General features: G+C 36.4%; 4 protein-coding genes across 7 annotated transcripts in view; 1 reads left to right on the forward strand and 3 right to left on the reverse strand.

Annotated features, from left to right (window-relative positions):
- Positions 1-10,061: 10,061 nt before the first annotated feature.
- On the forward strand, positions 10,062-17,573 carry LOC125250281 (kin of IRRE-like protein 1). 2 transcript variants are annotated; one of them, XM_048162774.1, is made up of 3 exons: positions 10,062-10,863; positions 11,602-11,726; positions 15,498-17,573. In XM_048162774.1, the coding sequence occupies exons 1-3, from the start codon at positions 10,728-10,730 to the stop codon at positions 15,846-15,848; spliced, it is 612 nt and encodes a 203-aa protein (XP_048018731.1). In that variant the 5' UTR covers positions 10,062-10,727; the 3' UTR covers positions 15,849-17,573. The 2 variants fall into 2 exon arrangements, with proteins under 2 accessions (XP_048018731.1, XP_048018732.1); XM_048162775.1 differs by having other exon boundaries at positions 11,602-11,708.
- A 136-nt stretch (positions 17,574-17,709) lies between these two features.
- LOC125250274 (NACHT, LRR and PYD domains-containing protein 1 homolog) lies at positions 17,710-33,907 on the reverse strand. 3 transcript variants are annotated; one of them, XM_048162765.1, is made up of 20 exons: positions 33,662-33,905; positions 31,481-31,564; positions 29,423-29,503; positions 29,005-29,045; positions 28,149-28,227; positions 26,033-27,695; positions 25,147-25,227; positions 24,934-25,008; positions 24,716-24,829; positions 24,176-24,325; positions 23,868-23,945; positions 23,673-23,749; positions 23,288-23,349; positions 22,899-22,978; positions 22,590-22,807; positions 22,064-22,323; positions 20,168-20,284; positions 19,588-19,738; positions 18,478-18,510; positions 17,710-18,367 (listed from the first exon to the last, which is right to left on the reverse strand). In XM_048162765.1, the coding sequence occupies exons 1-20, from the start codon at positions 33,675-33,677 to the stop codon at positions 18,087-18,089; spliced, it is 3,741 nt and encodes a 1,246-aa protein (XP_048018722.1). In that variant the 5' UTR covers positions 33,678-33,905; the 3' UTR covers positions 17,710-18,086. The 3 variants fall into 3 exon arrangements, 2 of the variants coding, with proteins under 2 accessions (XP_048018722.1, XP_048018723.1); XM_048162766.1 differs by lacking the exon at positions 33,662-33,905 and having other exon boundaries at positions 29,409-29,503; positions 31,481-31,505; XR_007180759.1 differs by lacking the exons at positions 17,710-18,367; positions 18,478-18,510; positions 22,064-22,323 and having other exon boundaries at positions 19,599-19,738; positions 33,662-33,907.
- Positions 33,908-34,636: 729 nt separating this feature from the next.
- On the reverse strand, positions 34,637-51,181 carry si:ch211-195h23.3 (uncharacterized protein LOC100170660 homolog). The gene is given in 10 exon segments (XM_048162773.1): positions 34,637-36,771; positions 36,862-36,909; positions 37,953-38,064; positions 38,066-38,104; positions 39,072-39,188; positions 39,505-39,755; positions 41,183-41,400; positions 41,539-41,618; positions 42,082-42,120; positions 50,380-51,181. Coding segments are annotated over 9 exon segments (942 nt in total). The 5' UTR covers positions 50,458-51,181; the 3' UTR covers positions 34,637-36,771; positions 36,862-36,901.
- Positions 51,182-54,495: 3,314 nt separating this feature from the next.
- LOC125250276 (NACHT, LRR and PYD domains-containing protein 1 homolog) overlaps positions 54,496-72,089 on the reverse strand; it is a 21,239-nt gene continuing 3,645 nt past the window's right edge. The window contains 18 exon segments of the mRNA XM_048162769.1: positions 54,496-55,462; positions 55,572-55,616; positions 56,432-56,513; positions 56,515-56,580; positions 56,746-56,862; positions 57,649-57,905; positions 58,047-58,261; positions 58,649-58,725; positions 58,802-58,827; positions 62,526-62,617; positions 62,748-62,834; positions 62,942-63,100; positions 64,423-64,551; positions 64,647-64,733; positions 65,194-65,274; positions 65,360-66,989; positions 67,376-67,436; positions 67,600-67,644. Of these exon segments, the coding sequence (XP_048018726.1) occupies positions 55,188-55,462; positions 55,572-55,616; positions 56,432-56,513; positions 56,515-56,580; positions 56,746-56,862; positions 57,649-57,905; positions 58,047-58,261; positions 58,649-58,725; positions 58,802-58,827; positions 62,526-62,617; positions 62,748-62,834; positions 62,942-63,100; positions 64,423-64,551; positions 64,647-64,733; positions 65,194-65,274; positions 65,360-66,978 (3,414 nt within the window). The 5' untranslated portion in view covers positions 66,979-66,989; positions 67,376-67,436; positions 67,600-67,644 and the 3' untranslated portion in view covers positions 54,496-55,187.

Here is a 72,089-nt window from a genome sequence, read left to right on the forward strand (position 1 = left end):
AAGTGCTTGAGATGGTTGATATCCCATCATGTTCGCAATGTCAATGATTTCTACAAGATTTAAGTGGCATTTCATGACATGGTCTATATGTAGTCACAATTTAGCTCTGAATTGGATAGGCTGCTCTTAGTCCACCCGGCGAAATCGAGGCAATTTATAGTCTAGTTTTTACGGCTTGGCTATAGCCCTGATTCAGACCAGCAATGAGTGTAACCAAAATAGTGTTAAGTCATTTTCGACCACAAAGCTTGTGGGATTCTTGATATACTTGCATTTAACATTTATATGCAAGTATAATATACATTTATATGCAAGTATATATTTGAAACAGCATATTTTTGCTGTCACACAATCCTACATTCTACGATATCATATATATATATATATATATATATATATATATATATATATATATATATATATATCAGGGTATAGCCAAGACATATATTAATTATAGTCAAGTCAAGTCAAATTTATTTATATAGCGCTTTTTACAATTGGTAATTGTTTCAAAGCAGCTTTACATATTAGAAGCACAGAAAAAAGAGAAGTGGTTAAAAATAAGCTGTACAAGCAAGCGTGGTAATATGTAACATATACAAGATGGTGCTACATTAAGCCAATGTCGGCTGACTCCCAGGGGTGGAAAAAACCCCCTAGGAGAAAAACCCAGCGTGCTAACACTGGGAAAAAAGTCCTAGGAGGGAAAAAAACCCTTGGAAGATATATATGTAAATGGATATGGAGATCAAAATCTGAATTATACATTTTTATTATAGAGATTAAAAATAGATTATATATAAATATATGTAAGCGGATATGGAGATTAAAAATCTGAATTATAGATGCAGCCAGAACTGGATCTGTAGGCCCATTGTCTCCTGGGCTACGTTGTAGTCAGGTCCAGACTCAGGTTCTCCATCTGATCTGGATACGGCCTGGATCCAGCACCCGGCAAACCTCAGGATAAGCAGAGAGACTGATATTAGCGTAGATGCCATTCTTATTCTGATGTACAGGTATATCTAGTGTTATAGGAAATGTTCTCGGTTCCGGCCGACCTAATTATTGCAGCGTAACAATCCTTTAACGGATTTGAAAAATGTTAATGTATTGATAATGTGTTATGTGTATGCAAGAGCAAAGAGATGTGTTTTTAGTCTAGATTTAAACTGACAGAGTGTGTCTGCTTCCCGAACAATGCTAGGAAGATTGTTCCAGAGTTTAGGTGCTAAATAGGAAAAGGATCTGACGCCTTCAGTTGATTTTGATATTCTGGGTATTATCAACTGGCCTGAATTCTGAGATCGCAATAGACGTGAAGGACTATAATGCACCAAGAGCTCGGTTAGATATTGGGGAGCTAAACCATTTAGAGCTTTATAAGTAAGTAGCAAGATTTTAAAATCTATACGATGTTTAATAGGGAGCCAATGTAATGTTGACAGAACTGGGCTAATATGGTCATACTTTCTGGTTCTAGTAAGAACTCTAGCTGCCGCATTTTGGACCAACTGTAGTCTGTTTAAAAGCCGAGCAGAACAACCACCCAGAAGAGCGTTACAGTAATCTAGTCTTGAGGTCATGAATGCATGAACCAACTGTTCCGCATTTGTCATTGAGAGCATATGACGTAATTTAGATATATTTTTTAGATGGAAGAAGGCGGTTTTACAGATACTAGAAACATGACTTTCAAATGAAAGATTGGTATCAAAGAGCACACCCAGGTTCCTAACTGAGGACGAAGATTTAATGGAGCACCCGTCAAGTGTTAGAGAGTATTCAAGGTTTTTTCGTGAGGAAGTTTTTGGTCCAAAGATTAGGATATCAGTTTTTTCTGAATTTAATAATAAGAAATTTCTTGTCATCCAGTTTTTAATGTCAGCTATGCATTCTGTTAGTTTTGTGAATTTGTAGGTTTCGTCAGGGCGCGAGGAAATATAGAGCTGAGTATCGTCAGCGTAGCAGTGAAAACTAACACCATGCTTCCTAATTATCTCTCCTAAGGGCAGCATGTACAGAGTGAAAAGCAACGGTCCTAGTACTGAGCCTTGTGGTACTCCATATTGAACTTGTGATCGATACGACATCTCTTCATTAACTACTACAGACTGATAACGGTCAGATAAGTAAGATTTGAACCATGCCAAAGCAATTCCACTAATGCCAATATAGTTTTCAAGTCTTTTTAAAAGAATGTTGTGATCGATAGTGTCAAAAGCAGCACTGAGATCTAATAACACTAATAGAGAAATACAGCCACGATCGGATGATAAGAGTAGATCGTTTGTAACTCTAACGAGAGCAGTCTCAGTGCTATGGTATGGTCTAAATCCTGACTGGAAATCCTCACAGATTCCATTTCTTTCTAAAAAGGAGCACAATTGTGTTGAAACTGCCTTTTCTAGTATCTTTGACAGAAAAGGTAGATTCGAGATTGGCCTGTAATTTACTAAATCTCTCGGATCTAGTTGAGGTTTTTTAATAAGAGGTTTAATAATGGCCTGCTTAAAAGTTTTTGGCACGTATCCTAGTGTTAAAGATGAATTAATTATATCAAGAAGTGGACCTACGACCTCTGGAAGCATTTCTTTCAGTAGTTTAGTCGGCATTGGGTCTAACATACATGTTGTTGATTTTGATGATTTGATACGTTTAGATAATTCTTCCTCTCCTATAGCGGCGAATGATTCTAGTTTTACCTCAGGGACACTACAGTGCACTGTCTGAAGCGAAACTGTAGACGGTTGCATGTTTATAATTTTCTCTCTAATATTGTCAATCTTGCAAGTAAAGAAGTTCATAAAGTCATTACTGCTGTGCTCTTTGGAAACGTCAGCAGTTGAATCTCTGTTTCTAGTTAATTTAGCCACTGTGTCAAATAAATACCTAGGATTATGTTTGTTTTCTATTAAGAGATTTGAAAAATAAGTAGATCTAGCATTTCTTATAGCCGTTCTGTACTCAATCATTTTTTCTTTCCTCGAAAGGCGAAAAACTTCTAGTTTTGTTTTCTTCCAACTACGTTCAGCTTTTCTCACAGCTCGTTTTAGAGCCCGAGTGTGCTCATCATACCACGGCGTTGGATTAGTTTCCTTAATCTTCTTTAGACGTAAAGGAGCGACTGCATCTAATGTGCTGGAAAAGAGAGAGCCAATAGTTTCTGTTGCAGCATCGAGTTCTTCTAATTATAATTATATACCACACACATATATGACTGTATTTAATTTTAAGTTAAATAAAAATTTACAATTCTCAACCGCTAGATGGCAACTGTGGCTCTACTGAGACATGACCACTGGCAACGCGAGACTTGAACGTTAGCTCTCGATCACTGTTGCCAGATCTCGCGATAAACATTTCCGCATTTTACAACTGTTGGAGACGGAGAGCAAGCAACAGCAAATGTTAAAGCAAATTCTTTCCTGCTTTTGGTCTTGTAAGTATCTATGTTTTTCATTTTGACATGTGTTTATTATTTATGTACATTATGTGTAGGAACCGTGACATTTTAGCGGGTAACAGTGCAGACTCAGAGTAAAACGTGGTTAGATTAACATACATGCACATGTAGTGTTTCCTTGTGCCCTAAAACTTTGTAATTATCTAAATACAAGGGGGTAAACATGAAACCTGTGCACCATACTATTATTTGTTATGGAAGCCTTGTATATCTTTTAATCTTTTGATCATTTTTGATTTTGAGTTTTTGATTTGGCAAGGCAAGTTTATTTTGTATAGCACATTTCAACAACAATGTTCAAGGTAATTCAAAGTGCTTTACATAAAACATGGAATTTATGGAACTGAAAATTAATCAGGTTGTTTTATAAACCAAAAAAATATTGTTAACATTTTTTATTTAACTTTTTTTTTCAATGTTTTTTATTTTTATTGTTACACGTTGTAATTTTCTTTTAATGTTTAATTGTATTGTATTTGTAAATTTTTTTTTTTTTTATCATTGTGCATTATCTTGAGTTCTTTTTCTAAATAAAACCTTTTATATTTAATTTGTTTGGACGGATTGTCATTTATGAGAACCTGTTATATTTAAGTGAAAAGAATCCTTTAGTCATTATTTAGTTGTCTATTGCATGTATAGATGTAATCATTCATTAGTAGTGTAATTGATGACTAGTCTATTTTTAGGTTATAGTTAGACGTCTATTAGATTTTCACTGACAGCCCCAATTTTGCCTTATTTTAGCCTAGACCCGTATTAACCGTCTATTAGACATAAATATGTAGTTGTCTAATAGTCGTCTAATTGATGACTAGTCTACTCTTGGGTTATGGTTAGATGTCTATTAGATTTTCAATGACAGCCCAAATTCAGCCTTATTTTAGCCTAGATCCTTATTCACCGTCTATTAGACATATACAGTATATGTACGTTAGTCGTCTAATAGTCGTCTAATTGATGACTAGTCTATTTTTGGGTTATGGTTAGACGTCTATTAGATTTTCACTGACAGCCCAAATTTTGCCTTGTTTTAGCCTAGACGGCCGGGCTATGTTTTGACGGCTATTAGACGTCTAATAGACATAAAATTGCTTGCTGGGAAACGTCTAACGATACGATGCATCGATGCCACATTTATAATATCGATATGAGGTACCTTTATTTTGACACCCTCCACAACCTCACCGTGACGTCCGCATTTCCGCCAAAGCGCGCATTTTCGTTTTCTCACCATACAGTCTGCCTGCATGTCAGATTGCGAATGCGATGGAGCAACAAAGCGGTTGTAGCAGCGAAAAGACAGATGCAGTAGTGATGGGCATTCCGGCTCTTTTTTGTGAGCCGGCTCGTTTGACTCAGCTCACTGAAAAGAGCCGGCTCTTTAAATAATAAATGTTTTAACTATGTCTTGGACTATGATAGGTGTGAAAACAATTTGTGAAACTGTGAGACATTGCGAGTATGATTTCATTTAATAATTTAATTAGAACTGTTTTCACACCTATCATAGTCAAAATCATAGTTTATTATTTAAAGAGCCGGCTCACGAAACGAGCCGGCTCTTCAAACGAGCCGGCTCACGAAAGAGCCGGAATGCCCATCACTAGTGTGTGCGCCTAGGCTTATATAATTATATATTTTTGTGTTATTCTTTGAATTATTAGTCTATTGTTTTAAATAAAATTTAAATCATTCATTACATAATGATTGAATTTCTATAGGCTTTGTTTTTAAAAATAGAGTCGGCTCTTCAGATATGTGAGCCGGCTCCCGACGTTCACGTAAAAGAACGACCCATCACTAAGATGCAGGAAAGTTTGTGCCTGCTGTAGGACGCAAATCATGGGTTTGGAAACATTTTGTATTTCTGAAAGCAGATGGGTAGGCAAAGAAATCCCACGTTATTTCAATATAATAATATTATTAATATTTGTAAACTTTGCCAGTTCCAGTTGAAATACTCTGGAAATACTACAAACTATTTTTACTATAAATACTATTTTTATTCATTTAAAAAAACTGTAATTTTTTTGTTGTTGTTGTTGTTGTTCTAAATGTCCCAATTGGGATAGATGGTGTATAATAACAATAATAAAAAAAGAGATGAATAAAAAAGTTAATGTTATCAATTTTGGTTGTGGTTGTGAGTGAATAAAAATATAACTCGTTGTATAAACCTGGCACATAATATCTAAATATCAATGCATGTCTTTAATGCAGTGGGCAGCACTAACGTCAGTATATTGGTGGACGTTCACTGTGAGTATTTCAGTCGGTCAGTTCAATGATCTACCATACATGTCTTTTATGGGTGTATGTTAGACCATACACTACCGTTCAAAAGTTTGGGGTCAGTAAGATTTTTTAATGTTTTAAAAGAAGTATCTTCTGCTCACCAAGCCTGCATTTATTTGATTAAAAATACAAACAAAAACAGTAATATTGAGAAATACTATTCCAATTTAAAACAGCTGTTTTCTATGTCAATATACTGTAAAGTGTAATTTATTCCTGTGATCAAAGCTGAATTTTCAGCATCATTACTCAAGTCTTCAGTGTCACATGATCCTTCAGAAACCAATCAAACATGATGATTTGATGCTCAAGAAACATTTATGATTATTATCAATGTTGAAAACAGTTATTTACATTTTTATTTCATGATGCTATGATGAATAGAAAGTTCAAAAGAACAGCATTTGTCTGAAATCTAAATCTTTTGTAACATTAAACACTACCGTTCAAAAGTTTGGGGACACTAAGAATTTTAGTTAAACTGATCAAAAGTTACAGTAAAGACAATTATAATGTTAGAAAATATTATATTTTAAATAAATACTGTTCTTTTGAACTTTCTATTCATCGAAGAATTTTGAAAAAATTTAGTACACAACCGTTTTCAACATTGATAATAATCATAAATGTTTCTTGAGCATCAGATCATCATATTAGATTGATTTCTGAAGGATCATGTGACACTGAAGACTGAAGTAATGATGCTGAAAATTCAGTTTTGATCACAGGAATAAATTACACTTTATATATTGACATAGAAAACAGCTGTTTTCAATTGGAAAAATATTTCACAATATTACTGTTTTTGTTTGTATTTTTAATCAAATAAATGCAGGCTTGGTGAGCAGAAGATACTTCTTTTAAAACATTAAAAAATCTTACTGACCCCAAACTTTTGAATGGTAGTGTATGTTTTTGCCAGTGCTAAGCAGTGCAAATTATGTTTTTTTTTTATTTCAGTCCCAAATTTAAATATAATTTAATATAATTTAAAACAAAAAGTAAAGGCACAAAGTATTTTTCAGTTCTGATTTGGCATTTCCATATCTAGACAACACACGTTTCTTAAAAAGCAGATTAAAATTATTCTGATGCCAATGTGCAAAATTTCAATTATGGTTATTATATTTAAGAAAATTTTATGTTATGTTTTTGTTTTTCAAGTAATTTTGATTTTAGTTCATTATATATTTATTGTATTTTTTTGTAACTTCTGTTTGTTTGTTTTTTTGTTTTTTTGTTGTTGTTTTTAATCGTCTTCGTAATTGTTGTAGTTAAAGGGGTACTTCACCCCTGGAAAGATGAATGTGTATTTAAAATGTAGTAGAAATGTGAAATTATTTTTGAATTTGGAGCTTTCTAGACTGAGAAAAGGCAGAAAATGTATTTTTGACTAATGTGGATGAAAGACAACAACTCCCAGAATGCACTTGTTTTGCTGCCATTGCGAGGCCACGCCCAAACCACGCCTATCGGTTACAGGCGGCATTACCAGGAAAATTCAAACAACTAGGCTTGCTTTGTTACATATTAATTCTATAAATCGTGAGTTAGTTCATACATTTACAGCGAAATGGTGCTAAATTGCTTTGTACCTGGATGTACACCCAAAACCAGGAAAGGACAGGTAAGTTTCCATCATTTTCCGATTAAGTTAAAGATTTGGAGCGATGTAAACAGTGGCTGCGGGCCATCAAACACCCGAAGTTAGGAGATGACACCGTTATAGAAAACCTAAAAAAACGCAGAATATGTAGTCTCCATTTCAAGCACGAGAACTACGAACCAAATATCCTTGCAATGAAGAGAACCATTCTGAAGGACACCGCGATACCATCGATATTCACTTTCCCAGAGGACGAACAGTCTGGGCATCTTAGCTCTATCCAGCGCTGGAAAGCTTTTCTAATATTAACATGGGTCCTAAAGCGTTTTGCCCAGGCATAAACCTTCATTCCAGCGATATTCTTTTGAGCTTTTTTGTATTGTCCCATTTGTCTTTTTTTTCTTTCTTATTTTCAAATTTCCCTCTTGCTCGTTCTCTCTCCTCGACAGTCATACGCCCCATAATGCTGATTGGTTAGATGTTTGTTGTTGGTATCGACCCGACTAACCTCCAAACAGTGTTTTTAAATTACTACTGAGTCCCCCTTTAAACTGTCAAATACTTACAAAATTATGTAAAAAATGCCTGTCTTGCTGAGTATTCAGGCAAATACAGTAAGTTTTGAAATGTAAATAGAACGTAAATAGAAAACGCATGTTGTGTAACAGAATATTGGATCCGTGCAAAAGCTAATAAACCTGCTGCTTTCATGTTAACCCCTTAGCATTCCTAAGGTCTCTTTTTTAATGGTATTTGTACCACAGGTGGTACAGTACAGTGGAATGCTAACAGGTTCATCAAAGAACAAAAGGCAAACAAATCTCTTGTTGCTCTTGACTGAATAACTTGTAACATTAATTGTAAATATAAATCTGTATTTAATTTTTATAATTAAAACTCTCCAGTGTTATTTTACATTTGATTACTTTAATTTCTGTAGCATTTCTTACCTGAATACTACTGTTAGACCCACCTGAAAAATTAAAGCCATGTTTATTTCATTTGTCTCTATTCTATTATATTTTTTATTTGTTCTATCATTTGCCATTTGTTTATTCATTCTTATTTTATTACTGACTGTTTACTTGTTTTTTGTTTGTTTGTTTGTTTGTTTGTTTGTAAATGTAGTTCAACGATTCAAATAAATCCATCCTGTTCTGTGTGTAAGCTATTACAACAAAATTACCAAAATTATCAAAAAATGATGGAATAATTTGTATGGCAGTATAAATGGCAGTTTTCAAAAATGGTATCAAAAATGGTATCAAATATCAATATTTTTCAAGGTATCTTATCGAAGTAGCTGGAAATTCCAGTATCGTGACAACACTACTACAGAGTGCACTCACCTCTAAAAAATAAAATAGCTAATACACTGTCTGTACACAGAGGTCACGCTCACAGTCAATGGTCAGTAACATACATTTAGCTACACAAAAATTCATCATTGCAAATATTCACATGGGTGAACCTGCAATTCCATAAAATTTCCCACTTAGCGCAAGATACCTATAGACTTTTGTTTATGATTCTAGATAACATAAACAATCTCTTTGAATGCTTGCACAAGTCTGCTAAAATATGAAAAGCATGATATGATGATGTGATTGGCTGTTATGATGTGATTGGCTGTCCAAGTCCTCCAATCATCTCGAGTGAGCCAATCCAGTATGCCGTAAGAGGAGAGAAGGGGGAAATCAAGTGCTACATAGCCAGCACCCCTCCACCGGACAAAAACGTGAGTTGAAATTCCACTCTATACAGTTCTGTACATACATGCAGCTTTAATTACAGGTTATTCATGACTGTCTAAAGACAGCACATGTAGTATGCTATGATTAACAGCAGACAATACATTTCATGCATCCCTCAGATAGTAACACTGTAAATAATACAATATTGCCAAAGCTTGAAATACATATATACACTATATTGCCAAAAGTTTTGGGACGCCTGCCTTTACGTGCACATGAACTTTAATGACATCCCATTCTTAATCCGTAGGGTTTAATATAGAGTTGGCCCACCCTTCGCAGCTATAACAGCTTCAACTCTTCTGGGAAGGCTTTCCACAAGGTTTAGGAGTGTGTTTATGGGAATTTTTGAGCATTCTTCTAGAAGTGCATTTGTGAGGTCAGGCACTGATATTGGACGAGAAGGACTGGCTTGCAGTCTCCGCTCTAATTCATCCCAAAGGTATTCTATCGGGTTGAGGTCAGGACTGTGCAGGCCAGTCAAGTTCCTCCACACCAAACTCACTCATCCATGTCTTTATGGACCTTGCTTTGTGCACTGGTGCGCAGTCATGTTGGAACAGGAAGGTTCCAAACTGTTCCCACAAAGTTGGGAGCATGAAATTGTCCAAAATGTCTTGGTATGCTGAAGCATTAAGAGTTCCTTTCACTGGAACTAAGGGGCCAAGCCCAACCCCTGAAAAACAACCCCACACCATAATCCCCCCTCCACTAAACTTTACACTTGGCACAATGCAGTCAGGCAAGTACCGTTCTCCTGGCAACCGCCAAACCCAGACTCGTCCATTGGATTGCCAGACAGAGAAGCACGATTCATCACTCCAGAGAGCAAGTCTCCACTGCTCTAGAGTCCAGTGGCAGCGTGCTTTTTTCACGAAGCTCTCTACGCACTGTTCTTGAGGTAATCTGAAGGCCACACGAAGTTTGGAGGTCTGTATGTATTGACTCTGCAGAAAGTTGGTGACTTCTGCGCACTGTACGCCTCAGCATGCGCTGACCCTGCTCTGTGATTTTACATGGAATTGTTGCTATAAATGCTTTTATTTCAGTATTGAATCCAAATGTGCAAGACAAATGTCCTTTTTGTGGTGAAAGAGAAACTATTTTTCATTGTTTTATGTACTGTGAGAGATTAAGACCTTGGTTTGGTTTATTGGAGATTTTGTTTGCTAATGTTAATGAAATGTTTACAATGATTGTGTTTATTTTTGGTTTTAAATATTGTAAAAGGAAAAATAAGAAAGGACGGTTGTTAAATTTTATCTTAGGTCAAGCTAAGATGGCAGTTTATATTAGTAGGAAATATAAAATTGCTGGCAGTAGTAAGAATGTTGAATTGTTATTCAAGGGGCTTATAAAAGCACGAATAAAACATGATTTTATTTTCTATTCTCATATGAGGAAATTGGAAAATTTTGAAGAGGTTTGGAATGTAGGAAGAATGTTGTGCTGGATTGAAAATGATGCATTGCACTTTGTTGAGGAATTGGAGTAAACTAAATTTTATGTGATAGTGTTTTTGTTTTGTATTTGATGTTGTATAATTAATAAAGGTGTGTTAATCTCTCTCTCTCTCTCTCTCTCTCTCAGGTAAAGTGTCTGTATGTTTTATACCTGTCTCTCTCTCTCAGATATAGTGCCTGTAGGTGTGATAGCAGGTGGATCTGTTGGATCTTCCATTTTGCTTCTGCTCCTCCTGTTTGCTCTGATATTCTATCTGTATCGACAGCGCAAAGGCAGTGAGTACACTGTGTATATGTGTGTGTGGCTCTGTGTGTGTGCATCTGTGTTTCATGTTCATTTGTTTGTGATAAATTTGTCCAATTTATCACTGGGGTTCAGATTCCAAGAAAATAAATCTTCATGTGCATTAAAGGCAAAGCTCTGGAAGTCAAATTAGTAGATGATGCTTGGTTGTAGTTTGGTGCCCCCATGTGGCTAGAAAACAGAAGAAAAAGAAAAAAGAAAAGGAAAAAAGGCCTGTCAAGAACATGTCTTGGTCATATTTCACCCTGAAATCAAAGGGAAAATAATTATGAGAAATTATATTTGTAAACCATGTAACAATAAATACATATATTTATGTATTATTTTCAAAAAGAAGTCTATACCATTCTTTTTTTTTTATTGTGCCTTTTTTTTTTTTCATTATAAATTATAGTCATGACAATGAATAATGCACATACTTCCCTGAGATATTAAAAGTGAGATATTTGAGTTGGAAAGTATTTATATTCATATGCATTTATATTTATGAAAATAGTTTATAAACTTCTTTAAATTTATGTTTGACCTAAAAGTCAAACATCCAGACACAATTCAGTATTGAGCATTTGACAAAAGTAACAAAAGTAACTGTTCTGTACAGGCTTTCAGACCAATGCCTATTAACTACTGTGATTTAATAGAAGCATTACATCATTTCATTGATGAAACATGATGCAAGGCATTGTGTCAGTGATCTATTATGTTTCCAGGTTGTCGTGGAGTGACGCTGAAGCCAGACATTAAGGTGGAAACAGTCAACAAGGAGACTCACAGTCTTGAGGAAGAGGCAGCCAGCGCTTCCACAGCCACGCGAATGGTAAAGGCTATGTATTCTGTGAGTATCTATAGCATAAACTAGACTGTCAGGCTGTGTGATTTAACACCATTTAAACTAAGTCTGACATACTATTTTGTTGCTATAATATATAATCAAATAAATTCTTCTAAATTGCTTCTAAAAATAAGTTGTTGTGAGCGACAGAGTTTGGTTACTTCACATCGATGCAAACATGGCATCATTATGTTTTATCCTAACCAGCAATAGAGAAGCATGACAAGACATTTTGATTGGCACTTGTATGGTTAGCACCGCCCACAGTTAAATCTCATTGGCTTAAAATCCTGCTTCATGTTGTAGGAACTGTGGACGAACCAGACAATTGAATCATTCAGATGATTCTTTTAAACATAATCCTAATTCAGAATCAAGTTCCGACTCCAGCTCGTCTGCGGAGTAAACCCAGGCGGATTAATTTTATGACACCCCATGCTCCTGATAGCAGGAGGAGTGACAAACCAAATGGTCACCAGGAAGATAAGATTCTTTGATCACCCAGATCAAAGAAACAGGAAACAATGCAGGCCCCATTTGTTCTCTAAAAGACCTAACCTCACAGAAAACTCAACAGAGACTGTTCTACAAATAAAACTGCTTCGAAATTGTTCCAACAATTTTAATGGACTTATCAAACATCTTTTAACTACATACATTTTGCATTATGTGTCCACAAGTACTACCTGTAAACAGTTAGGCTTTAGAACACTCACAATTCATGTAAATATGTTAACTCTTGACTGAATGACTGAAAGTATGCCTTATTTGGACTTGATTTATTTCTTTTCATCTTAAATCATGGCTTGAATGAAATCTGTTTAAAATGTATCATATTCCAGTTAATAGAAATTATGTTAAAATGGCACTCTGCTAAAGCAGAGACAGACCGGGATGTAACACTTATGTTTTATTGGGGGCAGAGGAAGGCCCTCTTGAAACAGGACAATGTCGGATTGGCCAAGACTCCTCAGAGGTGTGACAAACAACTAAGTTTAAATGATCATATTGCAAGATAGTGAACAAGGAGTGGGTTAGTTCTGGTCAAGAAAAACAGAGCAACAGAAGAAAGAACCGGTCAGCCATGACCAGAGTACCAAGAACAATGGAGTAACAAGAAGAACAGACAAGCCGCTCATTTCAAGCCATCCAACTTCCACTCACTTTTCTTTTCTTTCTTTAATTTTCTTTTCCGTTGAAAGTCTCGTGTTCTAAGTTTCGCACAAAGTTCAACCAACGACTTCTGCCGCTTCAACTTTAACTCCAGCGACAAAGAGACTTCCCTTTAATTTTTCAGCAAGCTCAAACGTGATTGGGTTCTACCGAACACAACACGGACCTTGAATACCCTGCGACAACTCATCGACTTGGAAAACTCTTCTCTACACGCCAACGAGGGATATTCACATTCAAAGTCGACGCAAGCAAGTACCTCCAGATTAAAACTGAACTGGTGCATTTAATGATTCATGGTTCGTTCAGGTCAGATCTTCTGAAAAGCATAACTTTGCTAGGAATTCATCATATCACACTCTCTCTCTCTCTCTCTCTCTCTCTCTCTCTCTCTCTCTCTCCTAAACTCTTTCTCTCTCACTTCCTGTCTTACACTGTAAAAAATTACCGTGATTTTAACAGTAAAAGACTGTAAAAATGCTGCGGTGAAAAACTGTTAATTGGTTTACAGAAAGTTTCCGTACTATATACGGTGAATAACTGTAATAGATCTAACGGTACATTTAATGTAATTTTACGGTAAAATACCGTTAAATTCACAGTTTTTGAAAGTGAAAAATAACAATTCATTGTAAAATTTACAGTGAAAAAACGTAAATTGACATTCCCACAATTCCCTGCGTGACACTTCACATTTGATATATTTTTGTTGAAATAACTCTGTTTCTTCTTAGTTTTTCTCATTTTTTTCTAATCAGTTATGTACATTAGGGTTTTATGTTACATCTAATATTGTTAAATTAATGTTTATTGCATTTTTAAAATGTCATGCGTGTTACCATGATGGTGTTTAGTGTGTGTGTGAATGACACTGTGTGCACCTTCTATATGTTAGTGTTGTCCTTCTCAACTTGTGGAAAAGCTGCTTGTGATGAACTTTGATTCATCATGTGACTCTTATCACCACTGGGTTTAGTGACTGTCAGTGTATTATAAAGATACAAAACAGATATTAGTACTTCATTAGGTTGGTAAATTAACATTATATCAGTTAATGAAATATGTTATTTTACCGTAAATTTTACTGGGATTTTTTTTTACAGTGTACTGAAATCCAATGTTAAATATACATATTTAAAATGTAAAATTCACATGTAACTCCGTAAGTATGTTTACGGTTTGATGTCATTTTTACAGTATTGTTCTGGTAACCACAGCTGCCGGTATTTTTCCGTAGAAACAACAGGATTTTTTTTTTACAGTGTACTGCAACGCGTATGAATGTATGTATGTATGTATGTGTGTGTTCGTGGTAGATTAGCTTGTGTTAGAATAAATAAAGTCTTTTATAGATTTTAAAAGAAAGTGTCTTGTAATATGTGCTTCTATGATTTAATGTCTTAAACTGTGATCTTAAAAAGTTACCGTGCTCTAATCAGTGTTTTCACGATACAAGAGCTTATTACGGCTCGAGCAAATGAACGCTGGACGACTCAGTTGCTCGGTCGTAATCTAAACAACTCTTTATAATTCCCTATAAATATTTCATTAGAGCTAATTTTACTTCCTAGGGTGTTTTCCCTACAATGTTCACTAAAAGTAAAACAGTAAAATATTATGTAAAAATAATGTATTATAATATTGTGAAATTTTCAAGCAATTTAAAATAATAGTTTTCCATTTGAATATATTTTAAAATTCAATTTATTCTTGTGATGGCTAAATTTTCAGCATCATTACTCCAGTCTTCAGTGTCACATGATCCTTCAGAAATCATTCTAATATGATGATTCAACATTTATTATTATTATTATTATTATCAATGTTGAAAACAGTTGTGCTGCTTAATATATTTTTGTGGAAACTGATATATTCTTTGATGAATAGAAAGTTCAAAAGAATAGAATTTATTTGAAATATAAACCTTTTGTAACATTAATTGTTTTATAATAAATTGATTAATTTAATGCATTCTTGCTGAATTAAATTTTTTTATTCAATAAAACTATCTTACTGAACTCAAACTTTTGAACTGTAGCAGTATATGAAATCTGTACTTAATTGAGGAGTTTAGGACTGCTGGGCCATTTCTGCTTAATTTGATCCACAACTGAATAAAAAGATTGACTGATGGAGAAAGACTTTCTTGCCACCACAAACTAAAGGACATCTGTTCTTCACCAATTCTGATAAAGCTGATATCCTGTTTTCCTCCCTCTCTCTGTGTGTGTGTTTTGTTGTTTGATGGTTTAGTTTTTTCCCTCTGTCTCCCTCTCTCCCTCCTGTGACACTGGACACTGGATTAATGATGCTGAAAATTCAGCTTGGCCATCACAGGAATAAATTACCTTTTAAAATATATTCAATAAGAAAAAAGTTATTTTAAATGGTAATATTTCACTGTATTACTGTTTTTACTGTATTTTTGATCAAATAAATGCAGCCTTAGTGAGCAGAAGAGACTTCTTTCAAAAACGTTTAAAAAATTTTAACTGTAGTGTCTATACACAGAGGTTTCCACACAACTATACAGTGTATATAAACCTGACACATACCCTAACTAGTGCTTCACAGTGAAATATTATAAATTTTTCATTTCAGGACCCCACCAACGGCTACTACAATGTTCGAGCTACGACACATGACGAGGTCCGTGCCTCTACCCGCTCCCTGCTGTACCAGGAATTCCGGCCACCAAATCCTGCTTCAGTTTCAGCATCAGCCGGCGGCCCCGTGGCCAACATTCACCCTGCTCCTACCGTTATGAGCCCCGGCCCGCTTTCCGAATGGCTCACAACACATACGCCCATTTTAACACCATTGCCAGGGCGTCACAAACTGAAACTGTCTCCAAGACCACAGACTATTCTGGAGACCGTGGCCTGCTGGAATCAACCAATCCGCTGGCTTTTGACAGCTACGCTTATTCAACGACACCTCAATACAGGTTAGGCTTTGCTCCAACTTTGGAGGCAGGACCAGCCTATGAAATATATCCTACGGGACAAGGGGTGGGGACAAGTCAAGACACTAATGTAGAAAAAATACCCCAGCTCCACCCAATTTCCATATTCGACCCCGCACACAGAATACTCTCAGAGACACACGCAGAGAATGCAGACTCATGTGTGAGACCAACACACTTTTCCTCACAAAAAAGCACTTCCGTGACACAAATATATGGTACACATGCTCATTATTACACATTCTTACAGTCTGAAACTCTCTTTCCAACACAACTATATGCAAACACACACACAAACTGCATTTTCTACCTTTACAACAACATGACTGAAAGAAAAAAAAGTGCCAAAATACTAAATGACTGCAGCAGAAGAGGAAAACACAACAGGTCACAGCGATGAGAGGAGAGAAAGCAAGCCAGTGCCATTGGTCGTATCATCTTTCCCTCTTCTTTCCAAATTTTTCTTTAAACAAGAGGCGTTTATGTGGCAAATACAGTCCTCTAGAATCTCTACTAATGCCCACACCAAAATGAGACACTGCAAAGCAGTTATTGGATGTTTTCTCCAAGCGAGTCAGTATTGGCTGTTTTTTTTTTTTTTTTAAAGAATGGCCAATAAAAGGCTGGAGGGCACCAGAAGCCATCGACTACTGGGTGTAAAGCCCAGTGAAAGCCTGATCTCTATGCACTGGAGTTTACACTGGACCTGTTACATTACTCAACCTAATAAAATATGATGTGTTTTAAATGATGGGAATTGTGGGTGGGCTCACACTGATTGTATAATCTACAATGTGATATCGCAGAACAAGTCAATCAGTTGAAGAATACTGCAGGTGTCGACAATCGCTTGTGAAATAACCCGCTCACCACTGCTCCCACTGCCCGAGCTCCTCGTAGGAATAGCTGTCCGCTGCCAGTTTGAACTCTTCTGATAGGACGGAGATGTGAGTATCTGGGTAAACGCCACCAGTGCTTTTAACTCTGAAAGCTGGAGTTTATGTAACATTTTAGGATTTTTTAAACAAATGGATGCTACTCACAGAGTGTCAAAGTGAGCTTACAGACTCTTCTCTGAACACACGCTCTGCCTCCTTCCAAGAAAACCTCACGAGTATTTGACGCTTTGTGTTTCTGTGTGTGTGAGAGAGAAAAAACATTTTTTTTTTATGTTTGATTTGTACATTTGTCTAAATTCTTGAAAGGGATTTTGAATCGGATCATAAGAGCAAGTTTAAAATATTAAAATTGAAGCAATTTAGTCTAAAAATTCGGAGTTTCTATAAAATCTCTTACGCTAAATAAAGAAGGGCTTTTATTATATGAGCTCAAAAACCTTGGCAACTTTTGCTCTGCAGAAAAGCTCAGTTTGCGCAGAATCTGTTTCTGCTGTCGAGTTTAAATCTGGCTTGATTTAGGCTTACTCTAATGAAATTTACAGGACTTGACCCTTGGTCTATATTAAACTATTTTGAACGTTCAAAATATGCAATGATCAATACAGTTTTGTTCAACAAATTAGCATCTCTAATTGGTTTTGTCAAAAATAAAGCCGAAATTTTTCAGTAAATTGGTTTACAGGAGCTGCTCTGTTAAAACAAGTTTCCAGGTGCAGTTATGAAATGGGTTTTCATTAACCATGTTAGGTCTCTTGATGATTTTGAAACTTTTTTGGCAGCTTTATGTATGAAGAGAAGATGAATTTGACAATGATCAAATTCACATATCAGAGATGGAATGAATGTGCAGTACTGTTTATAGTGTGTGAATATGAGAGCATGTTTAAGTGTCACTCTTGAAAAATTCATTTGTTCATGCTCCTGTAAAAAAAAACACCTGTACTTCATATTGTTTAATATTAACTCTATTTTTCATTTATATGTTTTTTTCATCTTTTAAAAATGTAAAATAAAAAAAGAAAAATATGATCCATGTGTTTTCCCACACCAATATGTCATACAGTAACAGCATCATACACACACCCCCAAAAAATGTAGCCGTACACAGAGTAAAACGAGAGTAATACATCGACACAATCAAAACGAATTAATACAGTGAGGACCAAAGGGGGGGTTGGGGGGATTACAATCTATTTTATATCTGGATATAGAGTATATATAGAGTATAAAATTTGAAAAACAGAATATTACAACATGTACATATATAAACATGTACAGTATAATAACGGTGGAGCTGCTCTTTATGCCTCAAACTCAATCTCAGCATTACTGTGGTGATGGTCTACTGGGTCCAGGCTCCAGTTCATCTACTAGATGAGGTTCATTCTCCTTCAGCAGTCTGTAGAATTCTGCTTTTACAGAATCTCCTCCAGAGTCTAGAGCTTCCAACAAGTCTCTCATTTTCTGCTGTTTTGGTTCCGCAGCTTTAATCTTTCCCCAAATTTCACTAGTGATCATGTTTTTGCTCTTCAAACTGTCAGCAATCGGCATCACTGATGAAACTCTCTGAATGAGTTTACCTCCGTGTGTGTTCACAAATTCAATTTCTGATTGAAACAAAAGATGATTTGAGTTAGTCTTCAGATGAGTGTACAACATGTGTGAAACAATTACAGAAATAAATATGTAATTGAAATATTAAGCATTAAAGTCAGACCTGGTTTTGGAGGTTCTACACCTTTACTTGGTGCTGTTGATAAAAAAAAAAAAAAGACATTTGAGATCACTGAGAAATCTGTCATCACAATCTTTTAGGTCTCACTCCCTGCAGGGAATAAACCACTATCCTCTGAGTACCAGCCTTAATTCACCCCAAAATGAAAATTCTGTCATTAATTACTCACCTTCATGTCTTCGTTCAGACTTTTGTTCATCTTCGGAACACAAATGAAGATCTTTTTGATGACAATGCTGTCAGATTTCCTTTCATAGATTGCCTATGCAACTTAAACTTTGACAAAAGTTCATAAAGAGATCGGAAAACAAATCTATATATTAAACAAGTGGTTTAGTCGAAGTTTTCTGAAGAGAATCAATCACTTTTTATGATGAACAGATTTAATTTAGGCTTTTACTCGCATGTAAAAAACTTTATCAGCGAACATAAGTAGAAGCTCAACCAAACTGGAATAACGCATGAACAAACCTCTTCTGGGTGCTCAAAGGTGCCGCGCAACATGAGAATGAACCTTACATTTGAGTTTCTGGAAAAAGGTTTGTTCTTGTCTTGTGCATTATTCAGGTTCGGTTAGGCTTCTACTTATGAAGGAGAGTATTTAATGAAGCTTCTGCTTATGAAAGAGGGTATTTAATGACAGAATTTTCATTTTGGGTTGAAAGGTTACTAGTACCACTTTGACGTTTTGTGGTTGTTACATAGCTGTCTATTGAGGGACAGAAATCTCTCAGTTTTCATTTAAAATATCTTCATTTATGTTTCAAAGATGAACAAAAGTTTTACGGGTTTGGAACAACATGAGGGTGAATAAAAGATGACTGAATTTTCATTTTTGGATGAACTAGTTTTAATTTTTATCATTTAATTGATTTATTTAAAATTGGCAGAAAGTATTCTTCATAGTTTTTAGCTTGCATAGCTATTTTGAAGAATACTTTAAAAGTAACTTCCCAACACTGTAACCAAGGGCATATACATGATATTTCTCACAGAGGAGTGTTTATAGATAAACTTAATGATTTGCTCTCCCAAACTTTTTCAAGTCACTTACTCCTACACAAGCTTTTAACAACAGAATTTCAAGACTACCTGTAAGAAAGATTCGTTGTCTGTTCCACACTTCCTTCCCACCTTTAGTTTTGTCTAAAATAACCAGGCTGACCTTCTCAATGTTGACATCCAGAAACACTTCAAATGTAGGATGATAGTTTGAGCCAAAATTAAACTCAAACTTCTCAGTCTGAAAACAAGAACACCAACATAAAGGTAACATTATGAGGTGGTTAGTTCTGACTCTGAATTCTGATTGGATGAGCTACATTTAAAGGCCTTAAAATTAAATTGTTAACAGGTGTCTGTATGTCATTTTACATACATTTAATATTAATGGACCAAGTTGCTTTAATAATCTACAGGTAGAATCATGAACTATCTGAACTATATGGTCTATATGTTTATTCTGATATTTATAATTAACATAATTAATAAAAACTGTGGTGACCAGTCGCAGCACTATATACATACCTTCCCTAATTCATATAATAGAATATTGATTAAAAAAAAGTAATTGGACATGTTATACATCCAAATATAACATGCTGAAATTCATTCTTTCATATGCTGAAATTCAGTTGAAATTTAAATGTTATTCAATAAATAATATTGTTACCATTGGTTGCACTTCACATTCCTCTGGCTCACAACACAGGCTGTATTTATGACTAAGAATCAGGTGACATTTTGAACTTGTCTCAATGTATATTTTATCCTGGTGTCTGCTCTGGACCTTGAGGAAAGTGTGCGGGGGGAGAGACAAAACAAAAAAGGGGGTGAATTTACTTCATTTCTGCTACTTTCACACAGTATTGCAGCACAAACCTGCATCATATTCAAATCACCAAATGCACTCTAGTTCAACAAAGTGTTAACTACATACAGTGGGTACGGAAAGTATTCAGACCCCCTTAAATTTTTCACTCTTTGTTATATTGCAGCCATTTGCTAAAATCATTTAAGTTAATTTTTTTTCCTCATTAATGTACACACAGCACCCCTTATTGACAGAAAAACACAGAATTGTTGACATTTTTGCAGATTTATTAAAAAAGAAAAACTGAAATATCACATGGTCCTAAGTATTCAGACCCTTTGCTCAGTATTTAGTAGAAGCACCCTTTTGATCTAATACAGCCATGAGTCTTTTTGGGAAAGATGCAACAAGTTTTTCACACCTGGATTTGGGGATCCTCTGCCATTCCTTCTTGCAGATCCTCTCCAGTTCTGTCAGGTTGGATGGTAAACGTTGGTGGACAGCCATTTTTAGGTCTCTCCAGAGATGCTCAGTTTGGTTTAAGTCAGGGCTCTGGCTGGGCCATTCAAGAACAGTCAAGGAGTTATTGTGAAGCCACTCATTCGTTATTTTAGCTGTGTGCTTAGGGTCATTGTCTTGTTGGAAGGTAAACCTTCGGCCCAGTCTGACTGTATTGGACAGGTGATGAGCAGTGTCTGGTTTTCTCCACACATATGGCTTAGAATTAAGGCCAAAAAGTTCTATCTTGGTCTCATCAGACCAGAGAATCTTATTTCTCACCATCTTGGAGTCCTTCAGGTGTTTTTTCATGTGTCGTGCACTGAGGAGAGGCTTCCGTCGGGCCACTCTGCCATAAAGCCCTGACTGGTGGAGGGCTGCAGGGATGGTTGACTTTCTACAACTTTCTCCCATCTCCCGACTGCATCTCTGGAGCTCAGCCACAGTGATCTTTGGGTTCTTCTTTACCTCTCTCACCAAGGCTCTTCTCCCCCGATAGCTCAGTTTGGCCAGACGGCCAACTCTAGGAAGGGTTCTGGTCGTCCCAAACGTCTTCCATTTAAGGATTATGGAGGCCACTGTGCTCTTAGGAACATTAAGTGCAGCAGAATTTTTTTTGTAACCTTGGCCAGATCTGTGCCTTGCCACAATTCTGTCTCTGAGCTCTTCAGGCAGTTCCTTTGACCTCATGATTCTCATTTGCTCTGACATGCACTGTGAGCTGTAAGGTCTTATATAGACAGGTGTGTGGCTTTCCTAATCAAGTCAAATCAGTATAATCAAACACAGCTGGACTCAAATGAAGGTGTAGAACCATCTCAAGGATGATCAGAAGAAATGGACAGCACCTGAGTTAAATATATGAGTGTCACAGCAAAGGGTCTGAATACTTAGGACCATGTGATATTTCAGTTTTTCTTTTTTAATAAATCTGCAAAATGTCAACAATTCTGTTTTTTTCTGTAAATAAGGGGTGCTGTGTGTACATTAATGAGGAAAAAAATGAACTTAAATGATTTTAGCAAATGGCTGCAATATAACAAAGAGTGAAAAATTTAAGGGGGTCTGAATACTTTCCGTACCCACTGTATATACAATAACATCATCACGGAAAGCAATAATAATAATGTCAATATACAAAAGCTGTAATAATGTATATACACAAATATGCTCAATGTGTGTTTTTATTTTATAATACTCTGTTAAACAGAAAGCGCAGAGAAAAAACAAAGGAACAATCCGTTCAGATATCAATACCTCTGATACTGGAACATTCTCTGGAAGCAAGTGGACATTAAGTTTTTTCATTTCAAGAGATAGTGTTCGAAGGAAGAGCAAAACCTGGCCTCTAATACGAAAGACAATTTTACTTATTATCCGTTTTATCGAGACAAGGCCAAAATTGCTGAGCTCTTTGATGTCAGTGATCACATGAGTTTCTGTCACTTTGAGTGGCTGTATTATTTCTACAGTACCACCAGTGAAATGTGCCACAGCCAAACCGTCCTTATTTTCCTCTGCAAAATATATTTAAGGATTTTGTTATTTGGTAAAATAAAAGTATTGTGCTTCTAATTATATAGTGACCAACATTTTATATGAAGTGCTTTTTTATATAAAAATCAATATCTCTTATCTCACTCCTTGCTAAATATTTACATACATATCCTCAATAAATGTAATTTCAAGCAATTGATGTGTAAATTATCAGTCACCATAAATTCTATACAGTTGTTCAAGACAACAACTATGAAACATTGATATTAAGGATGCAGAAACATACCAGAGAATATTTCACAGTGTGGAAAGTGCAGTTGTGAGACTGAACCTGCTGAACAGTCAATGTTGTACAAGGGTCCTGCAGGCTGCATCTGACCCAAACCATCTAACAGATGAGGATCCCATGAGACAATGTTATACAGCACTTCTCCTTCACCCTCCATCACAAACACAAGGTTGGTCAGACTGCACCGAAACTGACCAGCATGTGGACACACAAACCTGGAGGACATAATATTAATTTACACTTTATTAAATCATAACAGTATGCTTATATTCTAACAATGTCCAAAAATAAAACAGTGTTCAATACCTGTATGTGTTCTGTTCGTGTTTGTCTTTATCTCCTGTCTGAAGTAGATCAGGTGTGAACAATTCTGCATCTCCTGAGGACTGAAGTAAAGAAAAGAATAAATAGATTAATTTATCCTCCAAAATTTTGTTGTTTAAAAGATTACATTTTAATTTTTTGTAAACATTTTGAATAATGGGATTTTAATAATTGATCTTACACTGAAACCTCAATACAAAATATTTTCATTAGATGCAATACTCTACCACTGTTTTTAGTGAAATGTTTTATAGCTTCAAAGCCATCTCCAGATTCACCGTAATTCATCACACAGAAATATCACAGAATAAAAAAATGTAATTGTTTTTAAGAAAAACTTAAGAATCCTCTTCATGACAGCTGCTACTCACTGATTGTGCTGAAGATGATTCAGCTTTTAATGATGAGCAAGAGACAGAATCTAAACTCTCTCCTGTCAGACAAAACAGAATACAAACATTTTAACACCATTAAGAACAAAAAAAACATCTAGCATTTGTCAGAAATATACAAAACTGCAGAAACAGTCTACTAAAGAAAACATCTGTCATCATCTGTGGGTTTTGTACAACATTGAACACTTTACTATCAGATGTTTCTGGCTGTTGTCAGTTCTGTAGATTATTATTAGGAATATGATTTATAATAAGGTACGTAATGAAGGCACAGATCCACCTCTATGGCAGGAGTCTTGATGATGATTATTATTGATATTATTATTTTAAAAATAAATAAATAAATAAACTATTTACTTACTTCTGCTCTCACTCTTTATTTTCTTCTCCACTGTGAATTTCTTCCCATCTGGCCTGATCAACACTGAATCTCCCCAGCTAATGAGAATAACATTCAACACTCATGATAAATGAAAAATGATTATTTTCTCTATGTCTACAGAAAAGAAAGAAAATGTCTAATGTCTAAAAGAAATGTCTAATAAATAACTCTTACACAGTCAGAGTCCAACCAATCTGCTTCAATGGTTCCTTCAGGGACTTCTCCAAGTTGAGTCTAATTATGAAATTTATCCTGAAAAAGATTTTAAAATGAACTACATTCATTCTAAAACTATAAGCACGTCTGGTTTACTATGCTCAATTGCTGGTAAAACCTAAAGTTAATTTTGATAGTTAGTATAAGTCATGTGGATAAACTATTAAGATATTTTATAAGATTTTTTTGTTGTTGTTGTTTTTGTATTTTCACTATAGTAATAAACAACACAAAACCTATAAATGCTCAGATATTGCTGTAGTTACCTGAATTCAGTCAGGCTGGGACAGGCCTGAATGAGGGACAGGATTTCAGGGGTCAATGTGCTGTCAGTCTGACCTAAAGCCCGCAGACAGACTTTCTTCAAACCAGACAGTGATTTCAGGAATGTAAACAGTCTCTTTACCTCAGAATCCCTAAACAACACAAAACCCACATGAAGTAGTAAATGTAAGTGACATGCTTGTTCTCAGGCACAAAGTGTAAAGATATACATGCTTTGATTTTATAAGAACAAAAAAAGAAATTAACTGATTTTTCTTTAATAAACACTTAATAAATCTACCCACTGATCACGATGTACAGTAAAATCCTTAAAAAGATAGTTTACTAAAAAATTAAAATTCTGTCATCATTTACTCACCCTCATTTCACTGCAAACACATTTTATTGGTTTGGAACAACACAAGGTTGAATAAATAATAATTTCTGATGTACTAATACTTGAATGATATTTTTGGTGTCAAATTGTGGCAATTCTTAAGGGGGTGTATCTGAAAAAAATAAAGAATGAATCTTTCACTCACAAACGTCTGTACAGCTTTCTCTCTTTGTGTGAATTCACCCAGTTGATGATGGAAACCGCTGAGCTCAGACAGGTTAAAGTTAATGATGTGATCGGTAATCTGCTAAAAGACAACCTGAAGCATTCACAGATATAAACATCAGTATAGGTTTATAATAAGCATCAGGTGTTAGGATGAGACTGCAATTTTGTATGTGACAAGTGATAAGAGTTTCATACGTGATGTCTTCATCTCTGACTGACACAGTGATCTCTGGGTAAAATCCACTTCCAAGATTTTCAGGCTGCTTTAAACTAGCAATTAAAATAGTTATAGTATTTAATGAGTGCATTTCATTATTAGATATTACAAACAATTTATTAAATATACTGAATAAATAAATATGGCAATGAGTAGCCGACAATTTTATTCTAAAATTAATGATACTTTACCCGAGTTTATTCAGAATCTTTCCTTTACCAGAAGCTGAGATCAAACCAACAACATCATCTGAAATTTGATCCATCATCAACCTTTGAAAGTAAAAAAACACAATATAGCCTATCAGATTTTATTATCATTATACAAACAGTCAATTCTGGGCTTGTGTGTGTTTTTCAGTGTTTCAGACTAAAGTATAGGAGCAGTTTTAAACAGAGATGTCAAATTTTTGCCTGAAGCTAATTTTAACATTTTAGAATATTTCTGACTACACGTTTAGGGCTTCAGCACTCTTGCTTGTGTGACAATGCATAAGTACTGAAAAAGATAAAATTTAGGTAAACTTTATTTTAAGGTGACATAGTTATGGCTTGTTCACACAGAATGTGTTTTTGCTTTGAAAAACGCTAGATGCGGGCGGTGGAATGAGTAAAAAAAAACGCAAGGTCTTGATATGCATTTGAACTGATTTTAACTTGAGCGCCACGTTTTTAGAATGCCATGTCACGCACGAGACGCTGCAAAAGACGCAAGACGTGAGCGTAACGGTTTTCCACATCCATCTAGCACGAGTTTACATAGAAAAAGAATGGAAAAGTAGCGCACTGGAATGGGAAAACGCATTCTGTGTGAACGGCCCCTTACATTTTACTACATGTCCTTACTATAGTAATATCAGTAAATTATGCATAATTACAAGTAATTAACCCTAAACCAAACCCTAACGTAACTCTATAGTAAGTAGGCTACATGTACTCAGTACTTATTAAGTTAAAATTAAGTAACTACGTCACCTTAAAATAAAGTGTAACCAAAATGTACAGTTGCCAAGTGTAATAATGTATAATGTTATGTGTTGATGTGTCAGAAAAGATGCAAAGTGTAAATTTCACTCACCACAGCTCTTTACAGCGGTACAGTTCAGGTTGAAGCATCTTCAGATTATCAGATGTTACATGGAGTTTCAGGTTTCTGATGTGTTCACAGCACTGTAAACAGTACTTCAACACCCAACAGTCTGTCCTTTTCAGTGGAATATTAGACAGATCTATCAAAATCAAACCTTTCAAGACTTTCTCAACAAAGCTCTTGTCATGGAGCTCATAGAGACAATGGAGAATGAACAAGATGTGTTCATTTTGACATCTCGCTGAGCACTGATTGAGCCATTCCTTAAGCTGGGTTTCTATGTTGACAGAGACGGTCATGTTGTGCTTTTTAAAGAATGACCATTCTTTCTGACAGAGACCACAGAGGAACAGAATCACAGGCTGCAGAAGCTTTGCATGTCTTACTTCTACATCTGCTACATCTACATCAAAGTCCCTATCAGAGCAACAGGACAAAGCCCATCCTCTCTCTACAGTGTGGAGCAGCTCTCTCACTTTCCTTTGGGACTCTTCTTCATCCAGAAGGACATAGTACAGAGCAGTGAAGAACTCCTGAAAACTGAGATGCATGAAACTGAACATTGTCTCCTGGTGGATTCTTCTCTTAGAGAGGAAATTGCACAGGAATTGACTGCCAGAAGGGTCTGAAACTGTTTCATTAACACTTTTCTCATCAAACAAGACCTGCTGTTTCAGCATCCCTCTCTCTGCCAGCTGACCCAGACTCCTCAGCAGGGTCGGGACGGACTGACTCAAACCCTGGCAGTGATGCTTCAGTAGAGTGGATACAAAATCAACGTAGATGGAGGTGGTGGTTTCCAGTACTCTTGTTACATCTGCACCAACTCTGAACATCTCACTGATGATCCGGCAGATAACAGGAATGGAACAGGCAGTGAACAGGGTTTCATTTGCTCTCACACAGTCATACTCTTTCCTGAAGAACTTCTGGAAGTACTTCTCCACATGACTCGCAGAAAAGCCCATGATCTCAGTGAAAATTATCTCAGTGAACCTGGTCTCAGTGAATCTCTGTCGACCTTTCAGCAGCTTGTTCACAGTGTTCTTAGTTCTGGTGGTGACCAGAAGTTTGGACTTAGGGATGAGGTATCCCCTAATTAGGCCACAAAGAATGACTTCAGGTGGGGCTTTTTGAAGTGGATGAGTGTGTGCTGACATTTCATAAATGTCCTGTGTGAGTTTCAGCTCATCAAATCCATCAATGATGAAAAACACACCCTCTGGTAACCGCAGTAACATCTGTGTGATCTGATCTGATGTTAAACTGCAGCTGTAACTCAAGAGCTCAGTTAAGTTCATCTCCTCAGAAATACACATCAGCTCTTCACACCTCAGAAAGAAAACTACAAAAAAATACTCCAATAGTCCATAAGGAAACCGTTTAGATGCCCAGTCCAACATGATCTTCTGTGCTATGAAGGATTTGCCACTGCCAGAGTCGCCTTGGAGAATAACATTCTTTGAATCATATGGCTGAATGAGCTCATCCACACTGATGTTCCTAAAGCTGCCATTTTCATTTTTCTGAATGATCAGTGGTTCAGTATACAGGGCAGACAATGACTCTTTTTCACCAGACAGGACGTTCCACTCACTCTCATACTTCTGTATGATTGACAGCTTATATTGATGTACATTCTCCTGAAATTCTAAAGTAAAACCTGTTGATTAACTGACATGCCAAAGTTAGAGCATGTATAGTAACAAAACAACTTACTATTGCATTAAACCTACTGTTTTTCAAAAATATTGTATAATTATTAAAATATCATTATTAAAAATAAACAAAAAAACTATAAACTATATAATCTTGTGTTTTAGTGATATTCTGTAAACTCTAAAGATTACTGTCAATAACGTAGATCAACAAGCTCTATGTGCTATAAGGGTTCAGTGTCACTGTATAAACTGACAACTTATTATCCAAATTATACCACTACCTGAAGACATAATGGAGCATAATCTCTCCCAATACACAACAGTCACTAATGTGAACAAAGCCTTTGGGTGTTCAGTGTTCTTCAACTAGTGTTCCAATAGTACTATTTTTGTTTTACTATTTTTGGCAGAGTTCTAATTTTTAAATTGACATATGGGCTTACCTGTCATCCCAAAATATCTGCGTGGAGTCCCTCTAACTGTTGATGAGCCTTGAGCTTTCATAACCAAATTCAGGGGATTCTACAGGAAAACCATTTGATCAAATGAAAAAATATAAAAGCTCATCACACTGAATAAACAGAAAATAACAAAATATTGCATCATAATTATTGCAAAAATATTATAAATTAAATATTTATATTAAGTTAATTTCCATTTATAGATTATACACTGACATTTTTGAACAGATTGAATGCATTATAATTGAATAATTTAATAATTGATGTGACTAAAAGATTTGGGAGCACCATTTAACAAAATTAACAATTAAGGATGAAGTCTACATGAAATGCATGCAAAAAAAAAAAATGTGTGTATGCATGCATTAAAAAAAAAAAAAAGGAATGGCTCCAATGAAAAAGTCCACATCTCAATCCAACTGAAATGCAGTGGGAGTGTCATATACAGGAATGTAATGTAAGAAACTCTCCAATATCACACTGTTAAAAATATGCTGTATGAAAGAATGGGCAAAAAAGAATGCCTCCAATCAGATTTAAGAGACTGTCAGACAACTTTATGAAATGTCAAAGGGAGAAAAACAAGTAGGAGGATACTTTTTTCCACAGAAGACAAAAGAATTTGTGTTGATTAAAAAATTGCAGATTTTTATAGTTATTCGTTAAATTATAGTAAATTCAGTACTGTCCAAATAAAATTCCAGTATTGATATGCTCACATTTGTGACTATTTCAAAAGACACAGATACACACAGAACACAGGTTAAAAATGAAGACACCCCATGACCTCAGTGTATTAAAGCGTCAAACTCACGACAGAAAATCCCTTTTTACTTACATACAAGGGGTCCTCAGATGACCTCATTCTGACTCGCAGTGCTTGAAAAGAATTAGAGTTCATGTCAGATGGACTAATGATGAATTATAAAGCAGTATGAAGACAATTAATTATGGATTTTTGCAGAAAGTTTGACATGAGCTTAAAGGGACAGGTCACCCAAAAATGAAAAGTCTGCAATAATTTACTCTGTTATGATATGATATTTCTATCTATAATGTTATGATATGTATATTATGGTATGATATGTATTGTTATGTATATTATTATGATATGTATATTATGGCTTTGTGAAACAGAAGTACATGCTTTCCTCTATGGAAAATTAATATCATATTTACATTTTGAATAAATGACAAATTTATGTTTATTGTCTTACAGTTGTGTAGGTAAATAATCCATACCCTCTTAAACGTACCCTTTGACTTTGAGATCATGTAGTCTTTTTCTTTTCGCTTCTCCACAAGTTCTGAAAGCTCAGTGGGCTCCTTGTCTGAATCTGAATGACAGAATGATATTTTCAGAAAAAAAAGAATGTTCAAGACACACACAGGTCAGCTGAACTGAGAACAGCAGTGAAAAGTATCAAGTTACAGCATAACAAGCTTGATGAGGACATTTAAGAGGGCTATAGGGGGCTGCCATTGCTGTCAATATGTCAATGAACACAGCCTCTATTTAAAAAATATTCCAGCTTCATGCATTTTTTTTATCAACACTTGAATGTGGGTAGCCTCAAAAAAAATCAACATTTTGAACAAAAAGTTAAGAAAATCAAATTTTTTTCAAAGACAAGTTATCCGGATCGGATTCAGAACAATGTTCAGAACATAGATGGAGTAGATCACTTCCATCAACACTCCCAAAGCTTTCACAGTCCTATAATACTTCCTGGGATGACATTTAATTCAGTAACGTTAGGCAGTTTTGTTTTACATGTTGTTTAACATTTGATGATCACGTTATCTAAGCAATGCGTCTACCGCTTGTTTCTGCTTCTTCGTCTGTGTACTCTTTTAGAAGATGTGTAATATCGCCCCCTTCTGTATAATAGATTGCTGGAAAATTCTGTCAAGGAAAAGAGTTAAATGCCTCTCACTTATGTGAGATATTGGCCTGGATTTACAGACAGAGCTTAACCTAACCCAGGATTGGTTCAATTAGGATATTCAAGTAGCTTTTTTAAATGTACACTAACATTACTGATGTGAATCTTGAGACAAAACAATGGCACTGACATATTTTAAGATTTGACAGAAGTATATGCTTTCCTCTATGGAATATTATCATATTTTTAATAAATGACACAAATTTATATGTATTGTCTTACAGTTGTGTAAAACTTTTATGGCACCCAGAATATTCTGTTGTATGAATATCTGAACATTCAATATATCAAAATAAAGAACAGAGCCTCTACCTAAAATAATAATAATAATAATAATAATAATAATAATGTGTTATCTTGTGGGTAAGTTTCATAAAAAACAACAACATTTTGAACAAAAAGCTGAGAAAATCATGTTTTTGTCAAAGACTACGTCCAGGGGGGTATTCCAGAAAGCAGGTTTTGTGAATACCTGGGTATGTTTAGGGGTGGGAGCAAGCAGATAACCTCAAATTTGGTTCCAAAAATGGAGGTATCTTTAAGGGTATGTATAGCCATAGCAACTTATTCTCTGAACCTAACCTGCTCCGGAGCAGGTTCTGTTCCAGGGTTAGTTTACTTCAGAGACATTCAGTGTATGCGTGTCGTACTGTCTTGTACAGAAGTATGAAATGTATTGGCTCCTCTTTTTTAAATAAGTATAAGTAATAAGTATAATAACCTTTTTTAAGTATTGGCTCTGCCACACTTTACAGCACCTGGTATTCCCAGGCGGTCTCCCATCCAAGTACTAACCAGGCCCGACCCTGCTTAGCTTCCGAGATCAGATGAGATTGGAATTTCTTTATTTTTTAATTAAAAAAAGTTTTTGTAAAGTTTTTGTTCTTTTAACAACATTTTAGTCTGGTCTTTTTTGTCAACAATATTGCATATTGATATAGTCACAGTTATTGTTATCAGTTAATGGCCTTATCATCTGTCATCATCTCATCTTAGGGGGAAAAACTTGTTGATGAACATTTCTTGTCATAGATTTCGTTAACAAAATTAACACTAGTACAAACAGAAGGCAGAATTTCACATGAGCATCCAATCAAATGTGTAACTGAACTGATAAATAAATGTAAAGAAGTTTCAATATAATGATTATGGCAGTGAACTAGAAAATGTTATTTTGACCAAAAAATAGGAAATTACAAGCAGACTGGTTTTGGGTTTGTCCTGCTTTTTTGACTGCTGACATTTGGCTTTTGACATTTTTTAATTGATAAACATAAATGATATTTCTCTGTTTTGATGAGCTGAAAGACAGAAAGAGGGTAGAAAAAGTAAAGGAGAAGGCACAGAAAAGAGTATCTCGTGTCTTACGGATTTTCGTTCTCATTTTCATCCATTCATGTTTTGAAGGGTCATTGGGCTTAACACCTGTGCCTGATGTCAGTTTGGTTTCCTCTGAAAAAAAAACAAACAAACAAACAAAACAAAACAACAACAATAAAAAACAGGTCAGCTGAAAACAGCAGTGAAAAATGTAAATCTGTAACCAGCTTAACGGTGATGATATTTGAGTTCAATCAAGTTGAGTAGGATATCAAGTGAGAATGTGAGGCCTGTAAATTTATTTAACAGGAAGTTACACAATTAACCTGCAAACTGGTGGTCATTTTTCAATGTAAAAATAACACCTTCAATGCATTTGATTTTACAGTTTCTCAGCCCATATGTGACATCATGATTTTGCCTGGGTTTGTTTGGCCAGAAAATATTTTAAATCCACAACATTTTAAATTTAAGGGGTGGAAAAGAAAATTGTTTACAGTAAGCAAGTGGAAACCAGCAAAACTGCTGTTTTCATTTTTCTGAACGATCACTGGTTCATTATAAAGGACAGACAATGACTTCTGTTCACCAGACGGGAAGCTCCACTCACTCTCAGAATATTTTGCTGTATGAATATCTTAAAATGCAATAACAAAAGAACACAACCTCTATTTAAAAAATATTGTAAAAAAAAAATAAAAAAAAAAGGTCCAAAATAGAAAGAAGAAAAAAAGAAAAAGTAAACCGATCCAAAACCTTTTTTTTTTTTTTTGGCAACATTTGGATGAGATGTTGGGTGAGCCCATCACCAATTAACTGTTTGACAAACACATTTAACCTGCACAAACCTTTTATTACTGCAACAGTAAAATTATTACTGCAATCAGTAAAAAAAAAAAATAATAAAAAGAGTTTAATAATGTTATATATTCAGAATTTGGTTGTTTTACTTTAGTAAAATCTATAGCTTGTTTATGAATATTTTAGTGGTTGATTAGGGCTTGCACATGGTTGGGAACACTGATTTAGAGCATTTAGAGCATATACAATGGTTCTCTATTGCAAGGCTAATAATTTTCTTAATTAGCAAAGCATTTAAGCACTGTCCCAATCACCCAAAATGATACTGTCCCATCCACCCAAATTGTGTTTGGGTGGATGGGACAAAATAAATACAACTTTTTTTGTAGCAGTGGTGCATCATATTCATGTTTCTATCAAAAGTTTGAACAATATAGTAGCTATGACAATTTTAGGACCTTATTATTAAAACTACCAAAAGCTTATGTAATTTTCCTCAGTTCATACATTTCACGGTCAACTTCCTGTTTGATGCATGCCCCGCCCACCTACATGATGTTAGACCAATGAGGGCATCCCATTTTAATTATGTTGTCTCACAGCTAGGGCTCAGCAAAAAAGGTTTTTTTTTTTCACTCATCAGGTGAGAAAATAAATTCTATATAGTTATACTGTCCCATTTGACCTTATGTCCCAATCACCCTTAATTCACCTTGTTAAAATTTGTATGGAAATGTGTTGAAATATTTAGTTTTTGTTTGGCCATAATTGTGACTGGTGGAATAATGTGTAACGTTATGTTATAGCTAATAATTCTTATAGCCCAGTTATTTAACACATTTTAAACTATTTCATATCATTTTAGGGTTACTATTAAACATAAAAACCCTTATACAACATTTATAGGAATACTGAGATAAAAGACAAAAAAAAAAACAAACAAAAAAAAACAAACAAAAAAAACAAATACAACCATCTTTTGTTTTGTTATGTTGGTCAGCAAGTTTCGAATATGGATCAGAATATGATAAAATTATTTAACACATTACACACAGCGACAGTCATGACTCACGTCCGAAACAATGGAACGAGAACGATCCATTCATTTAAATTTTTAGGATTTACTCGCTCATAAATATCGTTCATCATCACTCACTTATTTGTTATTTAGAGGTATGGAAAAAAAAAAAACAATGAACAGAAGCGGTTTCCCTTAAAATAAAAGTAAAAAAGTAGAAAAACGTATAGCCTACTATGTTCCCTCAACATATTAAGTCGACCACAAGAAAAAAAAAATCATTCCCTCAACATAGGAAATGAACATCAAATTCAAATAACTTTAAAAACAACAGAAACATCCCGAATTTTATTATAGGGCTTATAGGTTCTGTGTATTTCGCAATCTAATTAAATAAACAGTTCACTCACTTTGAGGATCCGCCATCGTGAATGATCGAACTTATCCTGCGTTTTAAAATAAAGTTAAAGTATTATTTGAATAGTTTTCCGAAGTTCATACTGCGGTACAGAGAGAATTCAAAGAAACTACACTGTTTGTTCTGTCATCATCTAAAATGCAAAAAGAAAACAAAAAAACTTCCTGACTCTCGAAACAGGAAGTAGCCTATAACACAGGCGATCCGACACACTCATGGACTACTATAGCAGAAATCGAAACCGAAAGTATAGATAGCCTAGGCTACACTTACTGCCAGCCCAGTAAAATGCTCTAACATAACATCTTAATATTTTTTTTCTTTTTTTGTAACAATTACAAACATTCAGTAGGCCTATTTAATTATACGAAGTATGTCCACCATATATTTTTGCCTGATTTTTTAAAAATTTAATTCAAGAAGACAAATCAATAATTGCAACAGGCAAAGTTTGTTTCATGACCATGATAAAATAAAATGAAAAAACATACCTGTCCTGAAAATACATTTTAAAAATATTTTTGCTGGAATGTGGACTGTGTACTTTAATTTTACCACACAGAAGAGAGGATGCTAATTCAACTGAACAATGACACTATTTTCTCTTAGAGCTGCTGTACAGCCGAAATTTGAATCATTTTCCTGTCATCACTGTAAAGCTGCTTGGAAACAATCTTGTATAAATCTTGCTATATACCTATGTAAATAAAGGTGATGTGCCTTAATTGACTTGACTAATGTGAATGTGTACACAGATGATGACCATTCAAACCTGCATTAGAAGAGGAATATTCAGTGTTACTGCAGTCTACCCTAATAAGATCTTGGAATCTTTCACAGAGAAGTGATAAATATTGTGAAACAATCTGTTTGTTAATCTTATTCCATTATTCAACACCTATATACAAAAAAGTCCAAAACCTTGACTAAGAAAGAAAAAAATATATCTTTATTGATAAATTAAATATAACATATTGCATAGAAAACTTTCAACCTCACGGTACACAATCTCAATGGAGCATGTATAATGTTACATCATACAAGAACATCCAACAAGATTCTCATTTCCTTATGTTGTTGTTCTGCAGCATGAACTTTACTGTACATTTCATCTGTTATCATGTCTTTGGTCTTCAAACAGTCAGCAACATCCATTATGAAACAAACTTTACAAATTTAAATAAAATGTGAGAGCGTTTCAGTGCGACTCTTGAAATTCATTTCCTCATGCTCCCGTTTAAAAAAAGAACTGTACTTTATATTGCATTTATGATTAACTTTTTTAAATTATTTGTTGTATTATTGATTTTAAAAATGTAAAATACAAAAGAAAAAATATGACCCGTGTGCTTTTTCCCATAGCAATTTGTACACATTTTTTTTTTATTATTATTGTATGTGGTTATTTTTCCACAGTATTATCAAATAAAAAACATCTTTCATAGTAAATCATTGTCATAATGAGTTAAACATAAGCATATTACAGTGAAAATCAACACACATACATTACAGTTGGGACCAAAAACAAAATATAGGGATTCAAGTATTTAAATCTGGATATAAATTTTATGTTTTAAAACAAAGAATGATAATTATTTGTTAAAAGTTAAAACATAAATGAAAAAAATAGTTCAGATTCTGCATTTTATGGCTGTATTAAATAGATGCTCTTTGGATCCTTCTCAAATCATGCATGATCTTCAGGTTTCATGCAAATTTCTGGAGTTCCTATCAAAATTAGGACAATAGTAGCATCTGGATTTCTCATACACAAAGCTGTAGCTGCTGTTTTTGTCTCAAATCGAACTGAAGTTCCTCTCTGATGTTCTCTCAGAATTACTGTGGACCACTGTGTCCAGACTCCAGTTCGTCTACTAATGTTTCTTTTTCTTCAGCAGTCTGTCTGTAGAATTCTGCTTTTATAAAAGGTCCATTAGAGTCAAGAACATCCAATAAGAGTCTTTAGTCATGTCAGCAAACACCATCACTGATGAAACACTCTGAATGAGTTCATGTTGTTTTTTCACAAATTCAGATTCAGACTGAAACAACAACAAAAAGGTTATAGGGGTTGTATGTGATAGAAAGAAAAAAAAAATGAAATGTAACTTTAAAGGGGACCTATTATGCAAAATGTTACATGGTGACTGAACATAAATGTGTGTTGGCAGTGTGTGTACATAATGGTAAAAATCGACTCATTCCTTTTTATATTCCACATAAATCATAAAGTGTCACAAAATGAGTGGTTTGCATTTTCTATACATTGTGACGTCACACTGTAACAGGCCCCGCCCATGACTGGTGATGAATCTGCACTGTTAGCTCCTCCCCTGAGTGAGCTGTACACAGTCTGCCATGTTTATCTCCTTGTTAGAGCAGCTAGTGGAAACACATGAATGACTCAGCTACGTGATAAACAATCTAAATGTTCTTCTGCTGGCTGTATCAATGATCACAGAATGTGTTTTTCCATTCCACTGATCTACTTTTCCACTGCTTTTCTATGTAAATGTGCTAGACGGACGTGTTTGACCATTGTGCTCGCATCTTTACAGTGTCTTGCGTAGGAAACGGCATTCTAAAAACACAGTGCTCAAGGTCAAAGAATGTTTAACTTTTAAAAACTCATCTCGACACCTTGAGTTTTTGACCGCCTGCATTTTTAGATGCAAAGACTGTGTATGGCCCCGAATGGGGAAAAAAGCAATGTCCGTCTAGTGCATGTTTAAATAGAAAATAATTGAAAAGCAGCAGTGGAATGCAAAAATGCATTCTGTGGAAATGGTGTTTCTTCTGTTTTGTTATCTCTGATGTTCTCTCTCAATTATTGCTGTCCACTGTGTCCAGACTCCAGTTCATCTACTAGAAAAGGTTCTTCGTCCTTCAGTAGACTGTAGAATTTTGTTTTTACAGAAGCTCCTCCAGAGTCAAGAACATCAAACAAGAGTCTTGTTTTCTCCTGTCGTGTTGTTGCAGCACAAACTTTACTGTACATTTCATCTGGAATCATGTCTTTGGTCCTCAGACCATCAGCAATCGCCATCACTGATGAAACTCTCTTAATGAGTTCATTTCTGTGTTTTTTCACAAATTCAGATTCTGATAGAAACAAAAAAGATTCAACTTAGTTTTCAGAAGTTTTTATGTGTGATAGAAAGAAACTACTGCAATTGTACTTTGAGTTCATACCCGTGAGCCTTCTGTGAGCTGGGGATTCTACATCTTGACCTTATTTTCCTAATAAAACAGAAAAATCTGTCATAAAAACCCTATTAAATTAGGAACTGATCAAAAAGGGAAACCAGGGACAACTTTATTTATTTATTTATTTTCATTCTCAATTCATAACCTGCATGTAAAAATTGATCTTTGAACATAAGTAGAAGCTCAACCAAACTGGAATAACGCACATGAACAAACCTCTTCTGGGTGCTCAAAGGTGCTGCTAAACATGAGAATGAACCTTATGTTTGAGTTTCCGGAAAAGGTTTGTTCTTGTTTTGTGCATTATTCAAGGTTCGGTTCAGCTTCTGCTTATGAAGGTGAGTATTTAATGACAGAATTTTCATTTTGGGGTGAAAGGTTAGTAGTACCACTTTAACTTTTGTGGTTGTTACATAGCTGTCTATTGAGGGACAGAAATCTCTCAGTTTTCATTTAAAATATTTTCATTTATGTTTCAAAGATGAACAAAAGTTTTATGGGTTTGGAACGACATGAGGGTGAATAAACGAATGACTGAATTTTCATTTTTGGGTGAATTAGTTTGAATTTTTATCATTTTAATTGATTTATTTAAAATTGGCAGAAAATACCTTTTATAGTTTTTAGCTTGCGTAGCTATTTTAAAAAATAAACTTCGCAACACTGTAACCAAGGGCATATTGTGACGAGCAGGGCGGGCGAGAGCCGTGAGGGAACGGCGAGAGTCTCTCACGGAGGAGCTCCGGAGGCATAAAAGGAGGAGCGACATCAGTGAAGGACGAGAGAGGACCAGGCCTGGACTTTATGTTATGTTTTATTATGTTTGTGTGGCCGGCAGACGTCCGCGAGGGTCTGCCGGCATTACTTTCGTTTTGTTCTTTGTTTATTTTGGTATTAAAGTTTTGTTGAACGTTCGCCGGTTCCCGCCTCCTTCTTCCCACATCTACTGACCTCGTTACACATATACATGACATTTCTCACAGAGGAGTGTTTATAGATACACTTAAAATCTCTCCTAAACTTTCTCAAATCACTTACTCCTATACAAGCTTTTAACAACAGAATTTCAAGACTACCTGTAAGAAAGATTCGCCGTCTGTTCCACACTTCCTTCCCACCTTCAGTTTTGTCTAAAATTCCCAGTCTGACCTCCTCAATGTTGACATCCAGAAACACTTCAAATGTAGGGATGATAGTTTGGGCCAAAATTACACTCAAACATCTCAGTCTGAAAACAAGAACACCAACATGAAGGTAACATTATGAGGTGGTTAGTTGTGACTCTGAATTCTGATTGGATGAGCTACATTTAAAGGCCTTAAAATGAAATTGTTAACAGGTGTCTGTCTGTCATTTTACATACATTTAAAATTAATATTACATACATTGTAATATTGCTAGACTTTAATAATCTACAGGTAGAATCATGAACTATATGGTCTATATGTTTATTCTGATATTTATAATTACCATAATTAAAAAAAACCTGTAGTGGCCAGTTGCAGCACTATATACATACCCTCCCTAATTCATATAATAGAATATTGATTAAAAAAAAAAGTAATTGGACATGTTATACATCCAAATATAACATGCTGAAATTCAGTTGAAATTCAAATGTTGTTCAATTGTTAAATAATTTCTTATTTCTTGGGCTTCACTTTTTGACTTTCTCTGTGGTCTTGGGATTTTTCTATTGTGCACATCATGTACCTACCTAGACAAAACAAGAAGTAGTAGTCCTTGGACACACTGACACTCTCACACGTAACCCACGTGAGGACACACACACATTTACGCACATACATTTCTTATTTGTTATTATATTTCTTGAAATGCCATACATGGCAAGGTTTGATTCTTAAGTCGTATGATTTGATGCTCAAGCCATCCTGGAGATTGTTGTTTGACCTATGTCTATAAATATGACCCTTCTTCCTGAATAAATCTGAGAATGCTTTGTACTACACTTTATCTGTGTCTGCTTGGTCATTCTCCCGAGATCTCGCACTGATGCTGCCACACATCACAGGGGTTGAGGCACCTGTTTCTAAACCAATGACTGAGACCACAAATATTCTACCTATTATTGAGATTTTGATCTAACATTGCAATCTAATATTGTTAATGTAAACTAATATTGTTACCATCAATAAGACCGATATAATATTGTTAATGTAAACTAATATTGTTACCATTGGTTGCACTTCACATTCCTCTGGCTGACAACACAGACTGTATTGTTGGTAAGGAATCAGGTGACATTTTGAACTTGTCTCAATGTATATTTTATCCCGGTGCCTGCTCTGGACCTTGAGGAAATTGTGCAGAGGGAGAGAAAAAACAAAAACGGGGATGAATTTACTTCAACATTTCTGCTACTTTCACACAGTATTTCAGTACAAACCTGCATCATATTCAAATCACCAAATGCACTCTAACACCAGGTGTTAACTACATATATACAATAACATCATCACGGAAAGCAATAATGATAATGTCAATATACAAAAGCCGTAATCATGTATATACACAAATATGCTCAATGTGTATTTTTATTTTATAATACTCTGTTAAACAGAAAGCACAGAAAAAAAACAAAAGAACAATCCGTTCAGATAGCAGTACCTCTGATACTGGAACATTCTCTGGAAGCAAGAGGACATTAAGTTTTTTCTTTTCAAGAGATAGCGTTCGAAGGAAGAGCAAAACCTGGCCTCTAATGGGGATGCCAAGTTTACTTATTATCCAGACAATGACAAAATTGCTGAGTTCTCTGATGTCAATGATCACATGGGTTTCTGTGACTTTGATTGGCTGTATTATTTCTACATTACCACCAGTGAAATGTGCCACAGCCAAACCGTCCTTATTTTCCTCTGCAAAATACATTTAAGGATTGTATTATTTGGTAAAATAAAGGTTGCGTTTTTCTAATTATACAGTGACCAACATTTTACATGAAGTGCTTTTTATGTAATCATTAAGATCTCTCATCTCACTCCTTGCTAAATATTTACATACATACAGTCAAACCAAAAAATTATTTAGACATTTTTGATATTTTTGGTATTTTTTTACTAGTGGGTGCAGGACACTTTAGTTCATTTATGTAAGTGAGGATAGCAAAATAAAGTAAACTGTGACATATTATATCCAAAAATTCTTCAATACAGTGGACTGCAGGTAAAATTGATAAAAAACAAAAATTATTCAGATACTTTGAACTTATTCAGACAGGTTTAAAATATACAGACATGTTTTGCTCAAGTGTTATCTGACATAATTAAAGATGGTAAAGAGGATGTTTTGTTTTATACATTTTTGCAATATTACTTGAAACTGTCTTTACTAACTGATAAAAGACTATTTATTAGGTGCACTGAAAGGAATATTATTAATATACATAATCTGTGCACGAGGTAGGGCCTTAAAAACATCAGCCAATCGTTTACGTGATCATCGCTTAAACGATTGGCCCTCTGGCTTGTCAATCACTGCCATTGTGAGAGACGTGCGTGGATTGGCCCTCTGGCTTGTCAATTACTGCCATGACGTTCCTTGTGAGAGACGCGCGGCTGCGCGCTCTAGTAACTTTCCACACTCTACAGTCGCCGCATGCAATGTTTTTGTCGGGAGACAGGAGTAACAACTGCAGATTATGAGTTACCTGCGGTGAGTCCGACATAATGAATCCATAATGAAGTGTGTGCGCGGCTTAACGATTGTAAGGCCGATTATGAATGTAAATTGATGCGTTTAGTCTGCGATTACAGTCGGTGTTCAAATTCCATGTGAAAGTATATAAATCTGCTTCAGGAGCAGGAAACTATCGCTGTATGTTGAGCATAGTCAGAATGTTTTAGCTAGTCGTAAAATGTGTGCCCGGCTTAATAACACAGTGAATGCCGGTGGTAAACAAACACTTGTGCACGAGTTTTGGGAGGCGTTCACTTGAAATGAGCTGTAAAGGAGGGGGATTGTTCTTCCGCATGCACTCATTTCAAAAACTCAGTCGACGAAAACATCCCCTGTACCACCTTTAAGATACATTTTTCTGACACAGTTTAACTCTGAGATGTTGTCATATTTTATTACCATTTTTTAAACTATAGTGAATAAACTGAATTAATGAATAAAATGTGTAAGGTGTCTGAATACATTTTGGTTTGACTGTATCCTCAATAGATGCCGTTTCAAGTAATTGATGTGTAAATTGTCAGTCACTTTTTTATAAATTCTATACAGTTGTTCAAGACAACAACTGTGAAACATATTAATATTTAGGATGTAGATATAAACATACCAGAGAATATTTCACAGTGTGGAAAGTGCAGTTGTGAGACTGAACCTGCTGAACAGTCAATGTTGTACAAGGGTCCTGCAGGCTGCATCTGACCCAAACCATCTAACAGACGAGGATCCTATGAGACAATGTTATACAGCACTTCTCCTTTACCCTTCATCACAAACACAAGGTTGGTCAGACTGCACCGAAACTGACCAGCATGTGGACACACAAACCTGGAGGACAAAATATTAATTTACACTTTATTAAATCATAACAGTAGAGTATTGTATCTAATGACAGTAGACAGTAGAGTGTTGTATCTAATGTTTATATTCTAACAATGTCCAAAAATAAAACAAAGTGTTTAATACCTGTATGTATTCTGTTCATGTTTGTCTTCATTTCCTGTCTGAAGTAGTTCAGGTGTGAACACTTCTGCATCTCCTGAGGACTGAAGTAAAGTATAGAAAAAAAGGAATAGTTTATCTTCCAAATTATTATTATTTAAAAGATTAAATGTTACATTTCTGTAAACATTCTGAATATTGGGATTTATTACATAATTAATTAGACATTGAAACCTTAATAAGGGTTATTTGATTATAAAATATTGTCAAGAAAACCCTGACATATTGTGGGTTCCACAGTCATTAAATGCATTTGAATACTGTATCACTGTTATTAGTAGAATGTTTTATAGCTTCCAAACAATCTCCAGATTCACAGTAATTGATCGCACAGAAATATAATTGTTATAATGAATTGTAATTCACAACATAGAAGTAGACTTGCATTCCCTGAAGTAAAATACCATTGTTTGCAAGGCAATGTTAAATGTTTTGGTAAAATGTTATGTGGAAAAAAGATGAAAATAATGTACTGTTAAGAAAGATAAAGACACCACTGCTACTCACTGACTGTGCTGAAGATGATGCTCCTGTGTGTACTGGCACCTAAAGTTTTCAAACAAACAGAAAACTGACTTTGGTAAAGTAAAGAATAAATAAAAAATAAAAAAGAATAAATAAAAGTAAATAAAACAGAGGTTTATCTAGGATGCCTAAACTTTATTTTTTCTCCATGGCATGATTGTGATGTCAGTTTTCTAGATAATTTGATTAGGTTTCAGCAGAATTGGTTACAATGAGTTACATAAGGAACAAAGGCATAGATTCATCTTAAGGGTTCTGGGATTATAACACTAAACATTTTGCTTACTTCTGCTCTCAGTCTTTTCTCTCTTCCTCTTCAGCTGCTCTACTGTGAATCTGTCCCTGTCTGGTTCAATCAATACTGATTCCCCCCCCAGCTAATGAGAGTAACATTCAACACTGATTATAAACAGACAGCAAAATTATTAAATATCCTTGGCTGTTGATTACTGTTTGTATACAGAAAAATAATCTCTACAATAAACTGAAAGAAAATACAAAAGAAATATCTAATAAATAACCCTTAGTGTGCAAGTTAACATGCACGTTCTTAATCTGATTATGCTTAATATGCCGACAACGTATGTGGTCATGTAATGGGCTATATGACAGGAAAGCGTCCTTACTGTGCGTTTAAGCGCATCCAGACAGAGCAAGCTTTTCGCGGTATTTGGTCTTGAAATGATCCTCTCTTTGTGCCTTAATTGATAATTTATACCAAAAACATGCAAATTAGGTTGCAGAGACATAGGAAACTTTCTCCCGTTCAAAATTCACACTCTGGATTGGTCAGTTTACCAAAGATATTTGTGGACTGGTTTGACCTTAAAGGACAAATGACACAGTCTTTCATCGTTGCTCATCTTTGCTTATCCTTGCTCCTTCTTCTGATGAGACAAACACTTTATGGCAAAACACGCTTTCAAGTTACCTCCAGTCAAACTCCCCGAGGACGGCACAGAAGAAACCAACTAACTCCAGCTCACAAACCCACTGAATCTCTGTATGCATCCATCTTAAACTCAGCACCAAAAATCCATGCGTGTATCTTTCTTATCAATCTTTAGATGCGGTTATGCTTATATGCCCCTATTAAGGTGATACTGTCACGGAGTCAGTTCCCACCACCAACACACAACACACATCGTCACTGGATCTCCACGCTCCGCCCACTCGTTCCCTCGTTCACCCGAATACCGATCAGCACCACCTGTACCTCATCACACCAGCACTGTATGAACACTCACTTCCCGCACTTCAGTGTCTGGTCTCATTTGTACTTACCTGGACTCCTTACCTCCTCCGATGTCTCCGTCCCTCCACTCCTTTGTCAAGTCTTGTCTTCCCTCATCGAACTATCTGCAAAAGAGAAAGGACTCTATTTCTGTTCAGCTAAGTGACTATAATCATCGTGCTCATATCTGCAAACTACTTACCAGTTTTGTTCCTGTGTTCGTGCCTCTGTCTCAAAATAAACAACCTGTTTTACATTTACCCTCTTGTGCTTGTCTGTGTCTGACAGAAGACCAGACCCCATGCAGAGCACCACAAACACAGGCGAGGGTCGTGCCCCGGATCCGTTCGCCTCTCTGGTGAACGCGGTACATTCCTCCTTCACTGCACCATCCACGAGCACATTACCTGCAGTCACTCCTGATCTCGTGCACGCCGTTCGCCAAGCACTCCTTCACCCAGCACCCGCTGCAACCACTTCTTCAGCTGCCTCTGCCAGTCCCATGGCCCGACCAGTGACATTCACAGGCACAGCGGAGGACTGCAGCAGGTTTCTACTCCAATGCTCGCTATTTCTAGAAGCACAGTCTCACCTCTTCACCACAGAACATGCCCGGGTGGTGTTTATCAGGACGAGCTTTACAATAGGCGCAACCCCTCTGGGAAACTAACGCTCTGGTAACAGCCACTATTAACAACTTCTTCCGCCATTTCAGAGAGGTTTTTGGACAAAGCACACTTGACCTGTCTGTACATGACCAACTGTTCAATCTACGACAAGGCGAAGAGACCATGAGTATGTATGCACTCCGTTTCCACACTTTGGCGGCTGCCAGTGGATGGAATGAGATGGCACTCATTACAGCTTTCCGTCAAGGATTCACTCCTAAAGTGAAATAGTTAATGGTCGTGTACGATGATTCAATGGGTCTAGAAAACCTAATTGAAAAGACAATACGAGTGGCTCAACGCTTCTCAGCATGTGCTGTGCTTTCACCCTCTGCAAGTTCTGTGCCTGCCTCACCATCTGTCGCTTCTCCAGCACCAGAACAAATGCAGGTAGATCCTTCTGCCTCACCCGAGCGGAGCGTCAGAGAAGAATTCAACAAAGTCTGTGTCTCTACTGTGGGGGAGAAGGACATGTCATCGCCGTGAGTCCCATCCGACCATCCCGCCCAGCGGTGAGAACTATTCAAGTTCCAGCTTGTATTGCACCTCTTACAAGAACTAAAGTCCAACTGTTAAACTCTCACGTCTGTTTCAGAGCAAGCCCTCCTAGACTCTGGATCAGCAGGAAACTTCATCAGCACCCAATTTGTTCAGAAACTCAATGTACGCCGAAAACGATGTCAACAAGATCTATGGATTCAGACAATTCAAGGAAAACCGCTGGGTCGTGGTCGCATCACACACTTCTCTCCCACACTGACACTCCGCATCGGCTGTCTGCATTAAGAGAAGAACACGTTCATGGTGCTGGAGGGATCCACGGCTGACATTATCTCAGAGAGGCGAAATGACTCAATCATTGCCAAGTCCGCTGGGCTTTATTCTTCACAAGGTTCAGCTTCAGTTACCTATCGTCCAGGAAGCAAGAATGGTAAAGCTGATGCTCTCTCCCGTCTGTCCCAGCCTGAACCTGAGAATAAGGACCCTGAACCCATCCTCCCTCCAGCCATGATCGTAAGCCCCATCCAATGGACCATCAACCAGCAAATCTCCGAGGCTAACTCCGCCGAACCTGCTCCGCCGAGAGGTCCTGAGGGGTGTCTCTACGTTCCCCTGACAGATCATCAGCCACTCATGGACTTAGCTCACTCCTCTCCGGGCTCTGGACACCCAGGTAGTTCACGTAACCTCTCGCTTCTGCAACAACAGTACTGGTGTCCATTAATGCCCCAGGATGCCTCCCGACACATCAAGGGATGCTCAGTCTGTGCCATTGCCGATACTCCTAGGAAGCTCCCTGAGGGTAAACTCCTTCTGCTACCCATACCACAGAGACCCTGGACTCACACTGGAGTGGATTTCATAACAGACCTCCCACCTTCTAACAATTTCACCTATGTCTTCATGATTGTGGATCGATTCTCCAAGTCATGCAAACTGATTCCCCTCAAAGGTTTGCCCACAGCATTGGAAGCTGCGGAGGCTCTGTTCAATAATGTGTTTGGGCATTTTGGAATCCCTAAAGATATTGTCTCAGATCCTGGTCCTCAGTTCATATCTTGTGTATAGCAGGCATTCTTCAAGCTCCTAGGAGTGTCCGTCAGCCTGTCTTCTGGATACCACCCTCAGACCAACGGCCAGACTGAGCGGAAGATCCAGGAGATACCTGCAGGTATATTGCCACTGGAACCAGGACAGCTGGAGCCAGTTCCTGCCCTGGGCAGAGTATGCCCAGAATTCCCTCCAGCAAACCACCACAGGGCTCACCCCGTTTCAGTGTGTCCTGGGTTTCCAACCTCCTCTCTTCTCCTGGTCGGGTGAGCCCTCTGAGGTTCCAGCTGTCAACCACTGGTTCCAGCAGAGCGAGAGAGTGTGGGACTCAGCTCATGTACATCTCCAACAGGCAGTTTGGAGACGCAAACGGCATGTGGATGCCAGAAGAGGCCCTACTGCACAGTACCAACCGGGCCAGAAGGTATGGCTCTCTACACGGGACATACGTCTCCGACTGCCCTGTGGTAAGCGGAGTCCCCGGCACATAGGTCCCTTCACCATCCAGAGGCAGCTCAACAAAGTCCCCTGCCAGCTCAATTTACCACCACAGTATCGTATATCACCTTCATTCCATGTCTCCTTACTCATACCCCACACTGAACCCTTGTCTCCTCCCTCCACAGATCCCGGTGACGATGTGGTACCTCCTCCTCCCGACATCGCTGAGGAAGAGAACATCTACCAGGTGTGGGCGATTCTCGACTCCCGAGACTCTCTTGTGCCTGTCTGTGTCTGGCAGATTCTTTGCTGGCTCTCAGGGTTAACTGTTGGTAAGTTTTGCCATTCTTTGATCTTCTCTCTTTCTTTCTTTCTATATCCTGTAATTACGTATTCTTTGCTTAGATTTAGTATTAAAATACATTCCATTCATGCTTGATTGTCTCTGTTGCTACTCATAAATCAGTTCACTTTAATGTTTTGATTTTTGCTACATGCATTTGTATGTATTCTGCAAGATGATCTAGGACTTAAATATTCATTATTAATTATAATCTGTTGTTCTTAATTATCTATACAGGTGCTAGTCATATAATTAGAATATCGTGAAAAAGTTCATTTTTTTATTGTAAATTGTTTTTAAAAAATGAAACTTTCATATATTCTAGATTCCCTACACGTAAAGTAAATAATTTTAAAAGTTTATTTTTTTAAATTTGTTGATTAGAGGGTACAGCTAATGAAAGTCCAAAATCCAGTATCTCAAAATATTAGAATATTTACATTTGTATTTCATTAAATGACCATCCCTACAGTATAAATTCCGGGTATCTCTTGTTCTTTGAAACCACACTAATGGGGAAGACTGCTGACTTGGCAATGGTCCAGGAGACAATCATTGACACCCTCCACAAAGAGAGTAAGTCACAGAAGGTCATTACTGAATGGGGTGGCTGTTTACAGAGTGATGTATCAAACCAAATTAAATGCAAAGTTGACTGGAAGGAAGAAATTGGGTAGGCAAAGGTGCACAAGCAACAGGGATGACCGCAAGCTTGAGAATACTGTCAAGTAAAGCCGATTCAAACACTTGGGATTGCTTCACAAAGAGTAGAATGAAGCCAGAGTCAGCGCATCAAGAGTCACCACACTCAGACATCTTCAGGAAAAGGACTACCAAGTCACTTCTGAAACAGAAACAACGTCAGAAGCATCTTACCTGGGCTAAGGAGAAAAAGAACTGGACAGTGAACAGTGGTTGAAAGTTCTCTTTTCAGATAAAAGTAAATTTTGCATTTCATGTTGAAATCATGGTCTCAGAGTCTGAAGGAAGACTGGAGAGGCACAGAATCCAAGCTGCTTGAAGTCTAGTGTGAAGTTTCTGGAGTCAGTAATGATTTGGGGGGGCCGTGACGTCTGCTGGTGTTGGTCCATTGTGTTTTATCAAGTGCAAAGTCAATGCAGCCATCTTCCAGGAGATTTTGGAGCACTTTATGCTTCCATCTGCTGACAAGCTTTATGGAGATGCTGATTTCCTTTTCCAGCAGGACTTTAGCACCGGCCCACAGTACAAAAAACACTTCCAAGTGGTTTGCTGACCATGATATTACTTTGCTTTATTGGCCAGCCAACATGCCTGACCTGAATCTATGGTATATTTTTAAGAGAAAGATGAGAAACAGTCGATCAAACAATATACAGATGATCTGAAGGCTCAATAGTGCCTCAGCACTGCCACAAGCTGATCACTTCCATGCCACACTTCACTGATGCTGTAATTTGTGCTAGGAGCAAGTCATTTGCTGTAATATGTGCTGCCGACCAAGTATTGAGTGCACAAATGAACATACTTTAAAGAACTTGAACTTTTCTGTTTTGCAAATCCATTTTTTGATTGATCTTAGGAAATATTCTAATATTTTGAGATACTGGATTTTGGACTTTCATGAGCTGTATGCTCTATTCATCAAAATTAAAAAAAAAAAAAAACTTTTGAAATGTTTTACTTTACATGTAGGGAATCTAGAATATATGATCAATTATGTGATTAACTATAAATATATTTCACCTTTGAGCTAATTTCGCAATATATCGTTGAACGTGACTGACTGAAAGGGAACCGTTGTTAAGAATCTATAATTATTATATAAGAATTAAGTATACGGTTGTGATTTAGGAGGAAAAATGACTTTCTCTGTAGAGAAACTTATTTAAAAAAAAAAAATAACATTAAACATTCAAGACAGAGGTTATCCGAGTGAATTTAACTATATTTTTTTTTTCAAGAAGTATACAGTCCATATTCCTGAAGCAGGGAGCACCTAGGACATGAGACTGGCAGAAACTGTGTGTGTTCCCTTTAATGTACTTCTCAAATAACCAATAAACTGAGAGCGACATGAAAGCTAATTGCACTGAATATACAGATATACAGAAAATAACCCAATATTGCATTATATACATATATTGCCTTTCAAAAAAAAAAAAAGCCTATTAACAGAGAGACTACTTGTAAAAATGAGCAGTTATAGCATTTATACAAACAGAAATAATGTGAGGTTTGTTTGTTCAAATATAAACTACATCATTGTTTTAGTTGGGTAGGATTCTCTAAACACTAAAAATATGCAGTCAATTATGTAAACCGTTATTTGGTGCTGATGCAGCTACACAGTTAATATCAATAACAAATGTCATTATTTACACAATCACAGCTGGAACAGTCAATCCTAAAGAATATACACAGTGAACTTAGAGGGTTAGTACACCCAAAAATTAAAATTCTGTCTTTAATTACTCACCCTCATGTTGCTCATGTCGTAAACCGCATAGGAGAATGACAGGGAAGAGAAAGAACTGTTGAATAAAGTCATTATTTTTGTTTGTTTTTTTGGGCACAAAAGCATTTTCACCACTTCATAACATTAAGGTTGAACTGCTGTAGTCACATGGACTATTTACAGGTTTGGAGCGACATGAGGGTGAGCAATTAATGACAGAATTTTCATTTTGGAGAGAACTAGGTCTGAAGGTTTTCTTTGTTCTCCAACTGTTGATCTACTGATCTACTTATACTATTTTATTTTTTGGCACTCAGAACAGGCAAGGCTCGAAATTGTGACCATTTTGGTCACATATGCTCCCTAAATTTAATGTGTGTGACTTCAAAATATATTTGGGAGCATTTTTGCGAGTACAAATAATTGTTGATGTGCGGCCTGTTTTCATTTCTCTACAAAACGATGACTAAATACGATGTGCCTGCTGTGAGCTGACACAGTGACCGGTCCACCGTTTTATCACATAACCGATTAAACTTCATCTTTACGTTCTTAAGTTTAAAACAGATTTTAGGTTAGTTAATATTAGCCGTCAATCACTCCCTTTCACTGCACTCAGTTTTCAGGGGACAGAGAACTAAAACGCTAAATGTAGGTTGCATTGTTTAGGCTCGCACAGCCTCTTGAGGAATCAAAACAAATGACACAAAGAAACTGCCTTGGAAGAATGTTTGTAACCAAGCAGATCTCTCCCACCATTGAGTACCATAGTAGGAAAAAATACTATGGTTGTCAATGGGAGACAAGATCTGCTTGGTTACAAACATTCTTCCAAATATTGTCCTATGTGTTCAGCAGAACAAAGAAATTTATACAGGTTTGGAACAACTTGAGGGGGGAGTAAATGATGAATTTTCATTTTTTGGTGAACTGTCCCTTTAAGCCAGTGTTAGGCCTAGTTCAAGTAGGGCATTTAAGTAGTTTTTATAAATATGCCTTAGAAAATAGCATTACTGGTGTGCATCTTAAAACAAAACAATGGCACTGAAATATTGTATGATATGCCAGTGCAAGTTACTTTCAGATAAAACAGCTCAAAAATACATTTTACTCTGGGACTAGGCTGAAACTTGGTCTGTGAAACCAGGGGTTGATGTTTTTCGATTTATCAATGCTACTTTTTTTGCACATGAAAATATAATAAAGAGTTCCAGACCAGAAGCACCAACAGTATACTGGTGCTGGCAACAACAAGGTCATGGATTTCATTCTCATACTAAAGTAATGCACAATTTGATTGCACTGCAAGAAGAAATAATAAATAATAAAAAAACATGCCAGCCAAAAGCATTAATGTATAAAATATACACTATGTTCAAAGGTTTGGGGTCAGTTCGCAGAACTCAACTATTGATCTATACTGTCTCCCAAAATAATCCTTATTATTGAGCCCAGGATTTTACATCCACACTCATCTATATCTTTCTATCCATATATGCAACAAGTTCCACATATTTGTCTGTACTGTGTGAACTACATCATGTATGATGTTTGGTTGCTGTTGCACTGTAAGTACGGAAATATGCATCAAAAACGCCTGATTTACCTGATGGGGAACAGATGACATGTGTGTTTTCCTGCTCAGCGTGCATCTCAGCTTGTTCCTCTGTGTTTGGACCCGCATTTATGTGTTCAGCACCGGCTTCATCATCCTCATCAACAGGTACGAAATCGCAGAGCATCTCCGCCGCTTCAACATCCGTGCTCATCGCCTTCTTGATCTCCAGGATGTCACCTGCTCTGGGCGGGTGACCCGGCGCCTCTGACCCCTGCGGTCCGATCACCTGGTTCGCCACTGTACCGCCCCATAAACTCAAAGTAGAACCCGAGGTTGCGGCGGATCGGTTACGTTTAGCTCTCTCCATCAGCTCGGAATACCTCGCGGATCTTGAAGTCTTCTGTTTGTACTCAAACTTAAACTTTTTGATCTTGTCCCTGCACTGATCCCCGGTTCGATTGATGCCCTTCTGCCGCAGAGTGATGGCTATTCTGTTGTTGAACACATCCTGGATTCTGAAATGGGTTACCAGCTCGATTTGGACTGACATGTCCGACCAGATCTGCAGCAGCTCCCGGAGCTCTGGTTCGGACCATTTGCTGCCGCGTTTATACTTTTTACCGTATACGTGACTCGAATGCATTGCAGCACTACAATTAAAACTACAATGTGTGTTACTGTAATCAATCATCTAAAACGAGCACAGGTAGGCTATATAGCATAGCCTACTTTAGCTGTACCGTAACTTTTACTTTCTAATAACAGTCTTGATGCATTTTAGCTAAGTTAGATGCTTTTGTTCTATATTCAAATAAATCCTGTTACATCCGGGTTCATGGCACATGCTGGCTGCATCCGAAACCGCATACTTCCCTACTACATAGTAGAGGCAAAGAGAACCCAAGAGGCGAAACTCTGATACTTTTTGGGTAACAGCCACGAGGTGGCGCTTCGGTAGCCATTTTGGGGTGAAAATGCCAACTGGACAATAGAATGTATCACATCCTACGCACCTAAAATCGGCGAATCTCACAGCCAAATCAGAAACGCAATAGAAAATTTCTCAAATTCAGTCAATTTTATGACACCTACAGTAAATGTTGCATTGTCTTAACCTATGTTTTATGTGCTCAGTTGTGGAATCCAACCATTAGCCTACTTTATTGATTATTTCCATTCTATGCAACTATACATATTTACAATTAATAGTAAATTAATAAAGTTAAGATCATCATGTTTGTAGCGTGATCCAGGGGATTAAAACATATATAGGTAGACCTAGTGGAGTAATTTACAGTTTTTCTCAATTGTTTACACACAAATATTGGTACTTGAGACACAATGACCTCAACATGTAACTCATGCACCAACCCCCTGAACCAATTCTGCTAAACTACAAGCACAATTCCTGCTTTACACTCACATTGCATTTCTAAAACACACTTTTTTCAAAACACTACACACAATTCTCTGCATTTGGCACAATTTTCGGGCAGAAAAGTCTCTTGTTTTCACAAGGAACACACTGCCATTCAAATATGCACACTGACTCATCACATGGGCAAACACCTGTCACACATTTTTACAATTAGCAAACAGAGCTTTAGCATAAAAGGGCAACAGGTGAGCTCTTCTGTTTTGGAGCAATGGATGCCAACAATGGAAACAGAGGCAGAGCAGCTTAATTTTTTTTTCTGTAACTGTATACAGTAAATTCTTCTGTTGTTTTGTATGTATATCACTGTATGTGCAACTTTGCATTGGTTGGGATGTGCACTGTACATATTTGTTACCGTGTAGTTGTGTGTTCGACTATATATATATATATATATACATGGGTTTGTGTGTGTGTGTGTGTGTGTATGTGTATATATATATATATATATATATGTGTGTGTGTGTGTATATATATATATATATATATACTACAAATATTTTACAACACACTTATGTATGTACTGTCTGTAGTAAGTGTAACACTGAACCAAATAAAGACCAAAGTCATTATGATGAATGGAGAAGTGTTTTCCATTCATCATAGTGTTTTACATAGAGCACATCAGTGTTCAACTGGTTCTTATAAATGTCTATTCATATGATGGTTTGTGTGTGTCATTTGAAAACAAAATACCATTTTGAGAAGAAAGAACATTGTTTTGACTGTAAAGTTTCATTTTGCAGGAGAATTGAGGGGTTTTGCCCATTGTGTGTGAGTTGTTTGATTTGTGTGTAGAGTTCTGAGAGTATGAGGCATGCTTTCAAAAAATGTGTGTAAACAATCAAGAAAAACTGTAATAGTAAATTACTCCAGGTCTGAAATTTTAATCCCCTGGATTAGGCTAAAATACAAACATAATGGGAGGCAACCATTTATTCCACCAATCTAACTCCTCTGGGATCAAATAAAATTGAAGTTCGGGGTTTCTCTGACACCTGTTGTTACAGCTAACAGCACCACATATCCCAGGCATATTGCAACTTTGTTGTGAACCTTCTGGGAGTGTTTCGTTGATCTTCCTCTGGTAGTTATAGCTGCTGTGACCATAGACTGAAACAGATCGTGCAGCTGTGACCGGACACAAAAATATTTTTATGCGATACACATAAGGCGATAAAGCGCTGTGACGTCTCACGGTCCTAGTGAATAAAAGTTTACCCAACTATGACGACTTCCGCTTCTGAGAAACCCGGAAATGCGAAAAGGGTCTATGGCTTCTCGCGGAACTTTGATGTCATGCACTGAACGGTCTGTGCAGTGCTGTATGAGCGGTGGATCGTGCCAAAATTTCACTAACCAGGAGAAGGAGCAGTCTACCCTTCCATCGTCATCAGTCCGTGCAGATTTTTGAATGGGATTGATAGGGATGGCAGATGACACACCAGCGGCGACGTCACTGTGTAGGAACATATACCTGACAGCGACGTGGCGATGGCCTTACGTGGCCTTACAAAATGCCTGATATATACGTCTTCTCCATGTATGTCACCTTACAAGACGCCTGATATATACGTCGTTTCCATATACGTCGCCTTATAAGATGCCTGATGCATAGCCTACGTTGTCACCATGTATGTCGCCTTTAAAACCATTAAAATATTTGCATTAGATGTATTTGTAATAGGCTATTGCTTTTACTGTAATTAGTTAAGTTATTTTCCAACAAGTGACAATATGTGTAATAATTAGGCTATGTTAAAAAAAATATTTACATCATCATTTGTGGTTCAGCTGCAGATCGAGAATCAGGCTAGAGCAGATTGCGGGTGAAACATCCAAGGCTTCATTAAACAATCCTTAAACAATATCAAATAATGTTTAATGATTATAATATTTTATTTACATAATTTCTGCATTTTAAATGACTGTTGTTTGTAGCTGCTAAGGCAGCTATATGAGATGTGTTATCTTACCTGTGAATCACTTATTTTTAAAAGTTTTTTATTTATTCATTTATTTTTATTTATTTTTGCATTGAGGAGGATGAGCAAGAGCAGTAAAGAGTGGAGGAAGAGGTGAAGGAAGAGGAGGATGAGGGGCAAGGAGACAAGGAGTCTCAGATGAAATTCATGCCAGTAGTTGACCATGTCTTAGTCCATGGTGTGACTATGAGGGAGGCTGGGAAATGAGTTCAGCCAAACTTAAGTTGCTTCAACTTCGCCTCGATCATAAGAACCTTCAGGGAGGAAAATTGGCAGGTGTTCCTCAGTGTACTCTACTGTAACTTTTGAGTTCTGTACTCTGTTTCAACATGCATCAAATTGCCTTACATACAGATAGAGTTTCTGTCTGCTCCCGTTTTGTAAAATGGATGTGTTACAGTAATCAGTACTTCTATTTTTGTTGGACAAAGAGACGATGGAATGGAAGAAGCCTGACTAGACATTTCAGTTGATGTGTGCCAGGGTTGGATCAGGCATGCAAGAGGATTTTACCCCTGCTACCTGGATAGGGCCAGTGCAGCCTGTGATGTTGATGAGATTCTCTGGCCTGTCCCAGACAAAAGATGTGATGCTGGGGCAGAATATTTTTGTTGTTGTTTGGTGTATTGTACAGCACAGTACATTAAGGAATAAAAAATGTGCAAATGTATACACATGCTCATCATGTGAAAAGTTCCCTGAGGGGGAGAACCACAAGCAACACAACTTATTACTGTTTTTTGTAGTATTGTTTTGAATTTATCTCACCAGTGTGTAAGACTATGTTGTAGTGTGTGTGTTTTTGAGGGCTTGTGTGTGATGTCTGAGGGCAAAGTTTGGTTTTTCAGCAAGAGTAAATGGTTTTTAGTGTAGAGCTTCATTTTGATCTGAAAATAGGATGTTTGGGGAATTGGGTGAGAAGTTATGGATTTGTGTTTACTGTTTTGAGAATATGAAGCATAGTTTCAAGAAATGTGTTTAAGCAATCCAGAAAAACTGTAAACAAATCCAGGCTAACACAGAGTAAAACATATACGCATATAACTGTACATCAACAAAGACATAATACAGAGTCCAAACAGAAAATATAGGCATTAAAATCTAAATCTAAAACGTAAACCTGGATATAAAGTTTATGGATTTAGAACATTTTAAATCAAAGAAAATATGTTACAATTTTTATGCAAAGTTTTGTCATTTTTATGCAAAGTTTTGACATTGTACAGATGGTCAGATGTTCTTGCTTCCACCAAAACAAAATATGCTCACTTGATCTTTCTTAAATTATGCTATAGAACATGATCATAAGGTTTTACACAAACTTTTTACAGAAAATAAGCTTCTGGATCTCTCTCTCTAAATATACATGTATATTAATGCTGGAGCTGGCGTTTACAGTATGTCTCAAACGGACTGAAGTTCCTGTTCTCTCAGCATTACTGCTGTCCACTGTGTCCAGACTCCAGTTCATCTACTAGAAAAGGTTCTTCGTCCTTCAGTAGTCTGTAGAATTCTGTTTTTACAGAAGCTCCTCCAGAGTCAAGAGCATCCAACAAGAGTCTTGTTTTCTCCTGTCGTGTTTCTGCAGCACGAACTTCACTATACATTTCATCTGTAATCATGTCATTAGTCCTCAGACCATCAGCAATCGCCATCACTGATGAAACTCTTTTAATAAGTTTAGCTCTGTGTTTTTTCACAAAAACAGATTCTGATTGAAACAAACAAACAAACACAAATATTACTTTCCAGAAAGGATTGTGTGTGATGGATAAATAGAAAGAATAAACAACCAATGAAACACATCTTTGAGTTCATACCTGTGAGTCTTTTGTGAGCAGGAGGGTCTGCATCTTTATCTGATGCTAGGAAATAATGACATTTGATCACTGAAAAATCTGCACAAAGGCAACTTTACTATATAAACAATAACAGTTAACTAAGTATTATACACCAATAAAGACTTTACTGATCATATTGAATTTAGTATAATTGGTTAGATAACATTAACATTGGTTAAATCTATAATGATCACCTAGTAAGAGACGAAATTAAAACATTTTTATTAAGCATGTTGATTACACAAAAACATTTTTGAGTAGGATTTACTTGGAAAAAGCTAGGAAACAATTTTATAAGTAATTGCTAGTAATTTCTATTTCTAATTTCTATCATGATCATCAGTTGGAGTACCCTATTTGGCTGCCAGAGGGCACTCCAACACGGACTATTGTTCACCACACTTTTGGACTTCATTTCCCATAACTCACTTCCCGGACTCATTATCCCCTTATTGCACCAGCTGTCTTGAGTTTGTCATTAGTGTCTGTCTATTTATACTGAGTTGTTTCTGCCTTTGTGGTTTGTGTTATGTGCACTTTTGTGTTCCTGTTTTTTTGTTGTGGTTTTCCTGTTTAATGTGGACTGTTCTGTGGAGTTTGACCCTTGCCTGTTTCTGGATTTACGTTTTTGGATTACCCCATTAAAGCTGCGCTTGGATCTTACCATCTCGTCTCTGTGCATTCCGTGACAATTTCACATATAATGACAAAGAAACGGCAAGTAACATTGAATTCAATGTTTCAATCTTTCATATAATTTTTTATTTTGCAACGAGTGTTACAATGTGTTAAAAAGAGCTACAATACTAGCAATATCTGTCACTCATTTCATTCATTACCTGTGAGAGGGATTCGTCGTGGAAGCCACACTTCCTTTCCTTCAGTTTTATCTAAAAGACTCAGCTTGACCTCCTCAATGTTGGACATTCACAAACACTTCAAATGTGGGATGATAGTTTGGACCAAAATGACACTCAAACATCTCAGTCTGAAAAAAGAAAAGCAATATGAGGGTGAGAGATTATAACTAAAATTGCAGTAAACTACAGTGTTAATCTATTACGCAAATTTCTTATGATGCAAAATATGCTTAAAACAACTAGAAATCAAGAAACATTTAGTGATATTAATTAGAAATCTAACGTGATGTTACCTCCGGCTGCACTGTAGATCCCTCTGGTTGACAACACAGACCGTATTCTGTTGCCGGAGTAAGAGAACACTTTGAACTGGTTTTAATGTGGGTATTCTCTGTGTGCTGGTCCTTGACCTTTAGGGAGGAAAAGGCTGTGAATTTTTAGATATAAAAGCCAGAGGTAACAGAAAAATGGTTCCTTCCAATATCTTTAGAAAAGCATCCTCACAAAATGACTAAATAGTTTAGTGTCCTCTCAACTTAAAGGGTTAGTTCACCCCAAAATCAAAATGAAAAGACTTTGTTCATCTTCGGAACACAAATTTAATTTGGGCTTTTACTTGCATGTAAACATTGATCAGCAAACTTAAGCAGAAGCTCAACCTAACCTGAAAGACACACAAGAACAAACCTCTTCCGGAAACTCAAACTTGCTGCGTAACCAATGAGGTTCATTCTCGTGTGTTGCGCAGCACATTTGAGCTTCCGGAAGAGATTTGAATGAAACCGCTTAATTCATATGGATTCGTTTTCCGATCTCTTCATGAACTTTTTGAAGCACCAAAGTGTTTGTTGCAAAAGCAGTCTATGGAAGGAAATCTGACAGCATTCTGTCATCAAAAAGATCTTCATTTGTGTTCCGAAGATGAACAAAAGCCTTGCGGGTTTGAAACAACATGAAGTAATTAATGACAGAATTTTCATTTTGGGGTGAACTAACCCTTTAAGAGATTTACACTGCAGTCATCTCAAGTATGTATTTTATATGTTCAAAAGCATTGTATCTGAATAACGTGCATCTCTCAGTAGGGAAATTTGATATAGATCAGAGTGTAAAACAAGACACCATTTTCACAGAAATACAGTTTTTATTAGTTTTATGCAATCATTTGCTTTCATAAGAACAAAAAGTAATGATACCTCTGACAGTGGAACATTCCATGGTAGCAAATGGACATCCAATATGTTTTCTCTCTGTCTCAAAGTTATCGGACGCAGAAAGACGAGCACTTGGGCAGCAACAGGGGAAGGAGGAAAGATCATCCTTTTTATGAGCCCAAAGATGGAGAGATCTCTGATGTCAATCATCACATGAGTTTCAGTCACTTGGAGAGGCTGCATTATTGCTATATTACCGCCAGTTAAATGTGCAACAGCCAAACCGTCCTTGTTTTCCTCTGTAAAACACATAAGAATGATAGATTATTATATTTTATTATTATATATTCTTATTATTATTATACAGATGACTTTCCAACAAAGCTGGATTATTTAAATCCTCAAATTGTGAGAATTATCCATACATACAATAAACATACCAGAGATTTCACAGTGTGGAAGGTGCAGTCTTGAGATTGAACCATGAAAGCAGTCAATGTTGTACAAGGGCCCTGCAGACTTCATCTGACCCAAACCATCTAACAGATGAGGATCCCATGAGACAGTTTTATACCGCACCTCTCCTTCACCCTCCATCACAAACACAATGTTGGTCAGGGTGCACTGAAAATGACCAGCATGTGGACACACAAACCTGGAGGACAGAACATTTTCATTTTATTAAATCATAATGGCTTGCATCTTTTTATATGTGATAATAGATCATTCAAGTAAACAGATTTGGTATTTGTAAATCAGGATTTTAGAAAAATTCTTGCAAACAAATCCAAAGCAGAAATTTCCCAGGCAAGAAATCCAGAATACTGAAGCAAAAGGATTCAAAAAACAATACACAGGCAAAAACAATCAAATAGGAACAATCAGACAGGAATATATGCAAAAGTGAACAAATGCTGGATATGAGAAGTGTTAATTTACGGATCATAATAATAAAGCAATCAGAAATAATAAATAATAAAGATCAGAAATTGAACACCCTTATCTTCTTACAGTTTCCACTAAACATAATTGTTCAGTATACCTGTATGAATTTTTGTGTTTGTCCTCATCATCTTCCTGAACATGGTCAGGTGTGAACACTTCTGCATCATCTGAGGACTGAAGAAAAGAATGATGCTCTTATTCTGATTGTGAGTAAGAAAGAAAGAAAGAATACATGACAGTTGCTACTCACTGATTGTCCTGAAAATGATTCAGCTCCTAATGAAGAGTAAGACACAAATGCATTATCAGTAGACTAGCAATTATCAGTTACTTAAACATTTATAAGAAATTAAATTGACGGACACTGTCTGGAAAATTACTGCACTAAAGAGAGGCGAATAAAGATGAGAAAACACTCATCTTATATGAGTTTATATTTATATAACCATAAAGTTTGCTTAAAGTGTTTAAAAGAGTTTTAAACTCTCTTGCTGAAAACCAAGCCATGTAATATAAAACTGAAAAAGTATATAATAATACTGAAAGCAAAATTAAAAAGCAAAATCAACACTTGCTAAGCACCAAATCAGATTAAAAATTGGCTTTGGTAAGTAAAAAAAGTAAGGGATAATGCAGAAAGTCATCGCAAAATAAACAGGACAGGGAAAACGCAGAGTCGCCACCTGAGAGAAATGACTGGATTTAGGTTTACAACTTTTGTATTGTGTTGTCTTTTTTTGTTTAGTACTCATCACAATAAAAGTATATTGACAAGGAATGTTATTGCATTTAATAGGCCTACAATTTAATACAGATAATGATGTGATCTTCACATTTTATTAAATTTATCAGCAAAAAGAACACAAACCCGATTCCAAAAAAGTTGGGACACTGTACAAATTGTGAATAAAAAAGGAATGCAGTAATTTACAAATCTCATAAACTTATATTTTATTTATAGAATATAGATAACTGTTATGTATTAGGATTTATTGCTGGATCAATGTGCACTGACCGCTACAGTATTCTTGTCAGAGAATACAGAGTCATGTCTCAATGATAGCCTTTTAATGATTGCTCTGGCATCAACATAGATGGACATATGCAAGGTTTTTTAGAACAATAAAATAAAAATAATAATTAGCAGATGAATCAATTGTCACATTATAGATATAAATAATAAACAACATAAAATATCTTCTTCTTATACAAGTCACAGCGATCTATTGCTATTTTTAACTTCAAAGGATTGACGGCAAACAATACAGCGCGTCATTCACGAGCGGTAAATAGGTCGCATTAATATAATTAAATAAACTTAGATACAGCATCTGCAACAAATCTACTTGCAATATAACATTTATATCCAAATAACACTGGACTTACTTGTCCGTTACTCATACAATGTCCTTATAATGCGAGCAATCCATAAAACTTTCCAGTCAGAACGGCTGATGCAACTCTATAGTGCTACGCTTATTCTCAGTCTATTAAATCAGCGTAGGCTGCGCAACTGCGCAGATTGTGCACTATTCCATCACGTGCAGCGCTAATTTTGTGCGCATGTTCATCATTATGCCAAACATGGAGAATTCAGAACAATAACAAACATATCAAATGTTGAAAGTGAGACATTTTGAAATGTCATGCCAAATATTGGCTCATTTTGGATTTAATGAGAGCTACACATTCCAAAAGAGTTGGGACAGGTTAAATGTACATATAAGGAACAGCTGGAGGACCAATTTGCAACTTATTAGGTCAATTGGCAACATGACTGGGTTGAAGAGCCTCTCAGAGTGGCAGTGTCTCTCAGAAGTCAAGATGGGCAGAGGATCACCAATTCCCCCAATGCTGTGGCGAAAAATAGTGGAAGCAATATCAGAAAGGAGTTTCTCAGAGAAAAATTGCAAAGAGTTTAAAGTTATCATCATCTACAGTGCATAATATCATCCAAAGATTCAGAGAATCTGGAACAATCTCTGTGCGTAAGGGTCAAGGCCAGAAAACCATACTGGATGCCCGTGATCTTCAGGACCCTTAGACGGCACTGCATCACATACAGGAATGCTACTGTACTGGAAATCACAACATGGGCTCAGGAATACTTCCAGAAAACATTGTCGGTGAACACAATCCACCGTGCCATTCGCCGTTGCCGGCTAAAACTCTATAGGTCAAAAAAGAAGCCATATCTAAACATGATCCAGAAGCGCAGGCATTTTCTCTGGGCCAAGGCTCATTTAAAATGGACTGTGGCAAAATGAAAAACTGTTCTGTGGTCAGACGAATCAAAATTTGAAGTTCTTTTTGGAAAACTGGGACACTGTGTCATCCGGACTAAAGAGGACAAGGACAACCCAAGTTGTTATCAGCGCTCAGTTCAGAAGCCTGCATCTCTGATGGTATGGGGTTGCATGAGTGTGTGTGGCATGGGCAGCTTACACATCTGGAAAGGCACCATCAATGCTGAAAGGTATATTCAAGTTCTAGAACAACATATGCTCCCATCCAGAACGTTGTCTCTTTCAGGGCAGACCTTGCATTTTCCAACATGACAATGCCAGACCACATACTGCATCAATTACAACATCATAGCTGCGTAGAAGGATCCGCAAACTGAAATGGCCAGCCTGCAGTCCAGATCTTTCACCCATAGAAAACATTTGGCACATCATAAAGAGGAAGATGTGACAAAGAAGACCTAAGACAGTTGAGCAACTAGAAGCATGTATTAGACAAGAATGAGACAACATTTCTATTCCTAAACTTGAGCAACTTGTCTCCTCAGTCCCCAGACGTTTGCAGACTGTTATAAAAAGAAGAGGGGATGCCACACAGTGGTAAACATGGCCTTGTCCCAACTTTTTTGAGATGAGTTGATGCCATGAAATTTAAAACTTATTTTTCCCTTAAAATGATACATTTTCTCAGTTTAAACATTTGATATGTCATCTATGTTGTATTCTGAATAAAATATTCAAATTTGAAACTTCCACATCATTGCATTCTGATTTTATTCACAATTTGTAGTGTCCCAACTTTTTTGGAATCGGGTTTGTAGTTTGTAGTTGACCTAAAAAAGAAAATTCTGTCTTCCTTTAATGACTCACAAAACATGAATTCACTTGTGAGTTAAAGAGACCTTTGACAATGTAAAAAAAAAAAAAAAAAAAAAAAAAAAAATTATATATATATATATAGTATTATAAGATGCTATAAGTGATTTGGGCCCAGTTTCACAGATTCCAGTTTAGATTAAGCCAGGATTAGGCCTTAGTTCAATTAGGACATTTAAGTAGCTTTTATAAACATGCCTTATAAAAAAAAATGTTACTGGTATTTATCTTGAGACAAAACAATGACAGTAATATATTATACGATATGTCAGTGCAAGTTACTTTCAGTTAAAACAGCTCAAACATGCATCTTAGTCTAGGACTAGCCTTGTCTGTGAAACTGGGGGTAGGTGTTCTAGACATTTTAAAGATTCTCACACAAGTTTAAGGGTCATTACATAATTTAGTTCTCTCTCTCTCTCTCTCTCTCTCTCTTTTTTTTTTTTTTTTTTTTTTTTTTAGAAAACAAGAACTTAAAATACAAACAAGTTTAAATGTTGGTTTAAAATGAATATTTTCATGTTGAAAGTGAAGCTTAACAATAGGAGCCGTCATCTCAATTTCACACTTGATTAAAATGTCAAATAAACCTAAACAGTGAACTCAGCTTTACACACAGTTTTATTATATTTTTGGTATAGTTGTCAATATAAATAGTAGCAAAAAAGTAAACAAAGTGAAGTCAAGTCTTTTGATTGGCTAAACAAAGAATTTGACCATGGCAAGCAGCCATTTTTTTAGTTAAAGGAGTATAGCACTGTTACAGAGACAAGAGCGATATTTCAGGCAAGCCATTCCACAGTACATCACTTAAAGCACTTTTATGAAATTCGGTGTTGTACAATATTTGCTTACTTTTGCTCTCAATATTTTCGGTCTTTATTGTCCTCAACTGTGAAACTGTGAAACTCTTCCTGTCGCGTTCAATCAGCACTGACTTCCTCCAGCTAAATGAGAAAACAATAAACAATTTTGTTTTAAGGCTTACATTTTGCAGCTTAGTAATATCAGCTACTACATTAGTAAATGCTAAGAAATGGCAACATAAAAATAAAACTATATTTTATGGATACTTACACAGTCAGGGTCCAACCTGTCCGTGTCAGTGATTCCCTCAGGGACTGTATAATCTTCAATGGATTAAATGAAACTGTTGCATTTATCCTGGAATGAAAAAAAAAAAACATTTAGCTACATGCATGTGTTTCTGAAAACAACTTAAAAATAAACACATTCAAATACATACTTTAAAGAGGAGATCTTTCTGTTACCTGAGTTCGTTCAGACTGGGAAAGGCCTGGACAAGGGAGAGGATTATGGGATTCCATCTGACAGTCCATCTATCTGTCTGCATATGGACTTTCTTTAGACCAGACACAGACTGCAGGACATCCAGAAGGAACAATTCATCCACTGACGAAGCTTGAGAGCTATAAAAAGAAAAAGTGTAAATATTATAACATATATAGTGTAAATAAATAATATAGTACAATGACATGCTGTAAAACAATGTGTAATTTTAACTGTAAAATATTTTAAAAACGCTATTAAAAACTGTTAATAGGTTAACAGAAAGTTCCTGTTCTATATAGTTTATAGATGTAAAAAAGAACAAATCAATATATAATTAACAGTTGAAAACTAAACTAATATTCCCAGAATTCCGTGTGACTCTCCACTTTTGAAATTATTTTGTTTAAATAATCTTGTTTCTTAATAGTTTTTTTTATCACTTATGTATATTAGGTTTGTATGTTACATCTTCTGTTGTTTAATGAATACTCATTGCATTATTTAAGTGTTGTATATTACCATGATTGTATTTTGTGTTTGTGTGAATATATACATTTTGTGTTTGTTTATACTGGAAAACCTACTTGTGATGAACTTTGATTCTTCATGTGGCTTTCTCTTTTACCACCTGCATTATTGTTGTGGTTGTCAGTATATGTTAAAGCTACAAAGCAGGAGCAGTGTAGCAGTGTGAGTTGTTGAATTGTTTAAATTTAAATACTCTTGTTTGTAAATTACAGTTTTACACTGTATAATGTACAGTTTGTTCTGTAAATGTGTGTACATTTTTATTGTAAACTTTTTACAAAAAAGCTGCCAAAATATTTTTGTAAAAACTACAGAATTTATTTTTTTTTTTTTTTTTTTTTTTTTACAGTACTCCAGACATTTAACATGCATAATAATTACATGGTCTTTCTGAATATTCCGATTTGCTGGATGGTGTGCATTCAAACTGTTGACTGCACACACAGAACATTCAGCAACCCAGAAAATTGTCAACACTCCCCCATGACTTGTTTTAATCAAGGGTTAGTTCACCTAAAAAGAAGTCCTATCATCATTTACTCACCCTCAAGTTGTTCCAAACCTGTATGAGTTTCTTTCTTCTGCTGAACAGAAATTATGATATTTGGAAGACTAACCAAACAGTTGCTGGTCTTCAATTGACTTCCATGGGAGTGTTTGGATACCCACATTTTTGAGCAGAAACTCATACAGGTTTGGAACAACTTGAGGGTGAGTAAAAGATGACAGAATGTTAATTTTTGGGTGAACTATATCTTTAACTAAAACATTACTTCTTAATAAAATAAATTTTCTCAGCAACAAGTTGGTTTTTCAAGTAATTAAACTCAGCTTCACAATTAGTAGACACTGAAAAAACAAAAAAAAAACAAAAAACAAACAAACAAACAAACAAAAAAAAAACAATCGGACAATCTCTCCTTTTACACACCCTGTTGATCTGCAGAGTTTCTGTAGGAAGATTCTCCAGTTGACAGTGGAAATCTCTTGGCGTGAACAGGTGAGAGTAAATTCTGAGACTATTGATGATGGTCTCATTTTTGAGCAGCAAACAAAGAGCCTAAAATAGCCACAGAAGTAAAGTTTGGAACTGAGACTTTAATTTGCATAAGTGGCATAAATTATGTTGTCATTTAAATGATTCGAGTTTTTTACATGAGATCTTCATTTTCAACTGATGCAATAATCTCTTGGCAGAAGCTTTTGGTCCGTTTCTTCAGAGATCCTTTTTGATCCTGTATTCTACCAATTACAATAAAGACATTAGTAGGCTACCTTACTACATAAAAGTAATGAACTCTATGCAAGGTAACTTATGTCCCCACACTACTAGCCTACTCATGACTACATTGACAAATATGGGGTGAATTATCAAGAGAACTACTGATAATTAAGATTCTTTGAAAGTATTTTTATATTTAAGTGTCAAAGGGAGAGACATGATGATCCACTTAACTGACACTGGCACTGAAATATTAAATAAATATTAAATGTTAAATTTAGATGTTCATGTGATCAATCATTTTTCTTGTGCACATCACAGAGATGTTTGCTTCTTCTGACTAACGCATTACTTGATCTAAAAATGACACCAGAAGCACAGGCACTGATTGAGATTTTAGCAGCAATGTGTAAACTGTTCCGTGCATAGAGCCCATAGCACTAATAGATATTACTTAAAGTTTAGAATGAAATGTATTACATCAGTTCTTTCATGATCTTTCCTTCACCAAGCGCTGAGATCAAATCCCCAGTATCATCTGTAATGTGATCCACCTTCAACCTTCAAAAGTGAACAAGTAGAAATTCAAGAGCAGTGATAATGCGTTGGTGTCAAAACATGTAGAGAGTGTCTGAACTTTGCTCACCATAACTCCTTACAACTGTACAGTGCAGACTGAAGAATCTTCAGATTTTCAGATGTTATATTGAGTCTCAGATTGCTGATGTTAACACAGTTCTGCAAACAAAACTGCAACATCCAGCAGTCTGCATTTTTCAGTGGAATATTTGACAGATCTATCGAACTCAAATGTTCCAAAACTTTCCCAACAAAGCTCTTGTCATGGAACTCATAGAGACAATGGAGTATGAACAGCATGTGTTCATTTTGATATCTCTGTGAACACGTATTGATCCATTCCTTAAGCTGGGTTTCTGTGTTGACAGAGACAGTCATGTTGTGGTTTTTAAAGAATGACGGGATCCATTCTTTCTTACAGAGACCACAGAGGAACAAAATCACAGGCTGCAGCAGCTCTGAATGTCTTGTTTTTAAACCTGCCACTGAAAAGTCTCTATCAGACCAACAGGACAAAGCCCATCCTCTCTCTACAGTGTGAAGCAGCTCTCTCACTTTCCTCTGGGACTCTTCTTCATCCAGAAGGACATAGTACAGAGCAGTGAAGAACTCCTGAAAGCTGTGATGCATGAAACTGAACATCGTCTCCTGGTGGATTCTTCTCCTAGAGAGGAAGTTGCACAGGAATGGACTGGCAGCAGGGTCTGAAATAGTTTCATTCACATTTTTCTCATCGAACGAGACTTTTTGTTCCAGCATCCCTTTCTCTGCCAGCTGACCCAGACTCCTCAGCATGGTCAGGACGGACTGACTCAAACCCTGGCAGTGATGCTCCAGTAGAGTGGACACAAGGCCAGTGTAGATAGAGGTGGTGGTTTCCAGTCCACTTGTCACATCCACACCGTCACTAAACCTCTCTCGCATAACCGTACAGATGATCCAGCAGATAACAGGAAAGGAGCAAATGGCGAAGAGGGATTTGTTTGCCTTCAAATACTTGAAAGCTTTCCTGAAGAGTTCCTCATCCTGAAAGAACTTCTGGAAGTACTCCTCCACCCCTTTCTCACAGAAACCTACAATCTTAAAGAAATGCTGTTGTCCTAAAAACAACATGCCCTGTGGGACCTCAGTTCTAGTAGTGATGAGCAGGAAAGATCTGGGCAGGATTTGTTTACGAATCAAGGAACAAACAATGACCTCAGGTGGGGCTCTCTCTAAATTAGATGATATGCAAAATTCATGACACATGAATCTAAGGTCATCCAGATCATCAAGTCCATCAATGATGATGAGCACTCTCTGTATTGAGTTCTGTAACATCTGTGAGATCTGATCAGATGAAAAATTACAATTCCAGCTCAGGAGCTCAATCAAGTTCATCTCCTCAGAAAGGCACATCAGCTCTTCACACCTCAGGTAGAAAGCTAGATCAAAGTCTTTAAGGTAATGTTTTTCAGATGCCCAGTCCAACATAATCTTTTGTGCTATGAAAGATTTTCCACTACCAGAATTTCCTTGGAGAATAATAGGTCGATAAAACAGACCAATGTGGAACAACTCCTCCACACTGATATTCTGAAAACCGCCTTTTTTATTTCTCTGAGTGATCACAGGTTCAGTGTACTGAGATGCAAGTGAGACATTGTCATGCCTACACTTGACTGACGTCTTATACTGACATATCATCTTCTGCCATGCTAGAGGAAAGCATAAAACATTCTTTAGACCCACAATACAAAATAAATTTAAATTGAGAACAATCACATAATGCAGTCATCCTGAGATGAATAGTCTTGTTTAACAGCACTAAACAGACAACAGAACATACATTGCTTTTAAACCAGTCTGAAGTTACAGTATCTTGTTCCACTGAATTACTAAAAAACCTGAATTATAACTTCTGGTTAAGTAGCTTAAGTGTAAGAACTGCTTGGCTCAAAAAGAAAAACAGCTCTCTATCACCACTTGTTAATGTGTATCAGCTTATAAATTATTGATCTAAACTCTTATAATGTTTTATGCTATTCAGTTGGTGATTTACAAAGAAGATCTATCATTCTAAACAGACAGAACATGAGCCTACCATGGGCTTTTATTCTTCTTTCAGTCCAAACATGCTCCCAAAACGCTGAGTAACGTGTCCGCTTAATAAAGAAAGAATGATGAGTGTTAAGCTGTACATTAACATGGAGTAAACAGATGCATATAACATTAGTTAAAAATAAAGAGGTTTCAAGTCCTTCTTAGTTCACCACTGTCTCATTATAACAAACATTATAAACTCATAGAAAATTCCTCATCACTTACAGGAGCAGATGATGGATAACTCTGTGCCACAGTTTATGTTTGGCCCTGATAGAAAAAAACTGGTTAGAGTTCAGCTGGAAGAAGGACACAAATACAATCAAAATCCCAGATAGCAAGGTGATTGGCTAATGGGTGTTTTCAACCACTTTAGCCAATTCATGCTAATCTATTGGCGGCCAGGTTTAGGAATGTGGTTAGGCATAGGCCTTTGTAATTTTAGCCATGTAAGCATTTGAAAACGCTCATCATTGTTTTGAAAACACCCACTGATTGGGAATTCAGTTCTGCATGTGCACTCAGTAGTCTACAGAAATCTTGTTTGTTGAACTTCCTGACGTACACACACGAACTTCATTGGAACAATTTGGTACAAAATGGTGCATTTACCCTGTTATTTCTCAGTTCTTTTTTATTATTATTGTTTGTGTGTGTGTGTGCTTGATTTGTATTGTTACTGACTGGAATTAATTACATTGTCTTTAAAGGGATAGTTCACCCAAAAATGAAAATTTGATGTTTATCTGCTTACCCCCAGGGCATCCAAGATGTAGATGACTTTGTTTCTTCAGTAGAACACAAATGATGATTTTTAACTCCAACCGTTGCAGTCTGTTAACACAATCTTATAATGCGAGTCAATAAACATGCACAGACAAATCCAAATGAAACCCTGCGGCTCGTGACGACACATTGATGTCCTAAGACATGAAACGATCGGTTTGTCTGAGAAAACAAACAGTATTTATATAATTTTTTACCTCTAATACACCACTATGTCCAACTGCGTTCAGCATTCACTTAGTGAGGTCTGATCGCACTCTGACAGACATGGCAGTCGATCAGTCTCGTGGCACTACTTCAATGAGTGCTTAGACATCACTTCCACTGTCAGAGCGCTGATCAGTGGCCTCACTAAGCGAATACTGAATGCAGTTGGACATAGTGGTGTATTAGAGGTAAAAAATGATATAAATACTGCATTGTTTTCTCGCACAATACCGATCGATTTCGTGTCTATGGGGTTAATGTGCCGTCACGAGCCACAGAGGTTTCATTTGGCCAATTAAGTCTGTGCATGTTTATTGACTCTTATAACCATTGTGTTACCTGGTTCAGCTTGGCACTTATAAGACTGGAGATGGCAAGTCCTGGTTGGAGTTAATGAAATCATGCATCTCCATAAAGTTGGTTCTAGCTGCAAGGAAACATGAAGTGCACCTACATCTTGAACTATCCCTTTAAAGGTTATTAAAGGGTTTGAATAAACCTTCCTACAAGCTCAAAAAATTATTAGGTATGTCTTGATTAACAAAGCTCCAACAACATTTAGCAGAAGTGCAAGTGCACGTGACCAAGAATATTACTGACCTGTGCATAATCTTATGCACTGGTGTAGCCTCAATTTGCAGTTCTGTTGGATTGTGTGCCTCTCCACTCTTATTCCTACTCTGGGACATGAAGCTTTGCGCGAATTATGGAAATGTAAAATTTACTTTCAAGCTGTAAACAATCAGTGAAAGACTCACTCTATGAACACAATAATACGTTTTTTTTATTTAACTGGGTGCAATGAGATTACTCACCCTTCAACCATCGAACATTAAAAGGGCATTTAAAAGTGTAAAAGCATCAACAAGGTACTTTCAACAAACTACGAATAACAACATTCTTTCCATAGCAATAATGGACGGGCTTAATATCACTGTGTATAATATATCATTACACTGTAAAAAAAAATTCTGTAGTTTTTACAAAATTTTGTCAGCTGTGGTTGCCAGATCTTTGTGAAAAAAATATAGAAAAACTGTAAACACATTTACAGAACAAACTGTAAATTTTACAGTATAAAACTAATCTACAAACAAGAAAATTTTAATGTAAACCAGTAAATTCATCAATGCACACTACTACTAAAATCTGTTTTGTACCTTTAACATAAGACTGACAACCACGTAATAATGCAGCTTGGTAACAGAGCATTTATTTTTTACAGTGTATGTAACGTATGTTGCCTTACTCAAAAATGTTAATTAACTTCAGCATTGCATGATACTATTTCAAAGTGATTTCCATCATTGTTGCAAGATAATAATGGTCGTATATTCCCCTGTGAAAACAAACCTGGAAAGAGAAACAAGTGATTCTTCATGCATTCCAGTGAATTATTAATGGAATATGTCATAAATTAAATCAGGAGAACAGACCACAAATGTGCAATACATGTTGTACCTTTTCATACTATTACAGCAGAATTCAAAGGGAAATAATTGTGAGGAAAAGAATGCAATGACTGAAAAGAGCTCTTGCCATAGATATTCTTGTTATAACATGTCACGTTAAAATATCAAGAGTTACGTTATTCTCATGATGTCTGCAAATGAAACATGAAGGAAAACTGACAACTTATTCAGTCATACTGACAGAAACGCCTCAGGTTACGCATGTAATCATGGTACCCTGATAACAGGGAACGAGACATTGCGTCTTAACACATTATGGGGAACGCCTCTGCGGGAACTGGTGTCTGAAACGCTATCAAATCACAACAATCGTATTGGCCGGCGACATCCTATGATGTCACTATTAGTGCGACCCGAATGCACATAAAGGGTGCCTAGAGAACAAGTCATCCACTTATCGTCTAAAGGGAATGTTCAGCAGGCTGCCCCCCAAGGCATGGCAGGGAGACACAGTGTCTCATTCCCTGTTCTCATTCCCTGTTATCAAATGTTCAACGTCAAACCAACTTTATGCAACCATCTGCTTTCTTGGAGCCTATATAGTATAACTTACATCACAAATAAGGTGTGAGTTTGGTCTTTTATATCACTATACTAGTCCATTAAGCTGTGTTAAGAGTTTTATATGTCCTGATGGCAGGGGAATCTTATGACTTATGACGGAATCCCTAGTATTACAACACAGTGCCGCGATATTAAGTTAAAGAAACTTAACAACAGAGAGAAATATATGTCTATCTCAGATTTAACGTTTGATCTGCACATAACGTTATAACGTTATAATCTCGTTCACTGAAGAGAAAGCTGCTTATGTAGCCTACACAGGAAAAGTAACCGTAAAGACACTGAATTAAACATAAATGTAGCTTTTGTGTCTTTATCAGCTTTTCTGCATTTATACTGGCCCTAATGAATGAATGACCTGTTTCTAACTGTTGCTATGCTCTTCATCAACATTAGTGATGTGTCGTTCTTGAACGATTCGTTCATTTTGAACGAATCTTTAATGTGACTCGGGAAGAACGAGTCGTCTCGGGGGGTGATTCGTTCAGTCGCGCATGTGCAATATTCTACAGGGTCTGTACTGCTAGAAGTAGTTCACCTGATGATTCAATTGATTAGTTCATTTCATGAGTCTTTCGGGTTTTGAGTCGTTCCTTAATCACGTGACAGACCCATACGCTACCAATGCATTCTGAGCCGGAAAGAGAATTGATTAGTTCTTTTCATGAGTCTTTCGGGTTTTGAGTCGTTCCTTAATCACGTGACAGACCCATACGCTACCAATGCATTCTGAGCCGGAAAGAGAATTGATTAGTTCTTTTTATGAGTCTTTCGGGTTTTTGAGTCGTTCCTTAATCACGTGACATACCCATACACTATGCTGTGTGACCCAAGCACATTATATTTATTAGTAAATAACGTTACCCCCTGTCGTGTTTGAGTTTGTGTTACAACTGTTAAAGCTGAAGTTATCATAACCTTGATGTTTTAAACTAACATTAATAATTCAAATTCAAAATGTTATTTGCTTTTAATTTATGTCATTATGTCCTTTTTGAGCAATCTTCTTATATTAGACCAATATGTCAAGTCTGCCTAGGAAAAGCAATTATTATAACAGCAAACTCAAAATTGGAGTAAAAATGAACAAACTAGGCTATAAATACTTTGTATTGTAGGCTTGGATTATTATATTATTATATAGCCTAGTGTTTATTTACAGATAGACAGTCAAAAAGATAAATTAATCAATATTTTATTTATAACAGGGCTTTATTTATTTATAATAACACACCACAGATCCTCAAGAAACAGTAACAAAAACAGTGACAGAAATGTCAGAAATGTATGGGTCTGTTACGTGATTAAGGAACGACTCAAAACCCGAAAGACTCATGAAGAGAACTAATCAATTCTCTTTCCGGCTCAGAATGCATTGGCTTAGTGTATGGGTCTGTCACGTGTTTAAGGAACGACTCAAAAACCCGAAAGACTCATGAAGAGAACTAATCAATTCTCTTTCCGGCTCAGAATGCATTGGCGTAGTGTATGGGTCTGTCACGTGTTTAAGGAACGACGCAAAAACCCGAAAGACTCATGAAATGAACTAATCAATTCTCTTACCGGCTCAGACTGCATTGGTTTAGCATGGGACTGCCTGTCACGTCATTAAGGAATGACTTAAACCCAAAGACTTGTCAGACAAGAGGTGAGGTGAGCTTAATCAGCTTGTCATAAACTGAAGAC

Source organism: Megalobrama amblycephala, linkage group LG17 (genome assembly GCF_018812025.1).
Source record: "Megalobrama amblycephala isolate DHTTF-2021 linkage group LG17, ASM1881202v1, whole genome shotgun sequence".
In the NCBI taxonomy this organism is placed as follows: domain Eukaryota; kingdom Metazoa; phylum Chordata; class Actinopteri; order Cypriniformes; family Xenocyprididae; genus Megalobrama; species Megalobrama amblycephala.

Coding starts and splice junctions, on each gene's coding strand:
- LOC125250281 (XM_048162774.1), top strand. CDS start 10,728: ATGTTTTATACCTGTCTCTCTCTCTCAGATATAGTGCCTGTAGGTGTG. Junction 10,864..11,601: donor GTATCGACAGCGCAAAGGCA/GTGAGTACACTG, acceptor TTATGTTTCCAG/GTTGTCGTGGAGTGACGCTG. Junction 11,727..15,497: donor TGGTAAAGGCTATGTATTCT/GTGAGTATCTAT, acceptor TTTTCATTTCAG/GACCCCACCAACGGCTACTA.
- LOC125250274 (XM_048162765.1), bottom strand. Junction 29,504..31,480: donor GAAAATGAGAACGAAAATCC/GTAAGACACGAG, acceptor TCTGTCATTCAG/ATTCAGACAAGGAGCCCACT. Junction 29,046..29,422: donor CATGATCTCAAAGTCAAAGG/GTACGTTTAAGA, acceptor ATTCTTTTCAAG/CACTGCGAGTCAGAATGAGG.